Source organism: Muscardinus avellanarius (assembly GCF_963383645.1).
Source record: "Muscardinus avellanarius genome assembly, chromosome: 21".
Classification (NCBI taxonomy): domain Eukaryota; kingdom Metazoa; phylum Chordata; class Mammalia; order Rodentia; family Gliridae; genus Muscardinus; species Muscardinus avellanarius.
In genome coordinates this window covers 15161342-15231695 of record NC_137807.1, presented here as the reverse complement: position 1 = coordinate 15231695, position 70354 = coordinate 15161342, and the positions used below count along the sequence as shown (strand labels likewise).

Below are 70354 nucleotides of genomic sequence, written 5' to 3'. Positions count from 1 at the left end.
GCCTCAGCTCTTTGGAGACAGCTCTTGAGGGGTGTCCTGATGCCCCGGTGTCCTGATGCCCCGGCCTCAGCGCCCTTTCTGGAAAATGAGGCCCACCTTGTAGGCAAGGCCTGGACCCTCCTTGAGCCTCGATTTCCACATCAGTAAGGGACATGTAGCTGACTGCCAGGTTAGTGTAAGAATGATCCATCAAGCAGGTCATGGTGGTGCACACCTGTAAGCCTAGCAACTCTGGAGGCTGCGGCAGGAGGACTACAAGTTCAAGGCCAGCCTGGGCAACTCAGTGAGACTCTGTCTCAAAATAAAAATAAGAAGGGCTAGGGATGTGGTTCAGTGGTAGAGCGTCCCTGGGTTTAATCCCTAGTACCACCAAAAAAAAAAAAAAAAAAAAAAAGGAAAGGAAAGGAAAGAACTACCCATTAAATAAATCTGGCATGGTGATACACACCTATAATCCCAGAATTTGTGAGGCTGAGAGAGGATTGCAGGTTCCCAGCCAGCCTCAGCAACTTAGGGACACCCTGTTTCCCCAAAAAATAAAATTAAATAAAGTTGGGGATATAGCACCAAGGTAGAATGCCCCTGTGTTCAATTCCCAGTACCAAATAGCAATAGTAAAATCACAACTACGACGACAACAGTAAGCGCTCTAGTGCACAATTACTGAGCGCTCACTGGTGCTGGTTCCTTTGGGGCTCTGCGTGTATCTTAGGGACTCGGTCCCCGCGATCTTGGGAGGTAGTTCTCGGCATTCTCCCCATTTTACACTGGAGCAAGTCAAGGTCTCAAGCAGTAGTCGGCCGGTCCACGCTCCAGAGGGCGTGGCACGGAGCGGCCTCCAGGCTCTGCCCTCCCTCCTCACGCCCCGCCCCACAGCCTCCACTGGCTCCTCCCACTCTGGCCAAAGGGTGCAGATCATAGAGCCGCCTGGGGAACTGGATTGCAGATGCTTTTACCTTAACTAAAGTTACGTTCAAATTTCCCAGCGGGGGGACTGTGAGCTGAAAGTTCTGTCTCCCATGGTCAAGGCCCGGGGAAGCAGAACCATAAACCTATCCTGAGACAGAAACAGGGACGGAGCGGGGGCACTTCCCCCTGTTCCCCCTAGCCAGAGAGTCCTCGCAGGGTGCCATGCCCATGTGTCTTCTGGGGCCCTGGGGAAGGGGCAGCTCCTCAGTGGCATGATCCTGGGATTGGCGAGGACACCCCTCCCGCCGCTCACCAGCCCCCTCGACAGCTGAGCAGCATTTCTGCTGTCTGCAGCCCATTTATCATTCCGAGGGGGGGCATCACCGCTGTGAGGTCCCTGGGGACAGCTTCGCAGTGGCCCTGTCTGATTGAAATCCAGGCCCAGCAAACATTCAGCACGGGAAGTGGCCACCCGGAACCCGAAATAAATAACACGCAGGCAGAAGGCACAAATCTGCTGCTAATTACGGCATCTCCTGATTCAATGGGGTGCGTCAATAAATATTCCAGCTCAGAAGATGAATCGGCCAAGAGGACTCCATGGCCAGCCTGGCTCTGAGGTTCATCTGCATAAGGGCACAGGGCAGGACCTCGGCTCAGCTTCCTGTGTGGCCTGGGGTCTGTCATTCCCCTCCCTGGGCCTCAGTTTCTTTGGCTGACAGGGGGTCCCTGAGCAGCCCCTGGCCAAGCTCAGAGGTCTAGGGCAAGAATCTGGAAGGCACATTTGGAGTCATCAGATTGAGACAGAGCCAAGGAAGCAATAAAAAGGAATAGTAATGAATGAGGAGTTCAGGGCCTAGAAGCCCTGGGTTTGAATCCCACTCTGGAACCCACTCTATGACTCAGTTTCCCCTTCTGTAAAGTGGGCAGATGCGAAGAGCCAGTGGATGTTCTGAGCTGTGCCCACCTCACAGTGCACAGTGCGGCAAGGAGTAGCTGCCGCCGATACAAGCAACACCACACACCTGAATCTTGCCAGTTGTCTTTGGGCAGAGATCCCCTGAAGACAGCCTGCCTGGACTGCTAGAAACCTCTGCGCCTCCTGTCACAGATGCCACCTAGTCATTTCCGTGAGGCAGAGCCTTAATAGGATTGGGAGCCCAAGGGGAGGGAGGAGGGAGAATTATCCTGGAAAAGTTTAAATCAATTAACTCCCTTCCAGAAAACAGGCTGGGAAATGTAATGGAGAAATAATGACTTTTCTCCACAGGATTAAATGACACAGACCAGGGCCCGGCAAGGAATCAGGGAAACCGGCTCTGGAGCCCTGATGGCCTCTGCGGCCTTGGACAAGCCTCAGCCCTTCTCTGAGCCTTGGTCTTCCCATCTATATCTGGAGATGGCTTGAGCCAGCATCAGGAATGGCTAATCGAGGGCATGCCCCCATGCTTCACCCCTCCCTTGTCCATGAAAGGCATCACTAAGAGATTGCAGTACCCTTCTCATTGAGCCCAGGTGGGATAGCAAAACTAATCCCAAACCAGGCGCCGTGGCACACACTTGTAATCCCAGTACTCGGGAGGCTGAGTCAGGAAGATCGCAGGTTTGCAGCCAGCCTCAGCAACTTAGTGAGGCCCTGTTTCAAAATAAAAAGTAAGCCGGGTGTGGTGGCACACGCTTGTAATCCCCATGCTTGGGAGGCAGAGACAGCATTGCGCAGGTTCAAAGCCAGCCTCGCTGGCTTAAGAGACCCTGTTTCCAAATAAAATATAAAAAAATAGGTTTGGGAGTGTAGCCCGGAGGTAGAAGGGTTCCATCCCCAGTACCACTACCACTAATAATAATAATAATAATAATAATAATAATAATAATAATAGGGTTCTAGTTCAGAGGTAGAATCTCCCTGGGTTCAATCTCCAGTACCCTCTCCCAAAAAAAAAAAAAATACAAGCCAATGCTCCAGGTATTTGAGCCCATGGAGCTGATTTTGCCCCATCAGAGTTGGCACAGGAGCACCAACTGCATTCAGATGGCCTCAGAGTCCTCCTCTCACACTGAGCCATTATTCACCAGCGTTACCGCTGCTCTTAGAGACTTGGAGTCTCTCCTGCCACTGTTGTTAATGCTTTTATGTATTAACTCTGCAACATCAGAACCACTGGGAAAGGTAGTTCCTAGCATTGTTATCGTTTATTTTAGAGAAGAGGAAACCTAAGGCCAGAGAAGGGAAGCGATTTGGCCAACATCACACAGCCAATAAATGATGGGGCCAGGATTGGAATCCATATCCCTCTCTTACCTGTAACAGTCCAGAGGGAGTAAAGGACTCTTCTCTTGCCATTGGGAAGACAGACACCATTTCTCCAAGCTAGGATCTGTGCCAAAATTATTGCACATATCCCCAGTTCAGAACTTATTTTCCAGATAGGGAAACTGAGGCTCAGGGGGGTGATGGGACCTGGCCACGCAGCTGACTGTATGCTGGGGCAGGTGGGATGGCACTGCTCTTCATTGCCCACCCACCCCTTGCCCTGCCTTCACCATCCACAAACGGTGCCTGTCTCTCCTGGGGTCCCCAGGGCTCCGGCCCAGAACTGTCACTCTGCTGTGTTACAGAAGGAACATCGCCAGCCCTCGGACTCCTGAGCAGACTCCCTGCCCTGACCTTGGCTGACCCACCTGCTCCGGCTCAGTGTCCTCTTCCCCCTGCTCTTGGCCCTAGATGACTCCGGGGACTTCTGGTCAGGGTCCCAATTCATCATTAATGAGTGGACAGTCCCAGCCCCGCCACCTCCCATCCGTCTTCCTACCACAGCTACAAAGACGCAGACAGTGCTGGGATGGGGGAGGAGGGTCCCGCTGAGTCTTCTAGAGTGCCCCCTGTCACCGCTCAAAGCGCCAATCTCCACTGAAAGAGCATTTGAGGGATCTCCACCTGCTGCCAAACACCCCTTCCTTCCCACCCAGCAGCCCCAGGGTGAAGCCTCCCAGTGAACCCCCAGATGCCACAGACAGAAACTGTCCTGGGGAGCCAGGCATGGTGGCAAATGCCTGAGGTCCCAGGATTTGGGAAGCTGAAATAGGAGGACCACAAGTCTGAGACCAGCCTCAGCACCCTCAGCAACATTAAACTGTGTTGGCCGGGCGTGGTGGCGCACGCTTGTAATCCCGGTGCTTGGGAGGCGGAGACAGGAGGATCGCGCAGGTTCGAAGCCAGCCGCGCTGCCTTAAGAGACCCTGTTTCCAAATAAAAAATATAAAATAGGTCTGGGAGTGTAGCCCGGAGGTAGAAGGGCTTCCAGGAACCCCAATACCACCAAAAACAAAACAAAACAAAAAAATAAATTGGGTTGAAGATATTGCTCAAGGGTAGAATGCCCCTGGGTTCAATTCTCAGTACAAAAATAAATAAAATAAAATAAAGGGAAAGAAGGATAAAGAAGGGAGGGAGGGAAGGAGGAACGGAGGGGCTCTCCTGGGGCCTGAATTCTGGAGCAGCCACTGGCCGACTCTGACCTGGAGCGAGTCTCTTCCCCTTCTTAAGCCTCACTCTCCCCTCTGGTGACATGAGAAGGTAGGACCCGGTAGCTTTCAAATCTCTATTGTTTGGAACTGTAGAAACTTTTTTCAAATGAAATCATTGTCTGAATTCTAACATGGAAAAGGTGAAATTGAACATGTCCTGGCTGAAAATGGCAGGGAAGGCCATGGTGGAGACCCCAGATGTTATCAAGTCTAGCGACCCTGCCCAGCCTACACCAACCAGTGAGCCTGAGGCATCTTCCTAAAACTCTAAGGCTCCTAGAAAGATTATTTTTTTGTACCGGGGCACACTACTTCTGAGCCCTATTTTTTATTTTTATATTTATTTTGAAACAGGTCTCGCTAGGCTGATGACACTCTCACTACTTGCTAAGGCTGTATTTGAACTTGCAATCTTCCTGTCTCGGCCTCCCAAGGACTGGGATTACAGGCATGCCGCTATGCCTGACTCCTAGAAAGACTTTGGAAATATAGGAAGAGCTATTCTTGTTCAAGTATTTCATCATGAAAACGTTCAAGCTGCAGCAAAGTTGTAAGACATTACAATGAACACTTAAATACCTACCACCTGTGGTCTACCATTAATATTGGCCATACTCGCTTTATCCCATTAGGGCACCTGCCAGCTTGGCAAATCCTGCGCTTCGGGGGCTGCGCTGGAGGGGCTGAGTCCTTGCGGAAAGCCTGATACACTAGCAACCCAGCCACTGGAACAAACAGACCTGGCTCTCTGGGCACTTAACTCAAGAGCAGTTCTCTGCTGATGCACGTGGCCAATACCTGGAAGTGTGGCCCCTGCTTCCCAACGGAAGCGTTCGTCCAGTGGAAGAGGCATGGATTCGGCAGCGAGATGCTGTCTCTGCCATATCCACTGTGGCCCCAATATCCTGAATTACCTGAATTACTATGGATCTGACATTGGGAACCTTGGAGAAAAGGCTTGGATTCGGTAAGTCTTTATTGGCATCCATTGTGTGTCCAGCCCAGTCACAGGGTTGAGCTCAAGGAGGTTTTCCTTCCTTCTCGCAAGAGCATCCCGGCATTTTATTTTTTTATTTTTTTTTTTTCTTGGTGGTACTGGGGTTCCTGGAAGCCCTTCTACTTCTGGGCTACACTCCCAGACCTATTTTTATATTTTTATTTGGAAACAGGGTCTCCTAAGCCAGCGCGCGCGGCTGGCTTCGAACCTGCGCGATCCTCCCGTCTCTGCCTCCCAAGCGCGGGGATGACAAGCGTGCGCCACCACGCCCGGCCAAGGGAGAGGGAGAGGGAGAGGGTGCCAAGGCTCAAAGTTGCTCAAAGTAACGTCCCCATGGTCCGCAGCTAGATGTAGAGCTGGCATTTGAACCCAAATGATCACACAGGCCTGTGTGAAGCCGCTCGTTGTGGGCTCTGCTTCACCCGTGCCCCCTTCTGCCTTCTACACGCACCCCCGTGAGCTTGGCATTGCTATTCTTGCCGTTGTAGAGGAGAGGAAGCTGAGGCTCAGAGAGGTGAAGTGACTAGACCAAGGTCACACAGCCAGTTTGGTTTCATACGGTGGGGACCCAGTGCCCGTTGGGGCACATCTTGATGAATCAGCGGTTTCTGTGGCTGGACATGAAGGTGAAGGGTGGATCCTCGTCATAGGGTGGCTTGGCAGGCACTGGGAGTCCCTCTCCATTAGCAATGGTGTGGACAGATTTTCAGGCAACGGACAGCGTAGCTGAGCAATAGTGGTTTACAGAGCAGGCTGCCACAGGTTAGCAGACCCCCGTGCGGCTGGGTCCCAGCCAGGAAGGGGCGAGGACAGGGGTGCTTTCCTGGAAAGCTCTGGGTCTAAGCCCAGCACTGGGATCAGGAGGAGCCAGGGGAGCTGGGCAGGAAGCAGGGGCCCAGCCCATCGATTGGACGACAGAGGGCCCAATCAATGCTATCTCTGCAGGCCATGCCTGGCCAGACATTGATTTCCGCCGCTGTTGTTAACTCCCTGTTTATGTAACGCCTGAACTTTGTACAACTGAACCATTTAACGTGCAGAAGAGGGCCTGTTGCCATGAAAACCAGGCTGCACATGACAGCCAGGATGCTGCCGTATCCCTGTTTTATTGGCCTGCGCTGAATGTATTTTAACCTTGATAAGTCAATAACTTTTCGTACAAAAGGAGGTCTGCCAGGAGGGCTTAGGAGGACCTGGGAGGACCTGCTCCCTTTCCAGGTCAGAGAGAGACCTTGGCGGCTTAGCTTTAATTTCTTGGAAATCTCCCTGCCACTCAGAGCCTGGAAGGACCAGGCCCAGCTGGCCAGAAGACAAAGCTGACCTGACCTTGGGGGGGTGGGACCACCCCACTTCAGCCACCGATTCCTGGCTGCAGCCACTCAGGAGCTCTGCATGACCTTGAGCAAGGCCCTGGGCTTACAGGTCATGAATTCAAGAACCCAGGGTGGGGCCCAGTCCACAGTGGGTCCGGGATAGTGAGATTACTATTGCTGTCCATATATTTTACAATAATAATCCTTGGTTACATCTGGAGACCCCCTTAGGCTTGGGGAAATGTTATATCCATTTTCTCATATGGTCCTTGAGATGAGCAGATCCAAGATTAATAACCCCGATTTCCAGGTGAGGAAACTGAGGCCCAGAGAAATTGGATATTTTGTCCAGGGGTCACAAGATAAGACAGTGGTGTGGACTGAAAGGAGCAAGCTTCCTAACTCAATCCAGTGCTCTATCAAAGTCAAAACAGCCGGGCGTGGTGGCGCACGCGTGTAATCCCAGCGTTTGGGAGGCTGAGACAGGAGGATCGCACGGGTTCGAAGCCAGCCTCAGCTACTTAGTGAGGCTCTCAGCAACTTAGTGAGACCCTGTTTCCAAATAAAATATAAAATGGGTCTGGGAGTATAGCCCGGAAGTAGAAAGCCTCTGGGTTCCACCCCAAGTCCCACCAAAAAAAGAAAAAAAAAAATCAAAACACAAACAGGAATGGCCTGCGGGTTTCCAAACACCCAGTTGCAGACTCGTGGAAGACATCACTAATCAGTGGTCCCACTGCACCCTTTCTCTTCCGAGCCTCAGACCTCACTTCAGGGGGATATTTAATGGTTCCTGGATTCTCAGAGGGGCTTGAAGCCCCCCACACACACTATCTCCTGAGTCCTGCCCCAGCTCTGCCTCCTCCTGAACCCCCTGGACCTTCAGTAACTCTGCCAACAAATACTGACCCAGTAACTGCGAGATGTGAAAGACACCGCAGGGGGGAGAAGACCAAGAGCCTCTGCCAGAGCTGAGTGCAGACAGGGAGACAGAAATAAACAAGTCAATCCACAGGGCTGGGCAGCTGCTGGAATAGTGAGTGCGGGGCACGGCGAATGGGAGGGCCTCTGGGGAAATATCTTCAGGTGGGGTAGTCAGGGCGGGCTTCTCCAAGGAGGTAACAGTGAGCTGAGACCTGAGGGACGAGAGTGAGCCAACAGCCGTGCTGGTTCCTGGCAGCGGGAGCAGCTGGGGCCAGGCTCGGCCACGAGGGACAGCACAGCACCACCGGGTAGCCAGCAGGACAGGTGGCTAGGGGGACAGGTGGGCCAGGGCCGGGGGCCGGAGGGCCCATGGCTGAGGCCGCCAGGGCAGGACGGTGAGTGACAAGGTTACTCGCGCTCTTCCTTCCTTTCTCTGGGAGAAGCATAAAGAGCTCTTTCTCTTCTGCTTATTAATAGCTCTGATTAAATTATCTCTGAAGAACCTCTGTAGTGTGCACCAATGGGGCTCCGCTCCCTCCAGGCTCTGGCCTAGATTACAGCAACCAGGGCAGGTGAGGCGACGGGTGCGGTGGGAGGCTGAGGCGGCCTGCTCCCCGGCCAGGACGAAGGCCCCATCTCTGCCTGCTTGTGCCTGACCGCCTGCCCCTGCCCTGGAATCCTCAGCCTTTGGCTGCAATGTCCCCTCCGCAGGCCCCCTCCCTCTGGTTTGCTTCTGCTCAAGGCCCAAGCAGCCAGTCCTCGGCACCTGCCCTCCAGGGGCAGGCTCCTGCTCCGGGCTTTCCTCCCTGTACCCTGAACGATCTGTTTTGCTTCCCCTGTGGCCCCATAAAACTTGAGTTGAGTTCCACGATGCCTGTGCTCAGGCTGGGTCACTGCAGAGTCACTGCACCTGGCACAGGGTGTTTTTCAGGAAATGTTGAATGGATTAAGGAATCCATACAGGTAGAGGGTGAACAGCCCAGCCTCACGAGAGTGCGATTCACCTTACCTACCTGGGAGGCTGGGAGTCCAACACCAGGTTCCAGGCCCCCCAAGCGATGCTTCTGTGGCGATGAAGCCTACTTTACAGGTGGGGAAACTGAGGCACCAAGATGAGGTTGGTAACCCATCTGTCAAGCTCCATTCCCTCCACTTCCTGTTCCCAAAGGAGACAAAAGGAAAATCTTGGCCACATTCATTCATTGCTTCAAAGATGAACACAACAAGCCTTTATTGAGCACTGACTGTATACAGGCCTGAGCGAGAGATAAACAGGTCTAAATGCGGCCCCAGCTCTGGAAGAGCCTCAGGCTGGTGGGAAAACTGGAAAATAACACAGACTGGGGACATCGATAACAGGGCAAGCACTCCAAACTAAGGGGTGGCAGTCAGGGAAGGCTCCAGAGAGGGCACAAGCTACTGAAATTTGAAAGAGGGACGAGAGTCAGCTACCTGCGCGGAGGGCATTCTCAGTGGATGAGACGCGAGAGCCAAGGCCAGGAGGTGGGACAGGAGCATGGACCGATGTACAATTTTAGCAAGGTTGGTGGGAGGGGTCAGAACACTGAGGAATGGGGTGCCCTCTGCCTCCTGCTCCCCAGGGGTCGCTGGGACACCTGGCTGGAGTCAGTTCAAGATGGTTCTGTAGGACTGAGGCAAATCCACTCTGACACTGTCTCCAATCACAGAATGCAGCTGGGCGTGGTGGCGCACACCTGTGATCCCAGGACATGGGAGACTGAGACAGGAGGATCCAGGTTGGAGGCCAGTTTCAGCAACTTAGCAAATAGCGCCAGGCATGGTGGCGCACGCTTGTAATCCCAGCGCTTGGGAAACTGAGACAGAAGGATCGCACGGGTTCGAAGCCAGCCTCAGCTATTTAGTGAGGCTCTCAGCAACTTAGGGAGGCCCTGTTTCCAAATAGATCTGAGAGGATGGCCCAGAGGTAGAAAAGCCCCTGGGTTCCACCCCCAGTACCATGAAAATAAATAAATAAATAAATAAATAGTTTGGAGGTATAGCTTGGAAATGTTCAATTCCTGGGTTTCAATCCCCAGTACAAAAATAAAACAAAATACCCAGCCCAAGCCGGGCGTGGTGACACCCGCTTGTAATCCCATTTTCGGGAGGCTGAAACCGGAGGATCGTGGTTCGCGGACAGCCTCAGCTACTTAGTGAGGCCCTCTGCAATTCAGAGACCCGGTTTCAAAATAAAAAAAAATATAAAAATTAGGGCAGGGGGTGTAGTGCTTGGAGGTCGAATGCCCCTGGGTTCCATCCCCAGATCCGAAAAAAAAAAAAAAAAAAACCCAAACCAAACCGCACCCCCAACACACGGTGCAAAGTCATTGGGCCAACCTCAGCAGAGGCTCTAGTGCCAGGCAGGTGGGTAGGTGGGTACGTGAGGGCTGTATATGTTGCTTGGCGCAGGCTGAGCATCTTAGAGGGCATTCCCCTGCCTGGGGCATGTGAGAGGAACCCGGAAGTCAGCCTTCTACCCTGCCGCTCTCTGAAATCCCACCATCACAAACTCCCCCGGTGTAGGGAGACCTGGAGCCCTTCCAAGTAAACCCTGCCTGCCAGCCCGGGCTGCAGTGTGAAATCATGTGGGGACCTTTGGAAACTGTTGACCCATCTCCGGAGAGGCTGATAAGAAAAGTGAGACTCAGAAAAAAGAAGGAGCTTGCCCGCAAGTCACATGCTGACAATTAGTGGCTAGCACAAGGCCCAATAAGTCAGAGCCTGGGATTCTTGGTGTTTGGGACCCAGTTCTGTCATTGGGTGACCTTGGGCATGTCAGGCGCCCTTCCTCTGTTATAAGAAGAGGGTAGTAGTCCTTACAGGTTTGCTGTGAGGGTAAAGGCAGGTGGGAAATACGAGTTACATACCAGGAAGCACCCACCCAGCACTTTGTGGGCATCAGGTCGTGGTGACCTACAATGAAACCAGTTCCCAGACCTCGGAAAGGCTGTGGTGTCACCTTCTCACTCTTCCCAGGCTTTGGTTGTCGCCGTTCCTCACCCTGTCCTTGACTTAAATCTGGTCCCCTCCACCTGTCCACGCCCTGGGCCCACCCAGAGAGTTGCCCTGGCAACCTGCCCTGACATCAGGCAGCCCTGGCAGTTGGCCAGAGCAGAGGCAGCTGGCGCCCCATCCCGTTTCCAGGTAAATCCCCACCCCCAACCCTGCACTCCGGGAGAGGAGGCCGTGGAGAAATAGAGTGGGGCACCAGGCCCGGGAGCTGCTGGGAACTGCCTGCGTGGCGACTGCTCAGCTCGGAGACCTGAAACAGGGCAGCTCCTGCCCTAGATAAGGTGGCGGGTGGCCTACTTGGCTGGCCCTGGAGGTCCCTTGCGGGCGCCTCTCCCACATCCTTGGTGGGGGTGGGTTGGCTCTGGAAAGTAGGTGAGGGTCTGATTTTAATCAGCAGCAGCCCGCTGGATGCACTCAGCAACCCGCCAGAAAGGAAGCCCGCTGTTGGCACTTAGCGAGTGCTTACAGCGTTCTCCCCATGCGGGAATCCTCTTCGCCCTCCCAACAACTGTACAGTAGGAATTAAGATAGATGCCCTGTCTCCATTTTACAAACAAGAACCCAAGACACCGGGCCATGAAGTTAAAGGGCCAGAGCTAGAAAGGGCAGGGCTGGAATCCCACCCAGCCTGCTGGGACTCAGGACAGCACAGGGATGAGCCTGAGGTAGGGAACAGAGGGGTCTGGCTGCTGCTTCTCATTTTTGTAGGGGTTTTGAGGTTCAGCCTGGAAAGTAGCTCCCCAACTTGCTGCGCACTGGACTCCTAGCGACTGAAAATCGAGGGAATGCCTCAAATTCTCCATCTGTCAATGGGAGCACTAAAGGAGAATGTATGCAGCTGCTTAAAAAGTAAATGGCAAGGTGCAGTATTGTTTGATGACATTCAAATTTAGGCCCTGGGTTGATGTGATTCTGTGCCTCAGCTTCCTCGTCCATTAAGTGGAAGAGAATGCCAGTAGTGTCCAGGGCAGCATCCAGTGTCATGCCTGTGATTCAAGTACTCCACAATGGCTTGAGCTTAGCAGTGGAGACCAGCCTGGGCAATATAATGAGATCCCATGTCAGGAAGGAAGGAAGGAAGGAAGTCTGATGCTTGCCCCCGTGAGTGTGGTATACCTCCATGTGTAGCTTATAAAGAGCTCAGCATGGTACTGGATATATCATTTGTGCTCCACAGATCCCAGAAATTATGTCAAAAATCCATTACTGCCCCAAATATGCCTTGATCCAAAACATTTAAGACAGCTGGGCATGGTGGTGCACGCTTGTAATTCCAGTACTTGGGAGGCTGAGACAGGAGAGGAAAAAAAGTAAAATAGGTCTAGAGGTGTAGCCCGGAGGTAGAAAGCCTCTAGGTTACATCCTCAGTCCATACCAAAAAAAAAAAAAAAAATTTAGGAAAGTTGGGAGTATAATCCTAGTGCCTACTATATCGGTTTTCTCATCTGTAAAATGGGGGTGATAATACCTAGCTCACACCGTTGTGAGGATTCGATAGAGTATGTACTTTACTGGGTGTAAGTGTGTTAGCCACTGTCGTTTATTATTATTTATTTATTTATTTGGTGGTACTGGGGGTGGTACTAATTTTCCCATTCCAGAGTCTCCAACAAAGGGACTACAGGGACCAGCATACCCTGCGCCCTCAATCGAGGCCCCTCCGCCCAGTCTCGGCGCGCAGTATGGCTGGGAGTTGCAGTCCTGGAGAGGCAGGCCCCGCCTCGTCCCCGCTTGGGGGAGGAGGTTGGAGAGCCGCCCTGTCGGCCTTTGAATTTTGCCGCGAAAAGCGCGCGTGGCGGCCCCCGGCCCCGCCCCCTAGAGGACGCGGCGCCGCGTCACCGTGGTAACCGCCTCTCGGCCGCCGCTGATTGGCCTGGGCTGCGGGGGGCGGGCTGAGGGCCAGACGCTGCGGCGGCCGCAGGCGCTCGCGCCTGTCAGTCGGGCCGGAGCGGAGCAGCGGGCAGGAGCGCGGGGCGGGCGGCTCGGCGGAGAGGCTGCGTGCTGGCCGCGGGAGGCGGGGAGCCGGGCCCGCTGCTTGCGGCGCGCGGCCCCCGGGCCTGAGGCGAGGCGAAGCGCCCGCGCGCTCCAGGCGGCGCGAGGCTGCGGCCCCGGAGCCCCGCGCGCCGCCCGGGGCCATGGGCGCGTGAGAGCCCGGCGCGCGGCGCCCTTGCTGCAGCTCGAGAGCTCGCACGCCCGGTGCACAGCCCCCCGGGCCGTTCCCGCGTCCGCCTCCCGCCACCTGGATCTACTATTCCTCGGCGCCGAGGCCCCTGAGGCTGCATCCGAGCCTCTGCTACCCGCTGCCGCCGCCGCTGCTCGCCGGCTTCCCCTCCCCCCACACCCGGGGCTCCGAGCTGGAGGAGGAGGGGCCAGTGCTTTCTCGCCAGTGCTCTTTGCAACCTGCGGGGGCCGGTGCATGCCCGGTGCGGAGCCGGGGCTGCTGCAGGTGCGTGCAACCCCCGGAGGAGACGACCCTACACACATACTCCCCGGTACACCCGGGGGGCTGTTAGCCGCGGGTGGCGAGCGAGAAGAAGCAACAAAGACGGGCTGCAGCTGGAGCTGGTGAATGGGGCCGTGGCCGCCGGGCTCCCAGCGCGGACGGAGAGGGCGCCCTGGGAGCAGCACGGGCCGAGCTGCAGAGGTGAGCAGGGCCCGGAGGAGAGGCGCAGCGCCTCCCGCCGGACGTGGAGCGCACAGACTCCGGCGAGGATGCTCCGCCTGAGCGCCCGCGCCGCCCAGGTCCCAGGTGAACGCGACCCCCGCTGAGCGGAGACCCTCCCTCCCCCGACTTTGGAAGGCGCGATCCGGCGCCGGGATCGCTCTCACCGACAGCGCCCCTTTCCACCCGGAGAGAAACATCGGCCCCCGAGGGGGGCTTCCTTCGGCGGCCTCTGCCATCCCTACATGACTGCGACCCGCCGAACGGAGCGTTGTGGCCGCTGAGACCTGGTGCTCTTCCAGGGCCTGGCTGACCGGTGAGTTGGGGCCGGTTTCTGGGCTGGGACTGGGAGCACCTAGCCTTGGGTGTGGGGAACCTGGGGCAATAGTGCTCCTAGCCCGCCCCTTTCTCTCTGACATACAACTTGTTTAGCCTGGCCATCTGGCCAGAGTGGAGGCCAGAGACCCCTGGTGGGGATTCCGTGGGGACTAGGGCGGTGGATCCCAGGAAGGTCACTCTACCCATAACACTAACAAAGGTAGTGGCTCTGTCGTTGAAAAATGCCCCCCCCCCCAAGTCGAACTTGCACGATTAGGAGAAACTGAAGGAGTAGCCAGGATGGGGCACTGTTGAGGGTCCCCACAACAGCCTCTGAGATCTTCAGGGAATGTGGCTTAGAAGGGGGATAGGAGGTCCCAGCCACACAGGTGGCCACATTTGACCATCGTGCTCTGGGGGATTAGACAGTAAGGTTCTTCCCATTTTAGCAGGCCTTCCCACAGATAATTTGCAGAGACAGCATGTTCCCTAGTGGGGCTGGGATGTGACATCACAGCCTGGCCTCTGACGTCACCGGGGCTGCTGTGGCAAAAAGACTTGCCGTGACCCAAGGCCAGAGGGGCAGGGCTGGATGCCTTTGGGTAGTGGTACGGTAAAGGCCAATCCCTCTAACATACACATACTCACCCTCACTGCAGTCTTCTGACCTAAATCCCCAGCGGCCACATGCGGTGGGGGAGGGAGGCAGTGCCAGCTGGCCCTGCTGATGCTCCATCCCCCAAGGACAGGAGTTCAGAACTTTGCCCAAGTGGCCTGGCAGTGCCAGGATTCGGGACTTCCTGGCAGCAACTTTCTGCTTTCTAATGGATGCTAAAGAAGACCTCTGTGTACCCCACCAGGAGGTTCAAGGTCCTTGGGCCCCCAGAGAGATGTGTGCCCTCAGCTTTCTAGCAGGCTCCAGAAGTGTGAACGAATGCCGGGCCCTGAGCTGGGGAGGGTACAGAGAAGTTGGGGGATCCCCCACTATTTGGCCCTAAGGTGAGGGGCTCTGGCCCCGCCTGACTTGGCTACCCCTTTGGTGTTTAAGATGATTTTGACAAGCACGGTGGGATGGATGAAGGGTAAGTTGGTGCTAAGGTCTGTAATGTATCTGCTCCAGCACTGGCCCTGTTCCCTGCCAAGGTCCAGGGAACCCCAACCAGCATCCTGCTGCTCTTCCAAGTCCCTTCTAGCAGTTACTGCCAGTACCTGGTTGTGGGTACAGCTGCTGCAACCACACTTCTGGGAAGAGATCTGACAACTGTCATCGCTTCAGTGGCATGGGGCAGGAGAGAGCACAGGAGAGCTAGCTCATGGGGCAGCCATCCGAGAAGCCAGGCCTCGGTCTCTGCAGCGAGCATTTGTCCTGTTCTACCAGACTCCCTAGCTAGGTTAACAGGTATAATAAATACCGGCGGAGCGGCTTTGGGGGCTTGGCAGGGAGACAATATTTCCAGCTGAAATGGTGTCGTTAAACACACAAGCTTAGAGGACAGAGGAGCAACAGTAGGTCGGGAGGAAAGTGGGAGATGTGGGCAGGAGGGCTGTTTGCACTGCCTCTAGATGCTTCCCAGTTTAGAAACAAACTCAGAGCGTGCGCCAGAAATCCACAAACACAGGCGGTTGGAGGCCCTCCGTCGAGTATTTACACTTTCTCAGCCAAGGCAGAGGGAGAGGCTGTCAGAATTGGGCGATTCCTTCTGTTCCCTTCCCTTGGCACCCTGGCTTGGCAGTCAGCGCCAGACGATGAGCAGGGGGAGTACCAGCTTCCCTGGCGTCTCCTGTGTGCCAGGCATTTTACAGGTTCTCAACTACTCCCTGAAGTGGTTCATGTGCCGTGACCCATTTCATAGATGAGGACACTGAGGCTCCAGCCAGTGACGTGAGGGTCCACATGTGCTCAGTCAGGCAGCTGCGGAGGCCTGGCCCTGAATTGCCTTGCCTTGAGACGCTGTGGGTCTTCCACTGAGCGTGAGCAGAGGGGAGGCACCCCTACGTGTTGGACAGGACCCTGCAAGTGTCAGGACTTCCATGGCGGGAGGCTGGCCCGCCAGGCCTTGTCTACATGAATTCCAGGCTGGGGCCCTGGTTCCGCATTACCTAGAGGACAGTGCAGAGCCTTCTCACCTGCCCTCTTGCTCCAGAACCCTTTCTCCAGCCCTAGGGGAAGGAATGTGTAGCTAAACGCTGGACTGGGAACGCTGGACATGGGGGGCCGGGGTAGAGAGCTGGCCAGGCTCCTACCTTCCATCCCCCTGGGCTTGCTTGGAGGGTGGTGAGGCCACTGCAGTGATCCCAGGGACCCTCTTGGGAGGCAGAGACTCATGGAAGACCCAGGCAAGGTGGGGAAGGCCCACTATTGGAGAGCCAGTCTTGAAAGGGACAGGCAGGTCTGCACCAGGCACAGGGGCGTCCCATGCAGTGGGAGTGACCAGAGCTGTCTGCAGGCCCTTGTGTCTGGCCTGCTGGATGGGGCAGTCGAGCTCAGGTGGCTGGGCAGGTTTAGCATCCCTTTAGGTAGGAGAAGGGGAGGCTTTCTCAGTCCTTCTCAGTTCTCCAGGCAGTCTCCTCTCAAGGCTGGCCCCCCATGCCCTCCCCAGTAATCCTTCTCACCTGTCTAATTCCACATAAGCGCCTCCATCCCTGTCCCTGTCTGGGCCAGGCAGGACTGCTTCACTCTCTTGGTGAGAAACTTGAGGCATGCCGTGAGCGTGGCTCCTGGTTCACTCAGGCTCCCAGGCTGGGTTGGGCCTGAGCCTGACTCCCCACCCACCCGCCACTTGCTTGGGTGAGTAGCTTTGCCTGTCTGTGCTCCAGGCCTTCTCTGTGAGAAGCAGTGCCAAAAGCGCCCCCTGCCCTGGCATCATTAGGATACGCTGAGGTGCTGAGACAGGAGGCTCACAGGTTTGACGCCAGCCTCAACAACTTAGTGAGGCCCTCTGCAACTCAGTGAGACCCTGTTTCCAAATCAGAAATAAAAATTGGGCTGGGTTCGGGTGTACTCATTTGAGTCACCCCTCCATGCCAGACTGGTATGGAGCTGTACCTATCCTCTGTATTTCTATCTTTTAATAAACTTCTTTAAATCTTCAAAAAAAAAAAATTGGGCTCGGTTCTAGTTCAGAGGTAGAATGCCTCTAGGTTCAATCCCACGTGCCCCCCCCCACACACACACACACAAAATAGTTTTGTGGCTACCATTAGCTTCTTCCTCAGAACAGGGCCTGGAATGGCTTTCCCGGTCCTTTGCAGCCAAAGGTGGAAGACCCCAGTTTCAGGGCCCCTACCCGCTCCAGCTGCGTTTACACAGGCATCTCTGGCCACGAGGCCCCCACGTGGGAATACACGTGGCTCCCTCTGAGCTGGGGGACAGCCAGGGGTCCCTCTCCACCCTCTCTCCTGCCCGTCATCCTACGCTTCCTCCGTAGGAGCGAGCACTCACGCAGGTCATATTCATGAACCGTAATTCAATCAGGCGGCGATTCCTCGGGGCGGGGGCAAGACAGGGAGGCTTGGAGGCGAGCACAAAAGGGCCGCTTTATTACCTCCCGCGGGCCGGGAATTGCCTCGCTCTCCCAGCGCGGCCAGAGCCGTGGTTATTGTGTTAACCCATTTGTGTGTCAAGAGCTATTGTGAGCCTTCTCGGCTGTGCGGGGCAGCCGCGGGAGGAGGGCTGCGCGTTGCTGCCGGCTGGTCACCTCCACGGGCGCTGCCCGCCGCCCTGATTGGTTGCTAAGTGATTTGCATCCAAGGTAATCACTTTTATCTCAGAAGGATGTCGACTATAATTATAAGCTACTGACATCTTTTGAAATCTGCCTAATGACTATTTTAGTCGGCTGGGATTGGGGGCGGGGAGGGGGATTCTGCCAGTGCAGTGGAGGCCAGAGCTGGGATGGATTCCTTCCACCTGGACTGTAGTTGAGGAACAGCTGAGGATCTACTGCAGGCCTCAGACAAAAGACCTGGTGGCTGGTGGGGAGCTTGTCTCTGTGGGTGTAGTTAGTACCACTTCAGAGATAGGGAAATGGAGGTCTACCCCACTCCCCGGGGAAGAGCCTCCTGCCCAGAACTGCACAGTCAATAAATGGTGGCATCTGGGTCTCTCCGGCTTGTGCTGGTCACTTAGGTGGGGGTCACATGGAAAGAATAATGGTAATTGTACCTGGCCAGAGGTCCTTAGTCTGGTACCTTCCCAGGTTTGTGTCGTAGTAGCAGGTGCTGTTAATACTCCCACTTTACTAGGGAGGAATGGGGGTGTGGGGAAGGAGTCACTGCCCAGGGTCACGCAGCGGGAGCAGCCGCATGAGATGTGTTGATGGGGGGCAGGCAAGCCCCTCTGCTGCTCCCACCAGTTCTACTGGACAAACCCCTGGCACAGCCAGGGCAAGGGCACCTTGCTGCTGGCTACTGTCAGGTGGCCGTGCTCTAAGGAATCAGATGGTCCACAACCTCCATGAGGCATCACATCTCTGTGCCTTTCTGGAACTCTGGATGGAGCTGGGCTGGAGGAGACACCCCAAGGAGGGGTAGCCGCAGTGGCCATGGAGGGCTTCCCGGCAGAGGCAGCTTTGGTTTAGGCTGAGGGCCGAGGGGGGATCACCAAGCATGGGATAAATGAGGGTATCACTGGCAGAGGGACTTTGAGAACAGAGAGGCCTGACCAGGAAAGGCAGAGGGAGCTTGTAAGAGGGCAGAGAGAAAAGAGAGATAAGCCAGGAGGGTGTTGGGGACCTTAAAAGCCAAGCTAAGGACCAGACCTGGTCCAAAAGCAGGCGAAGCCAGCAAAGGTATCAGGGGAAAGGTGCAGGATGACCTGGTGCTGGGGAGCCAGCATGGCTCCAGATTCTCAGAGCTGGGCTCCTTCACTCCCGCGGCTGGGTGGCCTCAGACAAGCTCCTTCATTCCTCTGGGCCTCCGTTTCCTTGTTTAAGAGGGCGAATAGCAGTTTCCCAACAGGCTTGTGGATAGGAAGATCTTGTGTGTGGTGTTCTGGGGCGGTGATGTGGGGGCCGCAGGCTGGGTGAAGGGGCTCAGACCCCAGCACACACCCCCTGGCCACCCGCCCAGCCACAGCAGCTGTTTGGGGCCCTGAGAGCCCCTGCTATTGTGCAGAGGGCACAGGGGACAAAGGCTTGGGAGGTCAGAGGGTGAGGCTTAGCTGGCTGTGAACAGGCTTCCGGGATGGGAGTTAATGACCCAGAGTCCATAGGGAGCAGGGCCTCCCTAGGAGGAAGAGGAGGAGGGCTGTGCGGACACCAACTGTCTGCCCCAGACTTGCTGCCAGGACAGGCCCGCTGCCTCACCGAGTGCAGACCTGAGCTGGGCACCAGAGGAGGCAGAGGGGACGTTCGTCCCCAGGCCTGAATTCGGGGCACAGAGGGGCATCTGTGCAACCTCAGTCTACTAATGCGTCAGATGGGCCCCTGGTCCACCTGAGGGACATCTGAGTTGTGGCCACCGAGGGCGGGGGGGTTGGTGGGCGGAGACGGGAACTGTTGTTTTTGCTCTGTTCATCCGTTCCTTCAGTCACTGCCCCTGCCAGATGCCAGGACACACAGCCAAATGAGTCCCAGTGGTTCACGCCAAGGGAAGAGCATCGGACACAAGTGGAGAGGATTTATCTCCATAATAGAGGAACTCGAAGTGTGCAGCCACTGTGCCAGGAGCAGGGGACAGACGGACCTGGTCCCTGCCCAGGGCGCCTCTGGTCACAAAGTGTGCTAGGAAAGCAGAGGAGAAACTTTCTTCCAGCTGGGGTCCCCGCGGGGGGAGGCACTCAAGATTGCTGGCCTTTGGGACTTTTTATTTTTTTATTTTTATTTTTATTTATTTATTTTGGTGGTACTGGGGTTGAACCCAGGGTCTTTTCTACCTCTGGGCTATACTCCCAGACCTATTTTATACTTTATTTAGAAACAGGGTCTCACTAAGTTGCTGAGAGCCTCACTAAGTAGCTGAGGCTGGCTTCGAACCTGTGTGATCCTCCTGTCTCAGCCTCCCAAGCGCGGGGATTACAAGCCTGCGCCACCACGCCCAGCTCACCTTTGGGACTTTTTAAACACCTTTGCCTCTCTGAGAATCACAGGACACTGCTGACATCCGCTGTGTGCTAGACTGAGCTTCCTGGGCTGGCATTGGTTTTCTCTTTTAATCCACATCACACTCTGTGAAGGGTGTTTTTATTCCTGTTTTTAAAGGAAGGTAGAGAGGTGAAGTGATAGCTCAGGGCCGAGGACCACATGATAGGGCATCAGAACCCCCTTCAGTGTCTTTAGGAGCTTCTGCCCCTCCTCCTCTGAGGGTACTGAGCTGGCTGGGGCTGTCCTGGGAAGATTCTTAAGTAGGTAATGAGGACCCTGTTCTGGGCCAGCTGTCTCCTTTATGATCTACATGCTCTTCAGCCACACCCTACCTACACCAGACTCAGACACAGCCTTTAGAAAATGTCAAGATGGCAAATCTGTGGTGGGCATGGCTGGCCTCTGTGCCTGTGGCAGACATTGCTAATCAATCGCTGCCCACTTCCCTTACTGAGTTCCTCCCGTGACCTTGAGTTCTGTCCAGGGCCCTGGGTAGGTACACCAATCAATCAGCTGGGCCTGTGAGCTGAAACCAGTTGCCTGCCTAGCCTTGATGAGTTCAGGGGTCCCTCTGCTGTCCCTATGTGGTTCAGAGGACCAGGGTGCCACAGCAAGGGATTCTGGGGAAATCTTTTCTGAGGATGTGGGTTGTTCTTCAGCCTCAAGACCCTTTTAGGCATGAGAGTCAGTTACCACCTTCTACCCCCCGCCCAGAGGGACTTCTCTCCATCCTTGCAGATTTCAAACACCTACCGTTTGGGAACTTATTTACAGTTAACATGTATGGAGCTCTCCCTTGGTGGAGCCGTTCTGACTCATCACTCTTCCAGAGCACCTGCAGCATGCCTGTCAGCTTCTCTGCGAAGAATTCTTAGCCCATTTTAGAGATGAGGAAACTGAGGCTCAGTGCAGTTAAGCAGAGTAGGTTCCTGCACTTGCTGAGTGGCCGAGCTGGGACCCAGACCTGCACTTCAAAGTCTTTGGCCCTGGGTGGTGGGCAGCGGCGGGTTCCTGAACAAGGTGTCAGCTGTTCTAAGGCCTTTAGAGTTGGTGGGCTTCTGACGGAAAGAGCTGGGAAGGGTAACCTTCTGAGTGGAGCAGACAGCGTAAGAGGCAGCTCAGAGGTAGGCTCAGGTGTTTTGGTTGAGGGACAAGTGTGTGACCCGGTACGGCCAGAGTGTGGAGAGGGAAGACAGGGGCAGCAGCCACATCTGGCCTTGGCATTTGAACTTTGCCTCCCCACAGCTCTGTGGGCAGAGGAATGGTGAGGTCCTGTGTAAGTGAACTTTCTCAGCATCTCTGAACCCAGGGTGAGGGCAGCTTGGAGCTACCTTCTAACTCTGGTCTTCTGGAAGCTTTAGCTTAAAATGCTCCCAGCACACAGTAGGTAGGCATCTCAGGAGTGTATGTTGAATTAATAAGTGGTTGCTCATTTGACTGAGTGCACCTGACCCCCGCCCCACCAGGAGTCTAGCTGCTGAGAGCCTAGAGACCAGATCTCCAGAACAGTTGAACCCTGGGCCTGGTGGGAGGGGCAATGGAAGGACCAGACAGGCTCCTGGAGCAGGGGCTTCCCTCCCAGCACTCCCCAGAGCCCCCTCTAGACCTTCCCAGCCACGCCTGGTGGGCAGCCTGGGCCCAACGCTCGGGGGGATGAAAGATGAAGGTTCGTGACCATTTTTTAACTCAATAAAGGGAGAGACGAGCAGCAGGCTGCAGGCCGGAGATATAATTAGTTCGCAGCAGTGGTGCTTTCTTGATTTAGCTTCTGAGAGAACAAGACAAGGATGTTATACCCAATTAGCAGTAACATCCAGTCGGAGCCTCAATAGGTGAGATAACAAGCTATTTTTATGACTTTTCTTTCCTAGCTTGGAGGGGGCGGGGGAAAGGGTATCAGGGCCTTACTTCTTTTCATCAGGGAACAATTATTAGCGATCTCAGGATTTCCCGAAGCCAAATGACGGTGTTTGTTAACCGAAACAAGCTAGCATCCCAGGGCAGGGGCCGGGTTGGCAGCTGGCATCCTGAGACCAGGGCTGGTAGGAAGTATCAGGCTCCTTGTCCATTCTGGAAGTGCTTGGAAAAGCCTGTTGGTTTGGTAGGGGAAGCCCAGGTTCTTGAGAGATTCCTAGTGCCTGCCTTGATTCCCTCCCCCGCCCCGCCTTCCCAGGGACGTAAGGCTGAACTGGATCTCCCGTTAATGTGGAAGGAGCCGGTTCTGGCCCTTGGCAGCCCTTCCTGGCAGTCCTTCATCCCTTCTGCCCACTGGGCCAGAGGTTCTGCCTCCTTGACCCTGAACCTGCCATGGCACTGTGCCTCTTGGAACCGCACTGGTACACTACCTGACCACCCCCGAGGTCCTGGGTCTGGCAGGGCCTGAGTGCTGATTAGCTCCAGTCTCCACGCTCATTACCCCACAGCCGGGGCACCCAGTGCTGGCCAAGTCCCTGCCGAGTGGGGGAAGCCCTGCCAACCCCCCACCCCAGCTGCCTGGCTATGCTGCAACTCCTGGCAGAGGCCAGGGAATGCCCAGAGAGGGAGCTGGCATGGCCACCACGATACTGCGTCCAGCCAGGCCCATGCCCAGGGCAGGCTCCTCCTGAGGAATCCCACCCCACCCGGTCCCATGTCTCGTATCCGTCAGTGCAGAGCTCATGGTTCAGATAACTGACAAATCCAGCCATGCGAAGTGGGAGTTTAATTGCAGACAGTTTTTATGGATCATGGGCCCATCTGTGCCACCATATGCAAAAGGGAAAAATCCCCCCACCACTCCCAGACTAACTCCAAAAACCATGCCGCGAGTTTTCTGGCAGGGGTCCAGCATGGCGCTGGGACCCGTCCTGGGCCTCTCTGCAGAGCGGGCCTGCAGTGAGACTGGACTGCCAGAGACTGCGAGCTGATCCCAAACCCACTGAGCCTGTCCCGTCTCTGGCCTTTGCGCATGCCGCACACACCCTTTCCCGGCCCCCTGGCCCACGTGGAGCGGCACCGCAGCCTGGGTGCAAACAAGGACAAGACCCTTCCGCTCTGATTCCCAGCCCAGGAGGACAGGCAGCCCAGCCTCTGCCTGCCTTCCTCCCATGCCGCCCTGTGCCCCAGCGCTCAGGCTGGCCCTGCACGTGGGCCCTGGATACAAAGGCTCAGCCCTCCCCGGCCTGCAGGGGGGGGCTTCACCCCTGCCCAAGCGGCTGACCTTGGGGGTTCTCTTAGGACTCCCCTGGCCTCCGAGACTACCAGCCAGGGTTTGACTCCCACACTCCCCCATCCCGGGGGGTGACTCAGGCTGTCTCTCCTTCTTGGGCTCAGCTTCTTCCTTGATAAACTGGGGATAAGAATTTGAATGGCTAGTGGCCGACAACGCCAAGGCCTGGGGGGTGTCCAGAGGCTCTCTGGGAGGAAGTGCGTGCGGTTTCTGGCGATTCCTGTGCCTACTCCTTTGTCCCTTGGAGTACAGAAACCACCCTGCAAGCGGTGGGGTTAACTCCATCCCCCACCGGTGGAAGAAACTGAGGCTCAGAGAGACCGTCCCAAAGTCATGTAGCCACAGAGAAGCCAGAGCTGGACTGGAGCCCTGGCCTGAGCGGGACCCTGCCCTCACAGGACGGGTGAGGGTCCAGGCTCCGGAGCTGGGAGGGACTCGGCCCGGGTCACACAGGAAGAAAGCGGCAGGCGGCACCTGTGTGCCCTTCCTACCTCATCTGGTGGTGCAGATGAGGAAACTGAGGCCCAGCCACGTCCTGCTGCTCTCGGCTCCCCTCCCCTCTCTCCCCCAGGTCGGCTTACAGTGGCAGATTGGCAGGTGGGCCCAGGGTGAGCCCAGGCCAGGCCCAGGCAGCCTGCTCCGCACCCGGTGGTGATCAGCAGCTCCTGTTGTAATCATTAAAACTATTAGAAGGAAACGTTCGCTTGAAGCAAGTGTCAGGCGCCGAGTTGTGCTTTGTAAACGCTCACAATTAATGCCAATCAGGCCCGGAGAAAAGCCGGCCCGGAATCCTGTCTGCTCCGTCTCGTTTGTCAGCTGGTGCCGCTCCGTGTTGCACATTTTCATACAATTGCTATAAACATAAAAGGGAAACTCCACGCTTCCCAGCGCCCGGGTGGCGCGCGCAGCCTTAATTACTCGGCACTCCGCCGTTCACTTGGCTGCCCTGAGCTGGAGGGCGGGCGGGCGGGCGGGGGGCTGTGTGGCAGGGCCAGGGCCTGGGCCTCCGCCCCACCCTCTGCAGACCACATGGCCCCCAGAGCTGAGGATGCGGAGAGAAGGCAAAACTGCTGAAACCGTTCGCAAGCTCCTCGAGGGGAGTGGGGGCTCAGACTTGACCCAGATCCCGAGCACACCTCCCAGAACGAGCCCTGGAGTTCTCGCTCCCACCTTTGCTCCTGATATTATTACTACCTACCAACAGGGCTTCGGTGTCTGCACCTTAGAGTCGGGGTAACAGCCCAGGGGTCGGGATTTCAGGCTGGCTAGGGCCCAGAAGCATCCCAAGGTGGCACATTCTGTGGATGCTGCATAGACCTTTGAGGGCGAGCTGTCCCTCTTACCCTCAGAGCACATGAGGCCTAAGGTCCTATAGGTTGGATTTGAACGCAGATCATTGGACTCGAGTTGATCGCCGTTGTGCCACCCAGCCACACCCTCCCAGGGCAGCTGTGGGGTTAGGAGATGACAACTGCTAGTCCCAGCACACAGTAGGTGTTTTATAAACAGTTGCTGTCATCCCACTGCCTGGAGGCCGCCCCAGTGGGGGCAGAGGGGGCCTCACACGCTGGCCTCAGGTCAACACCAGTGATGTGAACCTTGCTGGATGAGGGTGGGGGTGCAACTATCTGGAAGGAGGTGCTGGGCACACAGGGCTTCCAGGGTAGGACTGAGAACATGGCTGGTCAGTCCGCAGGAGGCTTCTGCCCATATCCCTTCCCAGATTGCACACCAGGCCCCACATCGCCTCTTTGAACCCTGTGACAGCCCAGAGGGTTGGACGTGTCACTGTTGTGGTCCCCCATTGTACCCATTGATGAAGAAACTGGGGTCCAAACTGACCTAAGGGTACACAGCCTGGAGGTTGGGCCAGAGCCAGGCCCGCCCCAGTTTATCGCCCCAGGGCCCTCCCTGACTTCCTCACCTCCCCCTGAGACCCTGCATGGCTTTGCCACACACCACACCCCCACTGGTCCTCCAGAGCTCTGCGGACAGGGTCTTCTGAGGCCAGGCTGGCTCAGCAGGGACACACTGGCCTTTGTGTAGCCTCAGGCCAGGCTGGGCAGCCCGCAGAGTGGGAAGAGGGTGGTGCAGCCCAGCCCTTCGGACAAATGCTCAGAGCAAGAATAGAGGCCCCTTTGTGTGGCTCTCCGTGGGGGAGGGGTGCTGCCAGCTGCCACCCCATGTGACCAGGGAGCCCGAGCCCTCTGCAGAGATTTGCCCACCACCCCCAGGAGACCATCCAGGGAGCCTGCTCTCTTTTCTCTGCCACCCCCGCCACTGTTATGTGCCCTCTTCTTTGGGGCTTACCCAAAGAGGGGGAGGAGCCTCTGGCAGCCACTCACCTGATTTGCCGGGAGCCTCCTAAGTGTCGGCATGGGGCCAGGCACTCCACTGACCTGCTGGCAAAGGACAGTAGTTGTGTGTTACAACACTGAGGCCTTCAGCAAAGAATGAACCCAAAATACGGCCCAGGCTCAGAGACACGGTCCCTACCTAGCAGGAGAAACTGACACAGAGGGATCAGTGCCAAGGCACAAGACGCCTGCTGAGCAGGGAGCTCCCACCCCCTACACACACGCAGGCCCTCCGTGCCCCCGACACACACGGCAGCAGGTCACAGATGAAAAGAGGGACTCAACAGCCCCAATTGCCTGAGGTCCTTGGCTGCTGAGGGCGGAACCAGAGTCAGCCTGGGGTCAGGTGACTCCAAAGCCCTTGCCCTGCTTCCGGGAGGAGCACCAGGCAGGTGCACAGGGAACAATGGAGTGCTTCCAGAGCTGCCGGGTGGTCCTGCCCCCCCAAAGGCAGTGCCAAGCTGCGGTGGAATTCTAGTTTTGTTTCTTTTTAGTGTTGGCAGCCACTTTACTTTTTTTATGCAGCAAACAGCAAAGGATAGATGTTTATGGGCAGGATTAGCGTGCTTTGGGGATGAGCTGTCTGGGTGAGGTGCATGTGGAGGGGCCCAGAATGGCCTGCTTTCCCCCTCCCCAGCTAGAAAGAGCCCTTAGAATCCACCTGCACCCCCAGAACCTCTTCAAACACCCCAGCTGCGCCATCACTGCCTGAGGCAGGAGGCAGGGCCCAAGCCCCATGAGGGCACCACCCAAATAGCTATAATCAGCAGCCTCGCCAAGACTTCAAACTCGCCCAATTATCCTGCGAGGGGAAAAAAACACAAAATGAAAACAAATTAACATGTTTGCATAGAAGCTGCTGCAGTAACACACACAGACGCACGCACACATGCTGCTGCATGCCCGGAGAGGCTGGGAGATGCCGCGCCACCCGTGTCCCCGGCCCGGGCACCTGCCTGGACCAAGGCGAGGGAGCAGGCTCAGTGACCAGGGTGTCCCCACGCCTGACTGGGCGCTGCCTTGGGCCACCAGCTCTCAGTTTCTTTTTTCCTGCAATGCTGGGGATGCAACCCAGGGCCGTGTGCGTACCGAGCAAGCACTCCGCCGCTGAGCTATACCCAGCCCTTCTTTTCTTTTTTTCAACTTAAGAAACACATGAAATTCATCGTGTGCTAAGATTGAGGCAGGTACATTATGACTCCCTTTCTGTAGATGGGAAACTGAGGCGCAGAGAGGTCAGTGGACCCCTCAGCCTGCAGGTCAGCTGGGGCTTGGACCTGGCCGGGCCGCTGCCAAGCCTGTGCCGTAGCCGCCACGCCTTCTGCGGCCGCTGGTCTGAGGGTGATGCGCCAAGGTCGCAGCCTGGCCTTCACACACCACCAGACAGTGCACCTCTGCCCTGCAGGCGGCTCTCTAATAGCAAGGCCACCGTGCCAGATGAACGTGGGGTCAGATTTCATCTCCATTAGCCCTTCCCAGATGTCTTTGGGCCATGGCTCCCTGTCTCTGTGCCTCGGTTTCCCCTCCTAGAATGCTGGGATAAGAATAGCCTGAGCCCTGGCATGGTTAGGAGATGGCAGCGGGTTACTGCCTGGGAAATAGCTCCTCTGGTGTCTGCCTGTAGGGTGTTCCCCCACTCTCCAGGGCTGCAGTGAGCTCCTCAGGGCCTTGCTCAACACTCGAGCATGGCTGGGGGCCTTTGGGATCCATACTAGGTGCTGCCCTGGCTCTTGGAGTGCTCTGAAGAGGGGCTCGGGTGCTCCCCTCTCTAGGAAGCTGCCTGTCCTGGGCCCAGCTTCTTCCCTCGGGGCTCCCCGCACCTCCATGTGACCGGGGGTGGGATTGCTGGGCACGTGCTTAGTTGTCCAGAGCCCCGCGGGGACTCTGGCAGGGTTTGGTGACTGTGCCCGTTGGAGCTTCCCTTCCCGCTCTCACCCAGGCCTATCTGGGGCCAGGTCCCTGGCAGTCACAGCATAAACTGCTGGTGTGGTTAGGGTGTAGGTCCCAGCCTTCTCCCTGCTGCTGTGTGACTCGACAAGCCCTTGAGAGGGAGGGCAGGTGGTGTGCAACTACCGTGCTCAATCCCTGTATCAGCCGACTGTCCACTACAGCCACAGTGCGGTATGGGTTCTGATGCCATTTCTCAGATGGGGAAACTGAGGCTCCAGAGGACTTGAGGGCATCCTGAGGACAGCCCAGCTAGTGAGTGGTAGAGTCAGGACGAGGTTGGTACTGGGTTTGTGCTCTAGATCAGAACCAGTTCCCCTTTGCTAGAAGCCACCGGTCAGGATGGGGCAGGGCCTGGAGAGGGACCAGGACAACTCTGTGGTGGCTTCAGTGGTCTCAGAGCAGCCCCTTTGGCATCAGCCTCTTGGCCTACAGTCATGGTGGCTCCTCAGGCCGTGGCCAGAGGAGGTGACCTGGCACCCAGCCCAGGAGAGGTCGGTGCTGTGGGACACTGAGTGCCTATTTGTGACCCCAGAACTTCCTCAGCATGGCCATGCCATGGGCTTGAGTCCAGCAGACCCAGAGTCACAGCCAGGCCCGCCCCCAAGGTGGTCTTGGACAAATTCTTATCTTCCACACCCTCTTTCCTAGAGAACAGGAGGCCTGGGAGTCTGCACTCAGAAGGATGGGCTCGGTGCCCCTCGAGTGCTGAGGCCCAGCACCCCACATGCAGTTGCTGGTGAGCACGGCAGCCCCGCCCAGACCTCCTGAAGGGAACCCCTTCCCCTCCTCTAGAAGGTTCCAGCCCCTGAGCCGCCACCACACAGGCTGGGGGCGGGGCGTGCCAGCCTCTTGGCTGTGCCCCACTGCGCTCCCAGTTCTCGGCACCAGCTGTGCCCAGTTGTGGAGGAGTTGTCTGGTTGAGGCGGTGTTGAGTGTGCAGGAGAGACCCCAGGCGCCGATCGCATGAGAGGGAGGGGAGGGAGACTCGGCCGGCCTGTCAGGAGCAGTGGCTGAGGCCCGAGTCCTTCCCTGCTTCCGCTGGGCTTTGCTGAGCACCTGCTGTGCGCCCGCCTGGCCACCTGGGTACACATGCGGGCTCTGCAGCCAGCCCTCACACAGGCTCGGGCACACAAGCAAGGTACTGCCAGTCCTGGGTGCCCAGCAGCTTGGCACAGAGCCGCCTCTGCCATGGAGTGGTGAGCCTGGCCCCACTGGCCGTGGTAGAGACATGAATGCAGGGCGGGGACACGAGTCCCTTCTGTCCGCTTTTGTGAGGTTCAGAGAGGAGGCTGCGGGCGGGAAGGGTTGCAGAACTAGGAGAAGGGAGGTTCTTTCTCTTCCCTTGTTCATCCTTTATTACGTGGCAATGGCAAGTTCACCCTTTACTAACCCTACATATTATAAAGCAACATTCACCCTTTATAATTTGGGAATGACAAGTTGGGGGGCATTAAAGCAGCCACCCTCTTGCTGCGCAGAGCCGAGCGCTCGGTTTCACACTGGGGACATTTTGCCCAGGTGTTAGGCAGCCTGGGAGTGTCTGATTTCACCTGTGTAAGTGACCAGCCTGGCACTGCTCGGCAGTGGGCCGGCGGACACGGCCAAGCCCGTCCTGGTGCATCCGGAGAGGGCCTGAAGAGCTTGAGGAGCCACCTGCCCGCCGCTGCCCGCTGTCTGGCGTGGGGTGCGCAGCGGCTGTTGTTCTGCACAGATCTGATCCAGTCTTTTCCACATCAGACCATTTGTAACCGTCACCAGGCAATCGGGCCTGTCGCTGATTCAATCTCGGCTTTGTGCTGTCACAGCCGTTTTTCTGCGCCGGGTTGATTTTGAAAGGAGGCCCATCTTCCGGCCCGCTTTCCAGAAGTGGGGGAGGGGCAGGGAGCTGTGTGTGCGTGTGTGTGCGTGCATGCGCGTGCGCTTGCATTCCCCCTTGAGTGCACACACACACACACACACACACACACACACACACACACACACACACTTCCCACTCCTGCCCCTCACCACCCAGAGTAGAATTTGAAACGTGGGGGCAGGCAAGAGCCTCCCACCGCTGCCCCCACTCCACTTTCACCCCCACCCCTACCACCTGCCCACCTGTGTTCTGGTGGAAGCGCCCAGCCATTCCCAGGTAAGCTCAGAGCGGGACGGATGGTGAAGGAGCCCTGTGACCGCGGGCAGCGGGTGGAAGTCAAGGAGGGCCCTCGGGGCGCCGACGTTTGAGCCAAGGCAGGACCCAGCATGGCAGGGATGGGCGTGCTGGGCCAGATGTCTCATTGGTGCACAGTCCACCCTAGAGTTCAGAGGCTTCATGTGAAAGGAATGTAAGGTTACCAATGCAATTGGTAGTCTTTGAGTACCGATTACATCTTGGGGTAATGCTATTTGGGATCTATTGGGTAAATAAAATTTATCATTAAATTTTCTCTATAGATGCTAGAAAATTTGCATATGTTACTGCATTTTCCCCTCAGGCAGCACTGGTGGAGGAGGAAGAAGAGACAAAACCATAAATGCAAAGGCCCTGGGGTGGGGCTGAGGCAGTCCTGTGGGAGACCAAAAAGAAGCCCAGTGGCTCAGCAGACTAGCAGGGGACAGGGACTGTGCAGGCAGGGGTGAGGAAGGGGCTTTCGAGCTGGATTACACTTGTAATCCCAGTACTTGGGAAGCTGAGACAGGATGCTCCAGCCTCAGCAGGTAGTGAGACTCTTATTAAACTAAGAGACCCTGTTTCCAAATAAAAATAAAATCAGGCTGGGGGTATATAGTTCAGAGGCGAAATGTCCCTGGATTCAATCCCCAGTATGAAAGGGAAGGAAGGAAGGCAGGAAGAAGGCAGGCAGGCAGGCAGGGAGAGTAATGCCATAGGAGCCAGTATGTTGCACGGAAAGCTTGGCCCTGGAGGGTGAAGGACATGAAGGCCAGGAGGTGGCTGGGCTCGGGGACCAAGCAGAGGGTTGGCAGAGGGTTGGCTAGACCCAGTCTGGCTCCCCAGAAAACCCTCTGCTTCCTGTTGTCCCTGGGTTTTGAAGCTTCTAGAGCTTAGCATCCCCTCCCTGCCGCCCGGTGGATTTACCCAGGGCACCAGCCTCCTCTCTCCCGGTGGTCAGTAGAACCCTTTTGAAATGGTCTTCAAATTAACAAATCCACAAGCAGTGCACATTCAACATAGAAAAATGAGAAATGCATGCAGGAGAAAAGATTCTCCAGAGATAAACAGCCACACAGTAGGGCTGCAGCAGAGCATGGGATTGAACCCAGGCAGTCCAGCTGCTGCACCCCAGCACTTGGTAAGCCACACTGCCCCGTGGCTGGACAATGGAGGGAGCTCTTTGACCAGAAGGGCTCCTGCTCACAGTGAGGCTGAGCTCTGGAGACGGCCCACCCAAGCCTGTGTGCTGTGTGTTTGGGAGAGCACGTGTCTCCAGCCGCCGGGTTAGAGGCCAGCTGCTGGCCTGTCCCGGAGCAGTGCTCTGGCTCCTATGCTCCTTCGAAGGCCTCCTCATTTCTCTCCAGGCTCCAGAGGGTCTTGGCTTTGGACAGTAATCCCCACCTACCACTTAATCCACTGGCCACCGCCCTTGGCTCTTCATCTTCCAAATGCTACTGGAACATCCCTGCCAGCCCAGGCTCCCTCCCCATGGGGCTCAGGCCCACCTCATCCTCAGGGCTTCTCTGCCTCCCACCAGCCATCCTGCCGGGGCCCTGGACAGCCCCTCTGCCCTCGGTTTTATCTTGGTACCAACAGCAGTCGTGGTTTTCCAGTTGTGGGGTGGGTTAAATGAGGTGATGTCTGTCAAGTACCGAGCCCATGGGAGCACTAAAAATAAAAACGCGCTCTTACAACTGCTTTTACTATTAGCTCTCTTTCTTCCCCGTTGCCTGGTTTAACCCTGAACTGTTAGGTGCAGGGATTTGGGGGTGAGTGGGAGGGTGGCTGGGAAACTGAGCACCCCCCCCCACTCGAGGCTCACCTCTGCCCTTTAGACACAGTACTCCCTCTTCGGGACCTCTTGTGCCCTGTCTCGCCTGGTAACTCCCCCTTTATGGCCTCCATTTACATGTCGCTTCTCCAGAAAGGCCCACACTCCCTTTCCAAAAAATTGGGTAGGTAGCCTTTCTGCCCAGTTCCCAGCCCCTGTTACGGCATCACAGTTCTGATATTTGGTGTTGATTCCCAGCTTCCCCCACCTTCTCTGCAAGGTGACGATGCAGACTTGATGGCCAAGTCCAGAGCTAGGAGAGGGGGCCTCCACGTGACTCTGCAGGGCCCCTGCCCAGCTTCCGCCTTTTGTGTCTCTCGAAGAAAGTGCTTTAGGAGCTGAGAGCCGGAGGCAGTCTGAGATTTGAGTCTTGCCCCCACTCCAAGCTAGAACCTCCCAGAGGCTCATTCTCACACATCGAGTCCCCTTAACTCCTCCTCAGGGGACATGGCTCTGGGAGAGGACCAGCCAGGCCGCTTACCCATGGCAACGACCGCTCCCCCATCACTGGAAGGGGTCTTTTGAGCTGTCACATTGAGCCCTGCACCTTCTCTGAGTCCCTCCCTGCCCTGAGCAGCTCTTGTCCACAGAAAGTAGATCCCTGTTTTGAGGCCATGGCCGAGGTCCCTTTAGTTCCTCACCGAGTTGGTTTGTTCTCCAGCTCTTACTTGTCCCCAAGGCCTCCCTGCTCCACCTTCTCCAAGCCCATCTGCTTGCCTGGCACACCTTGCTGGGACCTCCCCTCTCCTCACTGTGTTTCCTGCTTGCCTGCTGAGAATGTCCAAGCACATTCTAGTCACACACACTGCTTAAGCAGCTGCCTCGGTGGCCCTGGCACTGTATTTGTTCAAAGTCCTGGTAAGGAATTAACCTCTTTTCCAGATCAAGAAACTGAAGGTCAGAGAGATGGATTTGCCCAAAGCCAGAGGTCAGGGATAAAGCTGGAATTTAGCTAAGGCTAAAGCTTGGCCAACTTCCTCCAAAGCCCAGGACACCACACTGTCACTTTCCTTATGAGGCAGCTGGAGTGTCTGTCCTTTGTCTTGATTCCCCAGGGCCAGGTGGATGGCTACCCAGAGTCTCCCTACCTTCTTATCCCACTGACATCCCACGCCGCGAGGGGTCTGTGACTGCCCGGCATCATGCTCAGCACCTGGCACACCGCTGGTGCTTGCCATGCCGTCCAGTCACCAGGGCTAGTTCCCATAGCAACTGAGGTCCCTCTGCTCCCAGACCCGCCCCAACCCTTTCTTGGCACATGCACTGGACGCTGGCCAGGGTGCTGAAAGGCCGTGGGCCAGCCGTCCACCCCTGACACCCCAAACCTGTGCCCCAGTGGGACACTTCCTGAGAGTCACTCATTGCCCATCCTTCCCAATGTTTTCCTGGGGAAAGGACCAGGGAGAACCACATCAGGAATCCATTCCTCAGAGGTTCTTTGTGCCTTTGCCATTTACAGCAGGAATCTTAGAAGCCCTAAGGAGCCCGGGCTTCAACTGAAAGTTGGGTACAATCTTAAGGAGTAGAGACCCAGGTGAGGCTGGCACTCAGAAAGGATTACGTGAGCCAGGCAGGGCCTGCAAGCGTGCAGGTGAGGGCCTTGTCCTGAGGGATATCCACCCAATGACCCTGGCTGACATATAGAATTCACCATTGTTGCTCCATCCATCCATCCATCCATCCATCCATCCATCCATCCATCCATCCATCTTGCTGTTCCCTCTGGCTCAGAACTACTGGCATCTCTGGCTCTGGTGTCCAGCCCAGAACCAGGCCCAGAAGAGGTTTGGATGGAACAGAGGGTTATTGGGAATCAGGTCTGCATCTTAGACCCAGGGCCAGTGGGTGGGTGGCTGCAGCAGTAATCCTGGCAGGGGGATGAGGCCTCCTGTTGAAGGGGGAGGTGCTCCCCACCCCCAACCTTAGAAGAGTAAAAATCTCCTGGTGCTGTGGGCCCAAATAGCAGTGAGAAATAATCACTTTTCACAGGCCCCCTTATCCACAGCCAAGCCCCGTGCTGCTTTAATCAGCAGCGCCTGGAAGATTCCCTGGCTTGAGAGATCAGGAAAGGGGTTAAAGAAAATTACCCTGGCCTCCTCCATGCTAATGTAATCTCTAACCAGATCTGCCTCACCACAGCTCAAATTGCTTTTTAGATTAACATTTAATTATTAACAGGGTCCCCTGGAAGGCCTCGGGCTCTCAGAACAGGGTTGGGGGAGGGAGCAGCGGGGGTGGGGTGGTCTTGGCTCTGGCTGCCTCCAAAGAGATGGAGTGGGGGGAAGGAAGGGAAGGTGGAGGGAAGGGTCAGGCAGAGAGAGAAAGCCGGCAGGAAAGGGGAAGTGGCTGCCAGCTTAGGGCCCGAGACAATATCGAGGGTGATCCTCCGTCGTGGGCCCCCAAAGGCAGTTGGGGAAGGAACTGCGCCCTGGATTCCTGATGGAAGCAAGGGTCCCGCTGCCTGTCCTTCCTGGCCCTGGCACGCTGGGTTCTGACCCCTGGCTGTTTAGCAAAGCTTCCTGAGGCTTTGTGCTGAGCCAGCGCAGGGTGGGCCAGAGGGGGGACCAACTTGGGGCCATGTAGCCAGGGTCTGACCCCAACACCCCCAATCCTGCAGCATTCTCCTCCCAGGCCCAGACCTCCCCTAAGTTAGGGGCACCGTTGCCATGCCGGTGAAGAGGAGAATCGGTGACGGGGTGGGGGCTATGTCTCTACTGTGCACGCCGGAACAGCAGGCATCTCTCCCACCTCCTTTAGGGAACCAAGGTCTTCAAAATCTGCTCCGCTCCTTCCGTGAACTTCTGGGTTTTGCCAGCCTCCAGTCTCGTCCCCACTTAAGATTCCAAGTCTCTCAAAGATCTGTCCTCTCTTCCTTTCTGTCTATTTTGTGGAACAATTTGAGAAGTATTGATGAGAGTTCTTTTTCAAAGATGTAGTAAAATTTAGATGTGAATTCATCTGGTCCATGACTGTTCTTTGTGGGGAAATCTTCCATTACCACTTCAATCTCATTGCTGCTTATGAGGTTTTCTATGTACTCTTCATTTGATTTTTTTAAAAATCGCGTGTGTGTGTGTGTGTGGTACTGAGACTTGAACGCAGGGACATTCTCCCTCCCTAGGATGGTCTAGTCTCACTAGGATGCTGAGTCTCACACAGCTGCTAAGGTCGGCCTGAAACCTGTGGTCCTCCTGCGTATGCCTTCCAGCTACTGGGATTAAAGCATGTGGTGCCGTGCCTGACAATGTTTAAAAGATTTGAACTGGTGCATTATAATTATACAGAATAATGGGATTCGTTGTGATATATTAAAGACCTTTTAAAGGCCAAGGACTTAGCCTTAAAGTCTTGCATGTGGCTGGCGCTGTGGGTTGTGTCTTTAAACCAAATCATAGCATCCTCTCGTGGCACAGGCTGGATGGTCCCCTGGATGGTCCCCATGGTCAGCTGGCTCATCAAGGTCAGTGGGAACAGACCGAGATGTGCTTACTTCCTCCCGGCCACCCCTGACCCAAATGACTCTCCTCTCTGTATCCCAAGTCGTGCTAGATGTTGGGAAGGGCCCTGTGACCTTCCTCTCCAAGCCACAGTCCATCTCTGGCCTTGAGTGGAGCCACAGAGGCTCCCGTAGGCAGCTCAGGGGACTGGGAGGAAGATGGGGGCCAGGAGTAGCACAGCCCTGGCCCCCAGCGTCACAGCCGAACCCGAGCATGTCTTCACATTCGCCGCCATGCCGCAGTCGCCCCACCTGGCCAGGGCCAGGCTGCGGCCCTGCTGAGGTGTGAGGCCAGCTCACCCACCTGCTGCCACGGGAAATGCTGGCGACAGGGCCAGGGCAGGCCCTGTAACCGCCGGGTTTAGCTGTGCTCCATTCTGGCTGGATGTAGCCCGGCTTTGGCAGGACCTTTTACCATCTTCCAACTCCTGGCACGTGACACAGGCTCAGCCCCCAAAAGATGCTCAGGAAATGTTTGCTATGTGAATGAATGAATCAGCGAGCAAATGAGTGGGTAAGAGACAGGCCCGGGCTTTACTCATCTCTATTACTGTGCCCCGTGCAGGCCTCATGCTCAGAGTCTATGGAGTGAACGTTGTAGCCTCTTGGGACTCTCGGCCTCCTCCCCGCTCTCATTTCCAGGCTGTGATCCCAGCCTGTCCTGGGATAGAATCAGAGTGAGCTGGGGCCCCGCTGCCCGTTCTCGCTCGCAGCCGGCCGGCTGTACCACAGTGGAGCCGTAGGGCGGCATGCCAGGTTTAGGCTCTGACCTGGGTTGACACCTTTGGACTCTGCCAGCGCTAAGCTGCATGATCCTGCACAAATCGCTTCCCCTCTCTGTAGCTCCTGATCTGTGAAAAGGGGCTCAAAATAAGCCCGCCGTGGAGGCCACTGGGAAGATACGGCAAGCGAGAGGGCTCAGGGTGCACAGGGGCTTAGCACAGTACTGAGGTGCTCACTGCTCTTTCCAGGTCTCCTTCCCACCAGTTTGGGGGCTCCTGACACCCCCGCAGCCAGTCAGGCTGAAGAGATGACAAAAGGCAGGGCCAAAGGCGCCCGATTCTCTGTTCTTTTAATAAAAATAAAGACATCCCTTAGCCGTCCTTCTCACTGTTCGCAGAGGCAGCCGTGACTCCATGGCTCCTGGGCTTGGAAAGTTCTTTCCTTTCTTTCCCCTCCCCTGTCACATGTTCTTTATCTAAATCCTCAGCTATGAAAGGGCACATCGACAGCTGGGGCGTTATCTGGTGGAAGGGACCTTTTCCTTGGGTGTCTCTGAGATAAGGTGGTCTTATCAGCCCCCACGTCAGGGACTTTGCCAAAGTATTCTAATCATTGAGGCTTGCAACATTTTTTTCCTCCCCCCTCCTTTTTTTATTATTAAAGCCATAAAAGGCCTTGAGCTTATAAATAGTCTGATTTACAGATAAGGTTTCAAAATGAGCAGCTCTCTGGATGGTCCCTGGCAGGGTTGGGGGAGTAAGATCCATGTGGCGACCAGCTTTCTGCAGATGGGACGGTGCCAGGCAGTTAGGGGCAGAGCAAGGTCACCAGATCATGAGTATTTTAAACACCTGCCTAGATAGTCCTGTCTCTGGCTTGCTGTGTGACGTTAGGCAGGATCTTGGCTTCTCTGGGCCTCAGTTACTTTATTTGACAATACGCAGTTCATTGATGGAGCCATTCGATACCAATTTATTAGACAGTTGATTCATTTGCCAGGCCTGGGGAGAGAGAAGTAAGACATGCATGGTCCTTACCTCTGTAAGAAACTCACAGTCCAGTGGAGACGGACAGACATGAAAATTGGTAATTACAACTTGGTGTGATTGGGCTAGCTTGGGGATGCCCAGGAGAAGAGACGGCTGAGCCAGAATCTGGAGAGACAGGTGTGGGTTGAAGTGGATAGGGGTGGTGGTGCTGTCAGAGGAACCAGCATACGCCGGGGTCTGGGGGTGCGAGGCAGCGACAGAAGGGAAGGGGCCGGCCAGGCCCAGGCAAGAGGGCTGGCTGCCTCCCGAGGCCAGCAAGGCGTTTGAGGCAAAGCAAGGGCTCTGGTGCATCTTGTTTGTAGATGATGGCGCTGATACGGGGACTGGGGAGGAGAATCCTCATCATGCTTGGCCGTCCCTGCTTGCCCCTAGGAGTAAGACACGGGGTGTTGGGAGAATGTACAGTGCATCAGGGGAACTAGGAAATACAGAGAGAGATGCCCTTTTTCTCCAAGTGGAGACCATCTTTGCAGCTGTAGGACCTCACCTGCTGGTCCTCCCAGGCTGAGTGACCCAGTCAGCTGCCCTGGAAGAGCTGAGCCGAGGCCTGGGCGTGGGAGCCTCCCCTCCTGGCCCTCTGAGCTCAGTACGGTGCCCCTCTGGCCACAGCATGCCTGGGCATCCGGCATCAGTGGGCTCTGGAGGGTAGCTGGGGGGTGGGAAGGGGGCCCAGCCTGCATCTTTTCAGCTGAGTCTGCTGGGACATGGGCCGTGGGGAATTGTGGGTCTGGGGAGGAGCTGCATTCCTGGCCCCCTGGCGCCTGGTGAAGGCTGGAGGTAGGGCCAGGCGTGGCCAGGTCCCTCTAACAGAACCACCACCTGACCCATCAACTCACATGTGTCTCCAGATTTGGGCATAGCCCCAGTCACATGGGAGCAAATGCCCTGAGGGCCTTGGGGTCTTGAACTGACTTAATAGCCAGAGAGAGGCTGTGTCTCTCCTGGGGGGTGCCTAGCGAGCGCTGGGGATGGAGGAATTGCCTGGTTCCAGCCCAGGTGTCCTCTGTGCGCCAGGTCTCCTCCCTCCCCTCCAGCCCCTCCAGCCTGTGGAAAAGGCTTGCCTCCCTCGGATCTGGTTTCCCATTAGTAGAGGGCTGGCACGGCTGGCATTCTCCAGCACCCTCCTCTACCCCCTGCCCCGGTGTCAGGGGCAAGAGACAGACATAGCCCCGGAGCTGGAAGGGTAGGAGCTGGAGGGGTATCGAGGCCAAGGCCGGCTGACAGGGCCTCTCACCCCCAGGGGACATCCTGTGTGCTGCCTGCAGTGGGAGAGGCTCACGCTGTGTGTACACAGAGCACACAGGAGCAGGAGTGTGGATACCTCTGCGGGGTTCAAAGACCCCGGTGCCCAGGAATGCAAACCTCCCCACCCCCTAGCCCCCGTGCCCAGGCGTCTCCAGAGACCTGTGTCCGGGACACAGTGGGCACCCCAGCCGGGGCCGCCCTGCGGGCCGGGAGCCACGCTGGTCTGCAGCGAGGAGGCTCATCCCTGCAGTGAGCCCTGCTTTGCTCCTCTTCACACTGTATAATTTCTGCCTGATTGTAATGGCATATTTTAAAATTACCAGAAATCAAAGCCGGGAAGTGGATACTGTGGCTTTTATTGCCTCCCTGTGTTAAGGCTGGCAATGGGGGGAGGGTTGGAGAGTCACCTCCCTCCCCCCACAGCCATCCCCCCTCTCTTTTGAGACAGTAATAGGAGAAAATTGGTTTTGAAACTGAATAAAAGTCCCTTTCAGAGGAAATCATTTCTTTCAGGGTACCTTTGCTGAAAGTAAAATAGAGGATAATGAAAGGTGGTTACGTGATTGTCTTTCATTTACTGAGAGCAGGACAGACGGGAGGCTGCCACCGTCTCGGGAAATACAAGATTGGAATAATTGCACAGTAACAAGGAGCTTGTTGTGAAATTAGTATCTTAAGAAAGTACTGAAAAAAGGCTTCTTCTCATGAATACTTCATTATTAGAAGAAAGCGGCAGAATTTAGGACTCCAGACACCTGTTTAGTATTAAATAACTTCCTTTCTTCCCCTTAAACACACACTCCCCCTTCCCTCCCATTCAAACCAACCCAAGGATGGAGGTGACTAGCCTGGCCGCCCAGACCAGGGTCAGCGGGGTGCCAGGGCAGCCAGCTCGGGGTCTCAGGGATGAGCCCCCATGAGCCCACCTCCCCTGTAGCAGGGGGACCGGGAGAGAGGTGGCAGCAGCCCCCACCTCTCATGGCAGCCTCCTCACAGGCCTGTCTCCACCTGGCTGCTTGGGCCTAGCGCCTTGGCGTCCTTGGCTTAGGTGGCTTTGTGGAGACTCGGCTCCGTGGGTGGCCCTGCCCTTCCCGCCTGGAGCCGGGCGCAGCTAGGCAGCAACAGAGATTGTGGGTCAGAGCAGCCTTGGTGGCCTGTGGTGGCCGGACTAGGCCCGGTACGTCAGGGTTGGAGCAGCCCTTGGCCTCCCAGGGGTGCCATCCTGACACTCCCACCCCAGGCAGGGACCAGAACAACGCTTCTGTGAAGCAGGATGGCTGTGAGTCCACTGGCATTTCCTGGGTAACCTTGTATATACCCAGGATGGCCAGATGGGGGTCACTGCTTGTGGGATTCACCCCGGCCAGAGGGCGGCCTGCCTCGGGTCACCGGAGTGAGGATCTGACCTAGCCTGTGGGTGACCTGCATGCTGAGCAGACCCAAGGCCCTGGTGGGAGGCGGCCCCACTCAGGAGACCTGGGTCCTCCTCCTGGGAGGCCTCAGAAGAGCTTCGACTGGGTCTCTGGTCTGCCAAGTGAGGGAGAAGGGTTGTCTGCTGCGGAGACACAAGTGCCCCTCCGGGTACTGGGAAGGGTGACGGGAGGGGGGCACAGAGTAGCCTTCCACTGACCAGCACCTCCCTCCTCATAGGGACCCTGCCGCAGAGCGTGCCCCGCCGGGGACCCCCAGCTCAGCCATGCTGGCCTGTCTGCAGAGGACCCAGAACCCTCCGGGCCAGCCCCTGGCCTGCCCGAGCAAGAGCCTGGAGCTGCGCAAATGTGAGTGAGCCCCCTCCCCAGCCTCCTCTGTTCTCCAGTCCCCTGCAGCCCGGGGCCTGGCTAAGGATACCCTTCACTTCGTGGCCCTGCCCTGAAGTCCTCTGTTCTCTGAGGCCTCTAGGCCGAGGCCCAAGCCCTGCCGCAGGCCCTGGGCTCCCTCCACATAGATGGCCCCTCCCTGAGCTGACTGGCTCCGCACCCCCGCCCTGCCCTGCTCCCCCTCCTTTTCCTTCATCAACAGAAAGTGTGACAGGGTCCAGGCACAAGTAGCCTGGAGGGCTCCTCCCTGCCTCGGAGGTCTTAGGCACAGCCCCCTGCCTTTATGCTCCCAGCTGGGGAACTGTTGTTGGTGACTTCCAAAGGCCACCTCGAATCATCAGAATGTTGACACCCCCCCCCACCCCCCCGCGCCTTTTGTTTTTAAACCACAGGAGTTTTTTTGAAGTACATAGAAACACTTAAAAATAAGGCACTTTAGGCCGGGCGTGGTGGCGCACACTTGTAATCCCTGCATTCGGGAGGCTGAGCCCGGAGGATCACGGTTCACGGACAGCCTCAGCTACTTAGTGAGGCCCTCTGCAACTCAGTGAGACCCTGTTTCAAAATAAAGAATTAAAAATAGGGCAGGGGATGTAGCTCGGAGGCCAGATGCCCCTGGGTTCCATCCCCAAACCCATACACACAAAAAAGGGCTGGGTGTGTAGCTCAGAGGTAGAATGCCCCTGGCTTCCATTCCCAGTATCGCAAAAAAAATAAGGCACTTTGCCTAAGACTTTGGATTCAGTGTGCCTTTGAAAAAATGTAGTAGGCCTGTGTCACCATACCACAGTGGTTGGTTAGAGCTGAGCTGTCCTGTTGCCTCTTGGAAGGGGACAGCCCTCTGCAGCGCACCGCATCCCCACCCCTCCCTGCTGCTTCTGCCCTGTGGTCCAGGGCCAGTTGCCGTTGATAGCTGCACCTACGCTATTACTTTTTTTTCTTTTAAATATTTAGATATCTGTAGACAGGTAACATTTTTATCCAGTATTCAAAAGGAAGGAAGCCATGTTCAGACACAAGCCTGCCCTCTGCCAGATGCTGCCAACAATGTCAGCCTCCTATGTGTCCTTGGTGGGGGAAGGAGGGAGGGAGGGACGGAGGGAGGGAGGAAGGGAAGGAGGGAGGGAAGACACACACACACACATGTTAACCCCTCCCATGGTCACCTTGCAGTATATCTTGGGTGTCTTGTTCTTCACCACCTAGTGTTCCCTAGCAAGGCTGATTCATGATTACCGGGCCAGTCCTCCATCTGCTCACCTGCTGCCGTGACAGACGCTGCAGCAATAAGCCCTGTGTGTCACAGATGCGAACATACTGAGTGAACTTCTGGACATGGAATTACGAGGTCAAAGGTGTGTGCGTGTGGCCAGGCGTGGTGGCACACACCTGTGATCCCAGTCCTTGGGAGGCTGAGACAGGAGGACCACAGGTTCGAGGCCAGCGTCGGCAACTTAACAAGACCCGATTTCAAAGTTAAAAAGGGCTGGGGGTGTAGCTCAGAGGTAGAATGCCCCTGGTTTCAATCCCTAGTACTAAAGAGTGAATAAATAAACAAAAAAATTATACATAAACATATATCAAAATATCCTAACATGTAAATATACAAAATCTTTGTTTCATGATTTCTGGTGTGTATTCAGATATCAGCGCAATGCTGTTTTTATTATTGTAGTGTTGTAATACATTTGAAAAACTTAATAGCTTTATTGAGATATGATTTACAAACCACTTACCCATTTGAAGTGTACAACCAGTGGTTTTTAGTTTATTCACAGAATGGTGCAATCATCCCTACTATTTTTTTTTCTTTTTTTTTTGTGTGTGGTACTGGGGCTCCTGGAAGCCCTTCTACCTCCGGGCTACACTCCCAGACCTATTTTTACATTTTTATTTGGAAACAGGGTCTCCTAAACCAGCGCGCGTGGCTGACTTCGAGCCTGCGCGATCCTCCCGTCTCTGCCTCCCAAGCGCGGGGATTACAAGCGTGCGCCACCACGCCCGGCATCACTACTATTTTCTAACGAAAGTTTTCCTAACAAGAAGGGACCCTGTCCCAGCAGCGGCGGCCCTCTTGCCCCCCGCCCCTTCTTTCGTAGTGGATCCCCAATCCTGAGCCCTCATGGAGGGCAGACGCACTGTGTGCGTCTTCTGTGCGTGGCGTCCCTCACCAAGTGTAATGTTCTCAAGGCCTGCCATGTTGTAGCAGGTATATCAACATCTTAATGTTTGGTGGAGTTTATTGCTCCTTATTTTCCTTCTCTTCTGAATTTCCTTTGCTGCTCTGTTCCCACCTCCCGCCCCCCAGTCTGAACTGCGGAATCTACTTACCCAGGCAAAATCAAAAATCCTGTTAGCATTTTTTTCTGGGGCTACATTACACTTAAAGATGGGTCTGGGAAGAAATGTTATTTGTACGACGCTCTCACCACCTCTAAGAACCTGCTGTGTCTTTCTATTCGTTTTATTGTTTGCCTCATTTAGATTGGGCACATTTTGGGTTATGTTTCCGTTTGGATAGTTAACTTTTTTATTAGTCTTTTCTTCTCTAAATGGATACTTTTTTTTTTTTCCACGAAGACTCTTCTTCCACATTATTGAATTCTTTCATTGTTTATAATCACTTTTCAGGTTAGTCTCCTGGGTTCTCCAGTTACCACTGCTAACGATAATTTTATCTTCTACCTTGTTTTATACCTTAATTTCTTTTTTTAAAACAGAGTTGGCTACTATCCCTAGAACAATGAAAATCATGGTGCTAATAGACGTTCTTGCTTTGTCGCGCCTCAATTTTCTCATTAAGAAAATGCTGCCTTTGGAGCAGGTATTTTAAGGTTAAGTCTTCTTCTTTCAGATTGTCTTTATTCATTCCCATTTTATTAAGGAATATTAAAATCAAGGGTGGACGTTGAACTCTGCCAGATGACTTTTCAGTGTTTATGAAGATAAGCATGTGGTTTCGATCCTTCAATCCATTAGTATGAATATGACATTAATAGGTTTTTTTATTGAACCACCTTCCCCCCAATAAATAAAGATTATCCCTTTTCTCTCTTTCTTTCTTTCTTTTTTCCTTCCTTCCTTCCTTCCTTCTTTTTTTTTTTTTAGTACTGGGAATGGAACCCAGGGGCTTTCTACCTCCAAGCTACACCCCCCAGCCCTATTTTTTATTCTTTCTTTTGAAACAGGGTCTCACTGAGTTGCAAAGGGCCTCACTAAGTAGCTGTGGATGTCTGAGAACCACAATCCTCCTGTCTCAGCCTCCCGAATGCTGGGATTACAAGGGTGCGCCACCACGCCCAGCTGTTGTTATATATATAGTACTGAGGATTGAACCTCTGAGCTATACCCCAGCCCTAGTTTATTTTGAAACAGGGTCTTACTAGGCTGCTGTGAGTCTCCCTAAGATGCGGAGGGTGGCCTTGAACCTGTGATCCTCTGTCTTGGCCTTCCAAGTCCTGGGATTGCAGGCATGCAACACCACACCCAGCTGAGATGATCTCTTTAGAAGCTAGTTGATCCCCCATGAAACTGTCTGGGCCAGTGCATTTACTTGGGTGGGTAAGTAGGTCGTTGGTGTTGCTGTCTGTTTCATCTCTAATAATTGGTTAGTTTTAACTGTTCTGCTCCTTGAATGAGTTTGTTAAATTATTATTCCCCTAAAAAAACTATCCATTTTATCTAGGTTTCCAGTTGTATTTGTTTGTTTATGTAGTACTGGGATTTGAACCCAGGGCTTCTCTCTCTCTCTCTCTCTCTCTCTCTTCTCTCTTCTCTCTTCTCTCTCTTCTCCTCTCTCTCTTCTCTCTCCTCTTCTCTCTCTTCTCTTCTCTTCTCTCTCTTCTCTCTTCTCTCTCTTCTCTCTCTTCTCCTCTCTTCTCTCTCCTCTTCTCTCTCTTCTCTCTTTTCTCTCTCTCTCTTCTCTCTCTTCTCTCTCTTCTCTCTCTTCTCCTCTCTCTCTCTCTTCTCTCTCCTCTTCTCTCTCTCTCTTCTCTTCTCTCTTTCTCTCTCTCTTCTCTCTTCTCTCTCCTCTCTCTCTTCTCTCTCTTCTCCTCTCTCCTCCTCTCTCTCTCTTCTCTCTCCTCTTCTCTCTCTTCTCTCTTCTCTCTCCTTCTCTCTCTCTCTCTCTCTCTCTCTCTCTCTCTCTCTCTCTCTCTCCCTCCCTCCCTCCCTCCCTCCCCCTCCCCCCCTCTCTCCCAGGGCCTTGCACCTGCAAAGTGAGCGTCCTACTCGGTCCCAGGCCCCCTTATCTCTTACATTGTACTCTGCTGCTTTTTCCTCCATATTTCCTTCCTTCCTTCTTTCTTTCCTTACCTCCCTCCTTTCCCCTGCAATACTGGGGATTGAATCCAGGAGCATTCTACCTCTGAGCTACACCCTCAGTCCTTTTTATTTCTCAATTTCAAAATAGGATCTTGCTAAGTTGCTGAGGCTGTCCTTGAACCTGCTATGCTCCAGTCTCAGCCTCCTGTGTCCTGGGGTTTTAGGCATGTAACACCAAGCCCAGCTCTTCCTCCCATATTTCTTGATTGGGTTGGTTAGCTGATGATATTATATGTACCCCTTCCCCAAAGATCCACCATCAGTATTTATTAGTAATGACCCTTTTCTAGTTTCTAATTCATTAATTGATAATTTTAGCTTTATTAAAATATTTTGCTCTCTAGGATTTTTTTAATTTCTTGAGTTGAAGACTTACATCATTATACTGATATACCAAAAAAAGAAAGAAAAATTAAGGCTATCTCTGACCACATGTTTAGCTGTATTTTATATGTTCCAATATGTAGTATTTTCAATTTTATTTATTTTTATTTATTTATTTTTTGGTGGTACTGGGGTTCCTGGAAACCCTTCTACCTCCGGGCTACACTCCCAGACCTATTTTTATATATTTTTTATTTGGAAACAGGGTCTCTTAAGCCAGCGCTGCTGGCTTCTAACCTGTGTGATCCTCCTGTCTCTGCCTCCCAAGCGCAGGGATTACAAGCGTGTGCCACCACGCCGGGCTTCAATTTTGTTATTTTTAAGAGACTTTATACTTTGGGTTTTGATTCTTTCTTTAACCTAAGACTCATTTGAATCCCACCCATTTATTTAAGTAGAAGGTACCTTTTATGTTTTATGATTTCTAGCATTTTATTCTGCATTATGATCAAAGAATCTTGTCTATTTCTACTTCTGTGTAATTTATTGAAGTTTTTTGGTTGACCTAATATATACTGATTTTTGTGCATCTTGTAGAGATTTTGTCTGTTTGTTTGTTTGTTGGTTGGTTGGTTGGTGGTACTGTGGTTCCTGGAAACCTTTCTACCTCCGGCTACACTCCCAGACCTATTTTTATATATTTTTTATTTGGAAACAGGGTCTCTTAAGCCGGCAAGGCTGGCTTAGAACCAGCACGATCCTCCTGTCTCTGCCTCCCAAGCGCAGGGATTACAAGTGTGCGCCACCACGCCCGGCATCTTGTAGAGTTTTAAAATAAGTACTTGAAAGAAGATGTGGCCGGATGTGGTAGCACACACTTGTAATCCCAGTACTTGAGAGGCTGAGACGGGAATCGAACGACACCGTTGCTGTATTCTCAGGGCTTAGAATGGTAACGCCTGGCTACATCCCCAGGACCCGCCTGTGCGGCCGTCTCAGTCTCCTGGATAAATGCAGTCAGTGCCCACCACCAGGTCTCCTGCCTTTGATCCCAGCGTCCCAGAGTGGCCCTCCAGTGGTTTGCTGAAACAGGCCTCAGGAGAACGACACTCCTGGACTCACCCCAAATTCACAATCATCTGTTTGTTGCCCTTTACTTGAATGGATAAAGAAAAAGAAAAGAAGTTGTGGGTCACTTTGTCTTCCTGAGGGTTTGTAGGCCTGTTCTCCTCGTGTTGCATGCCGCCACGGAGACGGTGGAGCTTAGTTTTTCCTCCTTTCCCTTGGTTTCAGTCTTTCCAATCCAGTTATGTCACGGGGCATGTCTTGGGCTTGACCTGTTTGGATGTTTCCCCCAGAGGATGGTACTGTCTTCCTGGAGCAAGCTTGGTTTTTTCGGGTTCCTTCTGAGGGGCTCCACTTGGGCACGTACTGGCAGTCTTTCGCTTGTCTTCCCCATGTTCCCTCTGAGCAAGCCTGACTGCTTATTTTCTTCTCATTTTACTCATTTTGCTTCCTGTTTTTTTCAGCACCTCATTTTTTCCCTGTGCTCATTCTCTTTCTTTATTTTTTTGTAGTACTAGGAATTTTTTTTAATACTAGGAATTTTTTTTAACGTATTAGGGATTGAACTCAAGGGCATTCTATCCCCAAGCTACAACCCCCCCAGCCCTATTTTTTATTTTGAAACAGGGCCTCACTAAGTAGCTGAGGCTGCCCGCAAACCGGTGATCCTCTTGTCTCAAGACTCCCATTACTGGGATTACGAACGTGCACCACCATGCCCAGCCTCCCTTTACTTTGATGAGTTTTTTTTTTCCTTCTACTCTTGTATATCTGCTTTGTATAATTGCTTTATAGAAACAATTGCTCACTATTTTTTTTTTTCATTCATAAAATGTTTGGCTGCACCCTTCATCTCATCTATGGTCTTCTGATGGGAAGTGGTTTTGTTGTTTTATCTTTCTTTTGTTTTAAAATATATTGTGAAGCCGGGCGGGGTGGCACACGCTTGTAATCCCCCCACTTGGGAGGCTGAGACAGGAGGATCACACAGGTTTGAAGCCAGCCTCAGCTACTTAGTGAGGCTCTCAGGAACTTAGTGAGACCCTGTTTCCAAAAATAGGTCTGGGAGTATAGCCCAGAGGTAGAAAGCCTCTGAGTTCCACCCCCAGTACCACAAAATAAATAAATAAATAAATAAATAAATAAATAAATAAATAAATAAATAAATAGCTGGTCATTATGGCACACATCTGTAATTCCAGTACTTGGGAAGGCGAGATAGGCTTGCAGGTTTGAGGCCAATGAGTGGTAACTTAGCAAGACCATGTTTCAACTTTTTTTTTTTTTTTTTTTTTTTGTGGGACTGGGGATGGAATCCAGTCCTTCTACCTCCAGGCTACACTCCCAGACCTATTTTATATTTTATTGGAGACAGGGTCACTTAAAGCAGCTGAGGCTGGCTTCGAACCTGTGCAATCATCCTGTCTCAGCCTCCCAAGCGTGGGGATTACAAGCATGCGCCACCACGCCCGACTCTGTTTCAACATTTTTAAAAAGTTAAAAAAAAGACTAGGAGTATAGCTCAGAGGTTGAAACACCCCAAGTACGAGATAGCCCTTTTTATTTTTTTTAACTTCGAAATGGGATCTTATGAAGTTGCAGAGGCTGAACTCAAACCTGCAATCCTCCTCTTTGAGCCTCCCAAGTGCTGGGGTTACAGGCATGCCACTAGGGCTGGCTCTAGGTCCTATTTACTCATTATGGATTGCTTACCTTTGGAGAAAGTGGGCAAATAGGCCAGGTTCAGGTTGAGGAAAGGCCAAGGCCTCAGAGACAGATAGGTTCCTGCAGGTGTGGTTCACTGGCGTGATCTCTTGTGTAACCCCCACCTCCTCTGTTCTGAATGCATCACCAGTCAGTGCACCCCTGCTTCTGCTGCTACAGATGAAGGGTTCAGGCTTTGCGACTCAGGGCATGCCTCACTTTGGGGGATCACCCGCTGCTGGCTGTTTCAGGAGTCTGTACCATGGTATCTTTTCTCCATTTCTTCCTCATCTCCCTGACTGTGCTGTGCCTGGCAGTCTGAACTCCTTATTTGTTTAGGGGTTTAACAGGCACATTGTATTCCATTGCCTGGATTAAAGGATTACTTATTTAACCATCCCTTTGTTCATGGGCATATAGGTTGTTCCTAGCCTCACTACTCTAAACATCTTTGTGTATAGGTATCTGTGTAAAATACATTTATCCAAGTGGAGCTGACTGCCTCATGGTCAGAGCATCTTAACCTCTGCTGGGGCTGTCCGGAAGCCAGGGCTCCTCGCTGGCTTTGCGCTGAGGCTGAACTAGAGAGCGCGGAGGCCACCGTAGGTGTCCTCCTCCCATGGCCACTCGACTCCTTTGGCATCACCACACTTACTGGAAAAAACACAGACTCTGCTGTAATTGAAGGAGACAGGAAGGAGATAAGCCAGTGCCTGGACCCCGAGCCCAGGAGCCTCCTGCCCTTTCACCCCAAGCACGGCCCTTGGGTGCTGGAGACCTATTGCCCGGGCAGAGCCAGGACGGGAAGAGCTGGCCCCCAGTTCAGGGCAGTGTTGCGTTTCCCACCAATGGAGAAAGGTCTCTGCCGGACCACAAACATGGCCTTGACAACTGGTAGCCACAGGTCCTGTCTCCAAGAGCTGAGGATGCAGCCAGCTGTTTATCCAGCAGCCTGGGTGGGTGTCCTATTCCAGATGACCAGAGAAAGTAACCTGGGGAAAAAAAAGATTTCCAAAAGAGGAAAAGTCCACCTGCCCTCCCCCGCCGCAAGCCTCGATCTCCTCCGAGCTGGTCAGAGTCCTGGGTCCCACAAAGGATCTGCCCACCCCTGGGACAGAGCCTGTGTATTGCAGACACCTAGTACCTTCCTCCCTAATCTTAGATATTTAGCTTTCTCATCATGGTGTTGATACATAAAACTTTGAGTCACCCACTGCTAAAAGTACAGGCTGGCCAGACGTGGTGGCGCACGCTTGTAATCCCCGCGCTTGGGAGGCAGAGACAGGAGGATCGCGCAGGTTTGAAGCCAGCCGCGCTGGTTTAGGAGACCCTGTTTCCAAAAATAAAATAGGTCTGGGAGTGTAGCCCGGAGATAGACGGGCTTCCAGGAACCCCAGTACCACCAAAAAAAAAAAAAAAAGTACAGGCTGTGCAGAGTCCCACAGGGACGCTGTGGGGGCCCGGGGTGGGGGCTTGGGGGCCGGATGGGAGCTCCCCGTCCTCTGCTGGCCCTTGGGTGAGGTTGCAGCCTCTGTGCCCCTGGTCCTCCTCCCTGGCCAGGCACTGGGGATGGAGGCAGTCGATGGGGATCACCTGGCTGCCCCCTGAATGCGCAGGGGCAGGCACGTGGCGGGTGAACGCTGGGCCTCAGGTTCCTCAGATATGACATGAAGATGAACAGGGACAGAACCCCGAGGGACCAGCAGCCGTGTCCGCCCCACTCGGGGCAGGGGAGCCCCGCCCCGCACCCATCCTCACAGGAGGCTCCATCCTTACATCCATCCTCACAGGAGGCTCCCTGCTCCTCTCTCGTGCTCAGTGATGACCACGGAGCCGCTTATCCCAGCTCCCACCTCGCCTCCCCAGGGCCTGGGCTTCTGCCCCGGGGAACCAGAGCCCCACGAGCATTCCTGCAGAGGCTGCTGTGTCCAGCCACACTAATAAAATACGGAAGAAAAAAGGGCAATTTAAAATTCCAATAAAATTAAAAACCAATCTTGGGCAGTACAGCGGATTCAATTACACAGCTGTTGCTGAGTGCAGCCCTGGGGTTGGGAGGAAGTCTGGTGCGGCCGCCTGGGGGAGGGTCAGCCGTGCCCTAACTAGGGAAAATGAGCTCCGCGCCGCCCAGAGGGCAGAGGGCAATCTTCGTCATCAGGGCATCTGGTCACAATCCACTACCTCTAAACCGGAGTGTCAGTGGCATCAGCAAGAACAGAATCCAGGTCACTGCATGTCTCCACTGCAGGAGGGCCTAGCCAGCGTAGCAAGACAGGAAAAGTAAACGAAGAGGCATAAAGATCTAAAAGGAGTAAGATTCTTTTACCTAGAAACCCCAAGAGAAAAGACTTCAGCAGAGCGTGAATCTCAGAGCAGCGCGCATACACCGTTGTATTCTCCAGCAGAGGTCAGCGGCCGTTCCCTGTGCAGAACAGATTTATTTTCAGATTTGCGGGTCACACAGTCTCACGTGTTGAATGTTCACTCTCTAGCAGGAGGACAGCCCTAGAAGCCCATAAGTGAAGGGACGTGGCTGTGTTCCAACAGAACATTATAGCCACAGCTAGCAGCAAGCCAGCCTAGGGGCAATGTGCCTCTGAGCTACACCCCTAGTCCTTTTTTTTTTTTTATTTTAAAACAGTCTTGCTAGATTGCCAAGGGTCTCGCTAAGTTGCTGAGGTTATTCTCGAACCTGTGATCCTCCTGTCTCCGTCTTCCAAGTACCCCCAACATTCCATATACTTCCAGTATTACAGTATTACAGGCATGTGCCACTGTGCCTGGCAGAAAAAAGCTTTTACAAAGATACCGCTACTGTTGTTTGAGTAGTGAGGTATAATCCACACACCCTAGGGTTTACCCACTTACAGCGTGCTACTAAATAGACACACCACTCTGAACATTTTCTTTCTTTTTTTTAAGATTTAAAGAAGTTTATTAAAAAAGATAGAAATACAGAAGATAGTTACAACCCCATGCCATTCTGAGCCAATTCACCACCCCCTCACTCTGAACATTTTCATCACCCCAAAAAGAACCCTCAAACCTATTAGTACTCATTTCCCCTTATCCCCAACTCCTTAGTCCAAGCAACTTCTAGATTGTCTTGTGTCTCCAAAAGTTACCTGTTTTGGGCATCTCATAAAAACGGACTTCTGAAATCTGTGATCTTTTATAACTGGTTTCTTTCACTTAACATTTCCAGAGTTCATCCATGTCGACGCACGTGTCAGCACTTCATCCTGTTGCTGATGGATATTCCATCTTTTCTTTATCCATTTACCAACCGATAGGCAGTTGGGGCTTTCCCCCACTTTCTTGACTATTATAAATAATGCTGTGAACATTCATGTACAAGTTTTTGTGTGGACATATGTTTTCGTTTTTGTGTGTCTAGCTAGGAGTGGATTATGCCAGACCACGTGGTCACCGCAGCTGGCATGTGGCGTGTGCCAGATGTTCTCCAGAATGGCTGAGCTGTTTCACATTCTCACGAGCAGTGTACGAGGATTCCAGCTTGTCCACACCCTCACCAACACTGTTACCCTCTTGCTTGTTTATTATAGCCGTCTTAGTATAAAGTGATAGCTCAAGTAATTTGAATTTGCGTTTCCCTAATGACTAAAGATGTTGTGCATCTTTGTATATCTTCTTTGAAGAAATATCTGTATCAACTCTTCCGTCCAATTTTTAATTCAGTTATCTTTTTCATATTAAGTTATATATTCTAGATACAAGTTCTAGATTATAGACACGTGTACAAATATTTTCTCCCAGTCTGTACTTGTCTTTATCTTCTTCATGGGATCCTTTGAAGCACAAAAGTCTTTGTGGTTTTATTTTGATGAAGTCAAAATGTCACTTGATTTTGGTTTTGATTTTGGCTTTGGTGGTACTAGGGATTGAACCCAGAGGCATTCTACCTCCGAGCTATACCCCCAGCCTGATTTTATTTATTTGGAAACAGAGTCTCCCGAGGTTTCTGAGAACCTCGCTAAATTGCCGAGGCTGGCTTCAAACCTGTGATCCTCCTGTCTCATTGTTTTTGGTATTTGAAGGCAGCTTTGCAAGCCGGGCATGGTGGCACACGCCTGTCATCCCAGTATTTGAAAAGCTGAGGTAGGATTGCAGGTTCACAGATAGCCTCAGCAACTTAGCAAGACCCTTCACAACTTAGTGAGACCCTGTTTCAAAAATAAAAAAAAAAAAAATAGGACTGGGATATGAGTTTAATCCCCAGTACCACCAAAAGAAAAAAAAGGCCTCTGATCCATTTTGAGTTATTTTCTGTATATGGTGTGAGGAAAGGATTCAGCGGCTTCCTTCTACATGATGATATCTAGTTGTCTCTACACCACTTGTTGAAACCAGTCTCTTCCCCCATGACATTGTTTTGAAACCATTGACAAATGGCTTATTTCTGGGTTCTCATTGATCTACATGTCCATTTTTATTTCAGCACCGCTGTCTTGATTATTGTAACTTTCCAGGAACTTTTTCTTTTCTTTTCTTTTCTTTTCTTTTCTTTTTTTTTTTTTTTTTTGTGGTACTGAGGATGGAACCCAGGGGCATTCTACGTTCAAGCTATACCCCCAGCCCTATTTTTTATTCTTTTTTTTTTTTTTTCAGTGGTACTGGGGATGGAACTCTTATACCTCCTGGCTACCGTCCCAGGCCTATTTTTTTAATATATATTTTATTTGGAAACAGGGTCTCTTAAGCCAGAGAAGCTGGCTTCGAACCTGTGCGATCCTCCTGTATCTGCCTCCCAAGCGCGGGGATTACAGGCATGCACCACCACGCCCAGCCTTTTATTCTTTATTTTGAAACAAGGTCTGTTCTTGAACCACGATCCTCCTGTCTCAGCCTCCCAAATGCTGGGATTAAAAGCGTGTGCCACCACACCCGGCTGGGAAGTTTTGAAAGTAGAAAGCATGACTCCTTCAACTTTGTCCTTCAAGACTGTTTTAAATTTTAGGATCACCTTGTCAATTTCTGCAAAGAAGCCAGCTTGAGATTTTGAGAGGGATTGCATGGAGTCTATAGATCAATTCGGGGAGTATTGCCACCTTAATACAAGTCTTAAACTCATAAACATGAGGATACCTTCCTATTTATTTAAATGATTTCGTCATTTTTTTTTTTTTTTTTTTTGTACTGGGGATGGAACCCAGGGGCCTTCGACCTCTGGGCTATACTCCCAGTCCTATTTCATATTTTAATATGGAAACAGGGTCTCACTAAGTCGCTGAGGCTGCCTTTGAATTACGCTATCCTCCTGTCTCCGCCTCCCAAGTACTGGGATTACAAGCATGTGCTACCCTGCCCGGCTTCCAACACTGGTTTGTAACTTTCAGATAATAAATTTTGCCCATCCTTTAAAATGTATTCCTAAGTATTCTGTTTGATGATGTCAACGAAATTGCTGTCTTTCTTCTTCGTGCTGGGAATTGAACCCAGGGCCTGGCTCGTGCTTGGCAAGCACTTTACTGCTCAAGCACATTTCCAGCCCCAGAGTTATTTTCTTAATTTCACTTTTAAATCATTCTGTGTGCGTGTGGACAAATATAGCTGATTTTTGTCATCTCGGTCTTATACCCTGCAACCTTGCAGGACTTGTTTGTTCTAATGGTTTTTGGCCACCTACAAATAAAGATGGTTTTTTGTCTTGCTTTCTGTTATGAATATCTGTGGCTTCTTTTTCTTGTCTGATAGCTCCGGTACTTGAATTCCCTTCGGCCTAGTGTTGAGGAGAAGGGGTAAGAGTTGGTATCTTTGTCTTCTTCCTCCTTTTAGAGGGAAAGCGTTAGGTCTTTTACCATTAAGTGTGACACGAGCTGTGGATTTTGCACAGTCTGTGTATTTAACTTGAAAGTACAGATCGGGCAGGTGATTTTTCTGCGTCCACCGAAAGGACCGTGTGGTGACTCTCTTTACTCTGCCAGCCTGTATCACATCAACTGAGTTTTTGGTGTTGAATCAACCTTGCGTTCTTTGGGTAAGTCCCACTTGTTCATGGCAGATAATTCTTTTTATATGCTGCTGGGCTTGGTTTGCTAGTATTTTGTTGATTTCTCTATCCATATTTATAAAGAATATTGGTCTGTAGTTTGTGTGAGAGAGAGAGAGGAAGATATCTTCAGTTTGGGTATCAGGGAAATACTAGCATCACAGAATTGCTGCAGAAATATTCCTCCTCTTCTCTTTATGGAGTTCCTGTATAAAGAACTGGTAATATTTCTATGTTAAGTGCCTGATAGAATTCACCAATGAATCCATCCCAATCAGAGCTTAAAATTGTGGGTTGTATCTAATATCTAAATTCCTGCTTCAATCTCTTATAAGTCTACTCAGATTCCCTTTTTTTTTTTTTTTTTTTTGGTGGTACTGGGGATGGAACCCTTCTACCTCCAGGCTACACTCCCAGACCTATTTTTATATTTTATTTGGAAACAGGGTCTCTTAAGCCACGAGGCTGGCTTCGAACCTGCGTGACCCTCCCGTCTCCGCCTCCCAAGAGCGGGAATTACAAGCTTGTGCCCCCACGCCCGGCCAGATTCCCTTTTTCTGAAGTCAGTCTTGGTAGTTTATTCCTTGGACAATAAATTGTCCTATTCATCTATGGTAATGGTATAAAATTTTAAATTATAATAAAACAAATTGGTGAAAGATGTAAATTATCTTTATGGAAGCTGGACATGATGGTACATGCCTGTAATCATAGTACTTGGGAGGCTGAGACAAGATTGAAGGTTCAAGACCGGCCTTATCAATGTAGTGAGACTCTCAGCAACCTAGCAAGACCCACTTTCAAATAAAATATAAATTAGGACTGGGGTATAGCTCCTCCGAGCTCCCTATTGAACCCTCTCGACCTAGATTCAATCCCTAGTAACTCTCAAAAATTGCCTTTATTGGAAAAAATATAAGCTTATTCAATGATATTTTTTAAAAAATCTAAATAAACTTAGATATATGTCATGTGTCGTCACATATTTAATATGGGGAAAATTCAGTCTGATCACTGTATCTTAATCATTTGTGTGTGTGTAACTTAAAAAGTTAACTTTAGCCAGGCATGGTAGTGCACACTTATAATCCCAGTACTCGGGAGGCTGAGACAGGAGGATCGCAGGTTCAAATACAGCCTCAGCAAGTAGTGAGACTCCCATCGACCCAGTGAGACCCTGTTTCAAAATAAAAATAAAATAAGACTGGGGGTATGGCTCAGAGGTGAAATGCCCCTGAGTTCAATCCCTAGTACCATACCAAAAAAAAAAATCTGACTTTGAAGTTGATTTAAAAAAAAGGGGGGGGGCAAGCTGGATGTGGTGGCGCATGCTTGTAATTCCCAGCATTTGGGAGGCTGAGACTGGAGGATCCCGGTTTGCGGACAGCCTCAGCCACTTGGTGAGGCCCTCAGCAACTCAGTGACACCCTGTTTCAAAATAAAGAATAAAAAATTGGGCGAGGGGTGTAACTCAGAGGTAAAATGCCCCTGGGTTCCATCCCCAGACTCGCAAAAAAAAAAAAAAAAAAAAAAAATAGGGCTAGGGTATAGCTCTGAGGTAGAATGCCCCTGGGTTCCATCCCCAGGACTGCAGTGGGGGAGGGGGGAGACAAAGAATGGTTCAGGCACTTTTGACAAAGTACAAGGTTAGGGAAAGAATATGTACTACCATGGCTTAAGGTTGGGACAGAGGAACAGAGGATAGGGCAGAACACCTAAAAATACATTCATACACACATGAGCCCAGCTGAGGACAAAATAGGGATTGTGGGAACCCTATTTCACACCAACACAGCTGGGCGTCCACAGTAATAGTGGAGCCCTGCCTCACACCATATACACAGAGGAATCCCAGCCAGACTGAAATCTTAGCACGGTGAAAGCAAAACCCATACTATTCATGGAAGAAAAATGACGGCAAGTATCCTCTTCAGAGTGGGAAAGACTTCCAGGAAGAGAGAAAAGGCACAAAGGAAAGGACAAGGTGGGCCACGTTGAAGCTTAAAAGGTCAAGACAAGCCACAAGTCAAGTGGCCCTCTACACTTGTCGTGAACCATCTGTAGAAAAAAGGGCCACAGATGTGGCTGCAGAAAGAGAGCAGGAGAGGCCAGGCGTGGTGGCGCGCATTTGTAATCCCCACGCTTGGGAGGCTGAGACAGGAGGATCGCACCGGTTCGAAGCCAGCCTCAGCTACTTAGAGAGGCTCTCAGTGAGACCCTGTTTCCCAAAAAAAAAAAAAAAAAAAGTCTAGGAGTATAGCCCGGAGGTAGAACGTCTTTGGGTTCCACCCTCAGTACCACCAAAAAAAAAAAAAAAGAGAGCAGGAGGACTGGCAGGAAGCCTAAAGTGGGTGGGAAAGGGTGAGACCCAGAGGGGAGGAGCCCCTGGAGCCACAGGCTGGGCTAAGCAGGGACAGGTAGCTGAGTGAGGCTACACGGGTATGCAAAAAAAAAAAAAAAAAGACAGCAGCAAGTGGCCAGGAGAGGGAAGAGGCAGCAGGCCCAAAACTGTGATGAGGACAGGGCTGACAGTGAGAGCTGCAGTCAGGGCAGGGAACACCAGCAGGGACCAGGACGGGGAACACAGCCAGGAGCCAGGTGCAAAGACAGAGCCCAGGCAAGAGAAACTGAGGCAGGGGTGAGGAGCAGGAGCATCAGGCTAGGGAGGGGTGAGCGCACCGCAGCCCCAGGTACAGGGACAGCTCCACCACCCCAGGGCTCGGGGTGAGCAAGGCGTGTGTGGGTACGGTCTGTGCAGGGCGTCCCTGGATGTCAGCACAACCCGTGTCTCCACTCACCGGCCCTGAGCTTCCAAGCAAGTGTGCGTGTGAGCTGCAGGTTGGAGAAGAGGGATGTAGAACCACGGGCTCCACTGCTGATCCAGCCCAGAAAGAGCTAGAAGGAAGGTGGCCGGTATTTTCTGAGCACCTACCGTATATCAAGCCTTCTGACGCGCATTCTATCACTGGATCTTCACCCTTCCTCCAGGGGAACAGAGGAAGTGACTGTGCTCACTCCCTTGAGGGCCCCCTATTGGTGGCGAAGGCAGGAGCGGCCGGTGCCTCGGCCAGCAGCCTCCCCGCCCCGCCCACAGCCTCCCACGGGTGCTGCTGCTGCCACCGCAGCTAGCGTTAATGAGTGTTCTGGAGGCTGTGGCCTCCGAGGGTAGAGGTCACAGTGGAGGGGACACGGGAGGGGTCAGGCCTGTGCCTGAGGGGCCCCTTGGTCCTGAGGTGGCCTGGACCCCAGTGCGGCCGGCAGGCCCTCGTGGAGGAGGTGGTAGTGAGAGAGGAGCAGCCCCGCTGCGCACCTGCTCCGTTCAGTGCGCCACCTGCACCTGAGGTCACTGGGGGATGCCGTCCTGGGTCCTGCCCTGGGAGTCAGTAGGAGCCTGGGGCCACGGGCCATCAGGGGTGGTCTGCTGCCCGCCACCCCAGCCCTGGCCTCATCTTGCCCTCCCGGAGCCAGTCCAGGGACACGTCCCCAGGGTAGAGGGCTGCACAGAGCAGCCCGACCCTCCAGTAGGGAATCATGGAGTGCAGAACCAGGGATTCTAGGCTGGCATCCTGCCCTGCCTCCCTCTGGCTGCATCACGTGACTTCCACAACCCCCACATCCCCTCTCCCCTCTGGGAGAAGCCGAGGGCGCACCTGAAGTGGCCTGCCCAAGCCGCCCAAGTGAGCGGCAGGGCAGTTCAACCCTGTCACCTGACTCCTGCGTCTTCCCTTCACGCCACTCCACGGTCCCCACGGTAGAGCCCCTCCCCCTCCGGGCCCCTCCCTTTTTCTGGAAGGAGCAGTGGGGCCAAGGCCCGCCCCAGGCTCCCTGTGGTGAAATAAATCCCACTCAAAGGGCTGGCTTTAATTGGTTTAATATACTCGCTAATAACCACGTCCATTTAACGTACCTGTAAAAGGCCCATAACACTAACTTAATGGCGGTGACCTCCATCCAGCCTTTCCAGCTTCCCTGCAAGCCTCTGGGGACACCGTGGGCAGAGGCAGAGCAGGGGAAGGGCAGCCCCTTCACAGTGGCCCACACCCCAGCTCTGATTCTGCCTGGTGGCCTCCCAGACAGGGACTTCTCTGGCCTGAGCACGTTTATATAGACATCAGGGCGGAAAGAATGAGCAGGGCCAGCCCTCAGAAGCCTCCGGGTTTCTTCAGCTACAGCATGGGCAGCCTGGGGCATCTCAGCCGAGCCCGCGGGGACCGTGGAGAGTGGACACCTGCCTGGAGACGGTCTCGTCTAGTCCCATTTAGCACTTTGGATCAGGTCCTGGGACCTGGGGATGGTGCCCGCGTTCCCAGGGCCGAGGGCTGGGGAGACAGGCGCAGAGCAGAAGAGTGATGTGCGTGGTGGTCAGCATGGCAGGCAGCTCTTCCCGTGGACTCCAAGGACCAGTGAGATCTGGGTTATCAAGGGCAGGCGTGTCAGAGAGAGAACGGACCCAGCAGGGACGGCTGGCGCTAGGTCTTGACGCACAGACCCTTGCTCCGCCTCCTGCTAGCTCACGCTGGCAGCCTGCGGCCCGTCCTGCCCACAGGTGTGTGGTTGGCCTGCCCAGTGTCCTGAGCATTGTTTTAAATGTGCACATTCTGGGCTGGGGCTGTAAGCTCACCGACAGAGGGCTTGCCTAGCCGTGTGCAGCCCTGGGTTGCATCCCTAGCACAGCAAATGAATGAATGAATGTGAACATCCTCTGGGCGGCCGCGCCTCCCTGCCCCCCACCCCCATCTTCACAGGGATGTGTTTCCAGCCTCTGCCCACCTGCCAGTGCCGTCTGTCCAGCCGTCGCCGACTGTGTCCCCAAACCTGCCCGCCTCCGCTTTTGCCATCCCTCCTGCTCAGAACACGTGTAAATAAAACTTTTGGTTTTATTTACTTATTTTTTGATACAGGGGATTGAACCCAGAGGTGCTTTGCTACTGAGCCACACTTCCAGCCCTTTTTATTCTTCATTTTGAGACAGGGTCTCACTAAGTTGCTCAGACTAGCCTTGAACTTGTGACCTTCTGCCTCAGCTTCCCAGGTCACTGGGGTGACCGGTGTGCACCATCAAGCCCCGCCTCAGCACCTTCAGCGGATGCCTAGGCAATCACCGGCACTGTATCCAAGCCAGGTGCCCCTCCACCCAGCCAGTCAGTCCCTCATGCCTGCTCTTCTGCTTCCCATGAAATCAGAGTGTCAAATCACCCCAAAACTTAGGGCACGGGGGACGACAACTCCCTGGGGGCTGCGTAGGGGCAGCCGCACATCTTGCTGGCTTGTGCACCTGGTAGGTGACGCCTGTCCGCCCACACATGGCCTCTCCTGGTGGCTGGGTCCAGGGATGGAGGAGCAGGGAACACTCGAGGCAGAAGCCGCGCCGGCTGTCACAGCCTCGCTGTGAAAGTCCCAGGGCAGCACTTCTGAGCCTGTTCAGGAGACTTGAGTGGCTGAGCCAGGCAGCATCAAGTGGAGGAAATTAGACTGCAGTGTCGGCAGTCACGCTGAAGAACTTGGAGACGTGGTTTAGACAATCAGACCGGCTTAACTCTCACTTATGGGGCTCGTGCCACTGCCCCCCCACTGCATGCCCGCCCCACGTGGGCAGGGCCGCGTACTGCAGGCCCGCACAGGGGGAGCAGCAGGGAGGCTCCCGAGAGGCCTGGGCATGGGCTGGCTCGGCGCACAGTCTCGTCATTCCTGTGGCAGTGGGGACAGAGTCAGCCAGGGAGCAGAGCCTGCCGGGCCAGGAGCAGTCAACGAGGCCAGCGTGTGGAGGTTCGCGGCGCCGTGGAGCCCAGGTGTCGATGGCTCCTGTGGGTACCGTAGCCCGGCTTGGGAAGTCAAGGCAGGGCGAGGGAGCCACTTCTGATCCAGACCCGGGAGCTCCCCGTGCGTCCCCTTCCTTGCCCTCCGGAGCCCCATCCTCCCTGCTAAGAAGCCTGCCCTTGGTGGCTTCTCTAGCCCTCCACAGGAGGTCTTTCCCCCATCCTCACCCAAACTGACTGTGCACCTGCCCTGGAGGCCCTCAGGGGACGGCTGGAGCCTTCGCCAAGTGGGAGTTGGGCCAGGTGACCTGGCCCTCAGCTGCCTCTACTGAGCTCTGGTAGAACAGGCTGCCCAGGATGCGGGGAGAAGAAGGTCCTTTGGGGAGACAGGTATGGGGCAGGAGCTGCCATCCCTGGACCCCATGACTAGGCCAGGTGTGAGGCCAGGGACCAGCAGTGTCAACTGTCTCTGGCTGGGGGCCACCAGCCAGTCACCGCCCTGTCTCTTGGAGCCCAGGGCTGACTCTGGTCCTGCTAGGAAGCGGGAGAGCTTGGGAGTCCCCGCTCCACGCCCTGCCGCGCGTGCTCCGAATCACCTTCCTTCCCTCACGTGAACGGGCCCCACGCATGTCTCTGGGCAGCGGAGACTCCGAGCCTTCGGGCTCAGCCAGGCCGTCACGCCTTATCCTCTCATGACTCGAGTGGCTCAGGGACCACCAGATGCCACGGTCTCTGTCCTTACTTGGGAGGCGGGAACACCTCCCCACTGTCACTGTTGCTGGTCATGGGACCTGGCGCCAGCATGAGCTCTCAGGGGAGCCAGCGGGGCCGCGCCACCCTCGGGGACCCCTGCCCGCCAAGTGGGGGCAGGCGCCCCTTACTTCAGTGAACAGGGCCTGGGAACATACTTCTACATTGCTTCCCCCCCCCCTCAATGTTTTAAACACCTAATTTATTCCATCCGTTAGATAGATTTTGTAGATTTAATCATTTTCACAGTTGGTGGCTCATTGGATACTCAAGATAAACTCCAAATGAAAGTATAATGGTGAGGACAAATGAGTTTTCACACCACAATGGCAGGAACTTGCTCGGGAAGAGACGTCAGAGGAACAGAAACACACACAGAGATATATCCCCGGCAGCTGCTTTTGCTGACTCTAGTAGGTTACCACAGCTAATTTCACCAGTTTTGTTCATCTGTAAAATTGCATAAAAGTGACATTTTTGTGCTCATTATAGCAACTGCTGATTTATGGCTGGCAAATGAAGAGCCGGTCCCTTTTTTTTTTTTTTTTTTTGCGGGACTCTCCGAGCGGCGCTAAGTGCCCATGAAATTGCTTGTATAATGTAGTTTAAATCCAATCTCGGAGAAAGATTCCCCCGTTGGCCAAAGTGACATTTCCATTCTCCACACTGAGTTTATTTTAGGCCACTTAGGAGGGGGCTGCCCCAGGCAGGGTCAGGGACGGAGACCTACAGTGGGCTCACCTGCCCGGCCCAGGTGAGGCCGGAGGACACTGCCCTAGGATCTGAAGGGAGCTCGGTGCCGCCGCCTCCTTCCCTCCCCTGCCTAACACCTTCCATGGCTGCCCTGCCCTTGGGCGGGGCTCTCCAACTGGCCTTGCGGATGCTTGGAGCTGGACGGCTGTCCGCGGTGGCCATCCTGCGCATCGTGAGAGGTTCGGCAGTTTCCCGTCCTATCCAATAGTATCTCCACCCCCAGCTGTGTGACAGGCAGACACGTCAGACATTGCCAGTGCACCCCGCGTGGTGAGAGCCCGCCCCATTGGGAAGAGGCCTCTGTGCTGGCCACGGCCTCCTCGGGCTCCCGGGTTATTACAGTGCCCACTGGACATCCTGCCTGGCCTCCGCCCTGCCGGCTCACCACTGCCTGAAACCGGCTTCCCCTGCCTCCCCATCCCTCTGCCCTGGCCTCGGGAGTTAACTGGGATGCCCACTCCTTCCAGAAGGTCGTGCGGCCCCAGCCGGGTAGGCACTGCCGGAGCGCTTGTTTTGTTCAGCTCAGTTGTGAACCCCAGAGGCGGGGAGGCTCTGGAAGGATAGGGAAAGGAGAGAGGCCGGTCCACTGTGACAATCCTACCTGAGCCCCTCCTCTGCAGAAGGTATCAACACAAGCAGCCCAGCTGACCCTCGCCCTCACAGCCACCCTGGGAAGTAGCATCAGCATCACCCCACGTTAGAGATGGGGAAACCGGTCCAGAGCAGTGAAGGCCCCTGGGAGTCGCCATCTCCCTGCACCTACTGTGCGCCTCGCCCCTGCAGACCTGACACAATCACCATTCCACTCTGCAGGTGGGGAAATTGAGGATTGGCTGGGCAAACAGTTCATCCAGGGCCATACAGCTCCATAATTAGGAATCTGCTCAGCCCTGGCCAGCACCAAAACCCAGTTCTCACCCTGCTGGGGGCTGTGAACAGCAGAATCTCAGCACTCAGAAGGACCCTGCCCACCCATGCCCAACCCCCTGTAGTGGGGCTGCTGGTGCCACCCCCGCAGATACATTGGAGGGCCTGCAGCAGGAAGGAGGCCCAGTGCAGTGAGCGCAGGGCAGGAGACTGTTGCCAGGGACTGCCAGGCTCAGCGGGCTGTGTAGCTAGAAGCTGGGATGGCCGTAGGCGTGACTCTGGTTGGGGACCAGTGGCACCTACCCCTCCTCCTTTAGCAACAGTTCACCAAGCTGATGATGCGGGTTTCGTTTTCTATACTTTACACTCTCCTCTAAAGTAAGAGGGACGGGCTGGCAGTGCTCTCACTGTACCTCTGTCCCAGCAGGTGAGACGGCAGCCAGCTCCATGCCTTCGTCCCGCTACCCCAGCCCGGCCGAGCTGGATGCCTACGCAGAGAAGGTGGCCAACAGCCCACTGTCCATCAAGATCTTCCCCACCAACATCCGTGTGCCCCAGCACAAGCACCTCAGCCGTACGGTCAACGGCTACGACACCAGTGGCCAGCGCTACAGCCCCTACCCGCAGCACGCCGCTGGCTACCAGGGGCTGCTTGCCGTCGTCAAGGCCGCCGTCTCCAGCGCTGCGCCCACGGGGCCCGTCAAGAGTGTGCTCAAGAGCGCTGAGGGCAAGAGGACCAAGCTGTCCCCCGCCGCCGTGCAGGTGGGCGTCGCGCCCTACCCGGCACCCAGCACCTTGGGGCCCTTGGCATACCCCAAGCCACCAGAGGCGCCGCCCGCCCCACCGCCCGGCCTGCCCGCAGCTGCCTCCGTCATCCCGCTGCCCGGCCGGGGCCTGGCCCTGCCGCCCTCCAACCTGCCCTCCATCCACAGCATCCTCTACCAGCTCAACCAGCAGTGCCAGGCCCCAGGTGCTGCCTGCCAGGGCGTGGCCGTCCCCCACCCCAGCCCTGCCAAACACGGCCCGGCGCCCAGCTTCCCCAGCATGGCCTATTCAGCCCCTGCCGGGCTGCCTGACTGCCGCAAGGGCACAGACCCAGGCCAGGGAGCCGCGCCGGCCTTGACCTTGGCGGGGGCCAAGCCCGCAGGATATGGCGAAGGCGGCCTGGATTACCTGCTGTGGCCACAGAAGCCACCGCCGCAGCCGCAGCCTCTGCGGGTCTATGGTGGGAGCACCAGCAAGTCCCCGGAAGCCTGCAGTGCACGGGCCTTTGAGCGGGCGGGCAGCTCGCCCCTTGCCTGTGGCGGCGTGGGGCTGCCTGGCTTCACCGTGGGCCAGTACTTTGCCGCCCCCTGGAACAGCGTGCTGGTGACCCCCACCAGCGACTGCTACAACCCGGCAGCAGCGGCTGTGGTGACGGAGCTGGGCCCCGCGGCGGCCCGGGAGCTGGCGGCACCCCCGGCAGACGCCCTCTCTAGCCTGCCCAGCAAGAGCGTGTGCAACACGTCGGTGCTGAGCAGCAGCCTCCAGTCTCTGGAGTATCTCATCAATGACATCCGGCCGCCCTGCATCAAGGAGCAGATGCTGGGCAAGGGCTATGAGACCGTGGCGGTGCCCCGGCTGCTCGACCACCAGCACGCCCACATCCGCCTGCCTGTCTACAGATAAGGGCTGCCCACGGACCCACTGACGGACGCAGGGACAGCGCGCCCTTGGGGCGGGCGGACGGCTGTGGGGGCGCTGGGAGAGCCTGGGGTGGCCGAGATCTATCCCTCCCTGCACCCGGGCCGCAGGGCAGGGAGATCGGCCGCACCACATAGGAATGGCTCTTCCGTGTCTCCAGTGCAGAGGCTCAGGCCTGGGAGGGTGTGGGAAGAATGGGAGGCCCCAGAGTCAGGGGGCACAGACCTGGGCCTCCTGCCACAAGCTGTCTCCTGAAACAGGAGCGAAGGGGCCCACAGGGAGTTACTGGGCCCAGAGTGGCCCCCCACCGACTAGCCCAGCAAAGACCACCCCACCCCAAGGTCCTGGAGGCCCCAGGACTCCCAGTCCCCTGTTCCCTTGGGCTCTCCCCTCTCCCTTTGGGCTCTCCCCTCCCCGCCCTTCCTAACAGAATCTCTCCCCATTCCACGGTCCCCTGCCCTCCAGTATAGCTCACAGGGCTGCTGGGCACGGAGGTGCGGGCTGTGCCCTGCACGGGGCGCCTCGTCCCAGGAGACACCACTTACGCCCTAGATTTGTATATTTAATCACGGTTTCTGTGTCCTGGGGAAGGGCCCCATTTTCCTCTTCGCACAAAGGCCCCATCGGGGCCAACAATGGGCCCGCAAGCTCTGACCCCATTCGGAGGCCCCCCTACCTTGCCTTCTATGGGGGAGGGGGTCCCCTGGGAGCCAGTGAGGGGCCAACCTGCCGATTTTAATTGGAAGACCCAATCCAACTCCTTTCCTGCAAACCACCTTCCAAGGCCTGTCCCCAAGCCCCCCGCCCACGCCCCGAAAGCGGTACTGTATCTCCAAGGCCTGCTCAAGCACTAAGTGCATTTACAAATCTCTGAGAATGTTTTTTATACTAAAATTGACCATTATATTCTACTGTGAGAAGTGCAGTGTGCACTATATTGTTTTAAAAACGAAGAGAAAGAAAAAAAAAGGAAAACACAGATGGTGTCTCAGCTGTCAGCTTGCCGGGAGCTCCCTCCTGTTCGTCGGGTCTTCCTCCCTCGGGGTAGCAGCCACCTCCTCCCGCGGCCGCCTGCCCGGAGCCCGGGAGGCTCAGAACCTCCCTCCCGCGCCTGCTGAGTGCAGAGCAGCTTGTGGTCCTGGTCTGTGTCCCAGCGCACAGACGGACCCAGGGCACGGTGCGCAGGCTGTGTGCTGCACCAGGGCGTCTGAACTGAGGTGTGGGGCAGGGGGCCGGCAGAGCCCTGGAGAGCGGTCCACACAGCAGCAGAGTGGGCACCAAGGCCAAGCCCCTGGCCCATTTATCCCACTGCACGTGCTGGTCTGGGGGTGGCTTCCCCGCGCCATCTCTAAGTTCCTTGCTCTTTCTCTGCCTGGCTTGCCCTAGCTCCTACGGTGGCCGCATGGCTGGCGCTGGGTAGTGGCTGTCTTCCTGGCCAGCCCCATCACAGCTGGGACAAGCACCCCCTGCCCTGGCACTGCCCACTCTTAGCATTTATTGGACAGTATGCATTTTTCTTTGCATCTCCTCGGGGTCTCCAGACATCTCTGCGAGACTCAGAGACAATGAAGCAGCCCGCTGAGCTCACACAAAGTCTGAGGAGCCAGGGCTGAAGCAGCACGTGGAGTCTTCCTGCCCCGCTGCTCCTTCCTGGCCCTCCCTTGCTCTGCCAGCCCAGCATCGGGGCCGTCCAGCATGGTGAAGCCAAGCCAGGCATGGGGCCGCTCCTCCCAGAGACCAGGCCCTGAGGCCGGCAGCCCAGGGAGCAGGGTCCCAGGAGCGCGGCCTCATGGCAGCCTGCAGAGACTTCAGGAGGAAGAAGGGGCTGTGTAGGGGCAAGTCTCGGCCTTCGGAGCCATGCCCGGGTACAGGCACACCAGGCCGCCCAGGGGAGCAGGAGACAGGACCCCAGCAATGTATTACCATCAGCAGTGAGACCAGGGCCAGCCTCGAGACAGTGAGGGGCCAGGGCAGCCGGCGTTGGGCAAGACCACAGGCCTGGCCCCCAAAGGCACCAGGCTGATGTCGCAGCCCACTGTGGCCTCCAGTGGCCCTGGACCAGTCTGCCCCCCAAGGGCAGCACACCCCGAAACAGGACTCGAGCGGCCAGGAGGGGCAGGCACGGTGGCCAGGCTTAGGGACGTCCTGCGGCTCTGCTGGTCACCCCCCACAGGGTGGCAGGAGGACAGGCTGCAGCCAGTCCCCAGCTGGGGCCTTTACACTGGGACACCCAGACATGGGATCCCCTGGGAGTCATGGAGAAGCCTTGGGGTCCCTGGGGTGGGGTCTGCACGGCGCGGTCTCCCCGTCTGGGAGCTGAGCTGACTGATCTCAAGAGGCCTCTCACTTGGTGGGGCCACATCAGCTGCTGTGGTCTTGCCTGTCACAGGGCCAGCTGTGCCCACGGCGGGACAGGTGACAACACAACTGCCCTCATTAGCACCCGCCGCGGTGCTGCGCGCAGACGGGACTGAGTCCTCGGCCCGACACAGGCGCACGTTCCTGCCTTGCGAGCCAGGTTGCTGAGGGCTGCGGGAGGGGGTCACTGTGCCCAGAGTGATAGCTGAGGCCAGAGGGCGGGAACTGCCGGGCAGGAATACAGCCTGCCTGGTGGAGTCTGGGCCGCTCACTGCCACGCTCTGCAGAGGACAGGACACCCCAGTAACTCCCAAGTGGGGCGTCCAGGATGAGGAGGAATGGCCAGCTGGGGCCCCTGCCAGGGCGGGGCCCTTCCTCTGTCCTAAGCTGTCTCAACACAAGAGTCTTGGGCTCACATCCCTTAGAGCGGGGCTGCCTGCACATGGCTCCCACTCACTAAGGTGGACCTCTGAGCAGCGACTCTGAGCCAGCACGGTGGGCTGTGCAGCTGCAGCTGGGCTCTAAACACACAGCCTCACTCCCAGGTCCCACTGAGCCGCACCGGAGGGGCCGGGCGTCCTAAGGGATCCGCCATGCCACGCGTGGTGGCCACACCTGTGATCCCAATTCATGGGAAACAGGAGGACGGCGGATGTGGCCAACCTCAGCTACTTTGTGAGGCCCTCCACAGCTTAGATCCTGTTCAAAATTAAAAATGAAATGAGGCTGGGAGTGGAGCTCACAGGTAGAGCCTGCCCTGCTCTGTCCCACCCCCTGGAAGGTGAAGGTGGGGCCCAGACATCCAGGGAGGCCATGTCTAGTGGGCAGAAGTTTTTCTTTTGTTATTGTTTTGTGGTACTAGTAGTTGAACCCAGGAGGATTCTACCTCCAGGCTATACCCGAGCCCCTCCCCTTTTTTTGTGTGTGGTACTAGGGGTGGAGCCCAGGGGCTTTCTACCTCCAGGCTATACTCTCAGACCTATTTTATATTTTATTTGGAAACAGGTTCTCACCAAGTTGCTGAGAGCCTCACTAAGTAGCTGATGCTGGCTTCAAACCTGTGAGATCCTCCTGTTTCAGCTTCCCAAGTGTGGGGATTACAAGAGTGCGCCACCACGCCTGGCTCCCTAGCCCCTCCCTTTTTTTTAACTGTGTGTGTGTGTGTGTGTGTGTGTGTGTGAGAGAGAGAGAGAGAGAGAGAGAGAGAGAGAGAGAGAGAGAGAAGGGAAGGGAAGGGAAGGGAAGGGAAGGGAAGGGAAGGGAAGGGAAGGGAAGGGAAGGGAAGGGAACGGAAGGGAGGAGAGGAGAGAGACAGCGAGAGATACTGGGTATTGAACCCAGGGGCATTCTACCTCCAAGCTACACCCCCAGCCCTATTTTTGTTCTTTCCTTTGAAACAGGGTCTCACTAAGTTGCGGAAGGCCTCGCTAAGTAGCTGAGTCTGGCTGTGAACCATGATCCTCCTATCTCAGCCTCCCAAGTACTGGAATTACAGATGTGTGCCATTGTGCCATCCTAGGCTTTTGTTTTTTAGTGACATCCCAAGAGATATGACTTCAGAAAATAGTCCTGTGTTGCAATTAGGGAATCTGAGTTCCTTCTCCTCTCTGGGCCTCAGTTTCCCCAGTCACAACACAAGGACTCCCAGTGAGTTTTGGTAGAGCAAGGACTGGGCCCCAAACCTGACCCTGAGCCACTGGACCTCGCTTCTGGGGCCACCACATCCTAACTGGTGTTTGGAGGAAGTCCATGATTGAGGAGGAGAAAACAGGTTCAGGCCCCGTGAAGACCACTGCACCCCAGGGTCCTGGAGGCCCCGGGACTCCAGACCCCTTCTCCCCCCTTGGGCTCTCCCCTGCCCTCCCCTCCCCTTCTGACAGAGTCTCACCCACCTCACAGCCCCCTGCCCTCCAGTACACCTCACAGGGCTGCTGGGCACGGAGGCCTGGGCTGTGCCCTGCGCGGGGCGCCTCGTCCCAGGAGACGCCACTTACACCCTAGATTTGTATATTTATCATGATGTCTGCATTTTGGGAAAGGGCACCATTTTCCTCTTCGCACAAAGGCCCCATCAGGGCTAACAGTGGGCCTGCACGCTCTGACCCCATTTGGAGGCCCCTACCTTGCCTTGGTGTGTGTGTGTTGGGGGGGGGGGGTTCTAGCCTGTGTGCAGCCCTGGGCTCCATCCCTGGGCTCCATCCCCGGGCTCCATCCCCGGCACTGCAAATGAATGAATGAATGTAAGCACCCTCTGGGCAGGACGCACCTCCCTGCCTCGGTCTCTGCCCCTGTATCCTCGCAGGGATGTGTGTTTTCAGCCTGTGCTTTTCACACTGCCCCTTGAATACCTGGCCTCCCCTTCTGTAGCCTCCCAAAGCTGCCACAGGAGCTCAGAGGGGCGCCAGGCCTGGCCCAGAAGGAGCGCGAGGAAGCGGGGTGGGGCTGGACTGAGGGTGCGTGGCAAGTGGATCCCGCAATCCCGGAGGGGCCTGGGCCACCTCCTCTCCTTGAGGATGGGTTACTTTCCAAGCAGCAGGCTCAGGAAGCATCTGGCAGGGGCTCTTGGAGCCCCTAGGCTCTCCTGGGGAAGCCTGAGGGTGGGCACGGGGTGCAGGGAAGCCAGTCTGCCCTCTCCAAGGACACCAGGTGCTGAGGGGACCAGGCAGAGACCCGTGGAGACTCAACACCCCATCCTGTTCCCCAGTTCAGAAGCCATTACAGCCAGTGGCTACAGAGAAACGAGACCAGGCAGGTTCAGACAGGTCAAAAATACTACGGAAAATAGTAATAATAATAATGACCCTACAGAGTTCATCCTGAGAGGGTTCGAATCCTGGCTCCACCACATCCAGGCTGTACTCGCCTTGTCAGAGATGTTTACTTCACTGGGTCTTGCTTCTTCATCTGTAAAGTACGGTCAAAAAGTGTACTTGCATCTATATGACTTTGGCTGAATATCAGAAAACCCTGACTCAACTGGTTTAAATGAGAAAGAAAATGTATTATCTCAACTAGTCATAAGAAAATTTAAGGTAAGGTGGCCCAAGGGCTGGATAATTCAACAGCTCAACAGTATCAGCAAGGACCCATGTCCTGGTCATCCCTCTGCTCCCGGGATCCCCCTCGTGATCACGAAATGGCTGCTGCAGTGCCAGGCATCACGTCCACACCTGCCAGTTTCCAGCAAAGGAGAAGACCATCTCTTCCTACATTTCTCATACTTTCCCAGAATTTCCCCTTCTCCAGAAGGCTTGTCCTCTTGTCTCATGGATCAGAACCAGGTCATCGGCTATTCCTATGCCAGTACCTAGTAAGATCGAGTCATGGTGGTTGGCTCAGGGCAGCCCACAACTGTGTAGAGCAGAATGGAAAACGGAGCCAGATCAAGTGTTGTGCCAGGCGTGGGGGTGGGCACCGGGGTCCCAGCTCCTTAGGAGGCTGAGGTGGAGGATATCAAGTGCCCAGGAATTTACAACCAGCCTGGGCAACATAGCAAGACCCTGACTCGAAAAAAATAAAAATCAGAATCAGGTGTGGCAAGCAGAGGCACCAGTGCCCGCCCAGGAGTGCCCGCCCATGGCTCCTGAGACGTGACTGCTGAAAGCCAGGCACCATGCCCAACACAGGGCAGGCAGGCGCCTGACCCTTGCCCATTCCTGGGCACAACAGAGCTCCCGGCTGGGCCTTTCCTGGTGCGAACTCCAGCTCCCAGCCCTGGAGCTCAGGGTCCCCTACCCCACCTCCCTCCAGCCCCTGGCCTGTCACCTGCTCCCTCCCTGTCTCAAAAGCTTGAGATGAACAAAGTCCTCCCCGTGGGCCCCAGAGACTTTGGATTCCTAAGAAAATACAGAGCTGGGTGGGCTGGCGCACACCTGTAATCTCAGTACTTGGGAGGCAGAGACGGGAAAATTGCAGGTTCAAAGCCAGCCTCTGCAACTTAGCGAGACCCCATATCCAAATAAAATAATAATAGAGCTGGGGTGTAGCTCAGAGGCAGAATGCCCCTGAGTTCAATCTCCCTTGCACAAAAATAAATAAATGAATGCCTAAAGGTAGGACATGCTCAGCTCTTGTGTAAATGTTTTTGTCAAGGGGCCAGAAGTTAGCAACAGCATGAAGAGAGGCCTGGAATATTTACCCCCGGCTAGAGCAGCCGGAACGACCCCACGCACGGTGACCCGGGACCTGGGCACAGCGGAGTCCGCTGCCCCCCGCAACACAATCGCGTTCAGAAATGTCAGGAGCAGCATTCGGAAGAGACAAAGAGTATGCTCGGATCTGGCTTTTGATTAAGTGAGATCTACAGCATTCATCTAAAACAATAATAACATCTAATAACAATGAGGCCGTGCGATAATGAACTATTCACAGGCATAAGAGGTAATTGTTCAGTTAGGAGCGGAGAGCGCCCAGACTGTCTCCTCTGATGGCACCCCTTTGTTTTTGCTCCCAGTCGCACTAATTATTTCCCGGTAGTGCTTTAAACTTGGGAGGTAAAAACCCCTCCTGTCAAATATGACATACAAGTGCGTTATCATTATTGAATGCACACACATGCACATTAGCAGAAACCCTGGCTGGAATGAAGTTGGGGGTATATTCAAAAGGAGAGGGCACTAAATAAGAGCCGGCATGCCGGGCGTGGTGGCGCACGCTTGTAATCCCAGCATTCGGGAGGCTGAGACCTGGAGGATCGCGGTTCACGGACAGCCTCAGCTACTTAGTGAGGCCCTCTGCAACTCAGTGAGACCCGGTTTCAAAATAAAGAATAAAAAATAGGGCAGGGGATGTAGCTCGGAGGTTAAATGCCCCTGGGTTCCATCCCCAGACCCGCAAAATAAATAAATAAATAAATAAATAAATAGCCGGTGGCTGGGGCGGCGGTGGAGGTGACATCCGGGTCTCCACCGCAGAAGCCCCCAGGCTGTCACCTCTCACCCATCCCCTCTCTAACCGCCTGGGTTCAAATCCCACCAGAATCACGACAGGTGTCGGAAGGCCTGAGGGGCTCCACCTTTCTGAGCCCGCTTTTGCATTTATAATACAGAATGGAGTGTTTTTATTTATTTATTTTGCTTGTCTGGCTTCTGGTGCTCATATCCATGACCTGTGCTCCCCGTTTATCAGTACTGGGAGTTGAACCCAGAGGGGCTCCGCCACTGAGCT

At 54.7% G+C, this 70354-nt stretch overlaps 1 protein-coding gene across 1 annotated transcript; it reads left to right on the top strand.

Moving 5' to 3' along the window:
* Nucleotides 1-39474: 39474 nt before the first annotated feature.
* Nucleotides 39475-62815, top strand: FAM222A (family with sequence similarity 222 member A; the record flags this gene model as incomplete). Its single annotated transcript, XM_080717653.1, has 2 exons — nucleotides 39475-39556; nucleotides 61575-62815. 2 exons carry the CDS (start codon nucleotides 39475-39477, stop codon nucleotides 62813-62815), a joined length of 1323 nt encoding a protein of 440 aa, XP_080573779.1.
* Between the last annotated feature and the right edge of the window lie 7539 nt (nucleotides 62816-70354).